Below are 71,750 nucleotides of genomic sequence, written 5' to 3'. Positions count from 1 at the left end.
CTTCCCTCATTTTGAACAGGTATGTTGTAAATGTTTGCTTATAGGCAAGATTGTACTCATTTTCATGAATCCTAACTTGTTTTGAACAGTCAGAGTTTGAATTTGAATTTGAACCAGTTTCAGTACATATTCCAGTTCAATCATATCTGTATTTTTAACCCACACCAGTGGTTTTTGACCTTTATTGTCAGATATACAAATGTGTCCATTGAACAGATTTTAAACTGAGTGTTATTCAGTACTAATTAGATAAATATGATATGGTTGTTGGTTGTTGTGTTCATATTTGTGGTCTACTAGTGGAGGCAGAGATTTCAACCATTTGTCAACCATCACTTTTATCAATCTGTTTTAACAGTTTATTCAGTTTATTGGCATTTAAACTCTTTATCCATTACTTTAAACTATTGACTATTAATTTATTTAAAGGTTGGTGCACTTTAGCTTTCCAGCACTGTTCCTTATGCTATTCCAATGAAAATGTTCAAGCAACACATATTTTAGTGTCAAAATGCTATTTTGTGATAATAATGTTGCTCATTTGTTGTTCATATAAACCTCTTAGCCCACCTGTGATCTTGCTGTTGGTCTGTGTAAACATGGCAGTTGAACTACACACAGAGACACAGTGATCACACTGTGTGTTTTGGCTGAATTCATACAAAATCCAGCAATACCTTCCCAAACTCTCAGAAAAAAACAAGACACTATCAGCATATAATGTTTTATTATTATCATTCACTGCTGAGTCTGAGTTTTACATATTAAAACCCCAGAGAATAACATGGATGGAGTCACCATTTAAGTAATTACTCTTGTTTCAACAATTAGTGCATCACTTCTAGCTAATTGTTGAAACATTCTCATGTTGCTTGCTGACTAGCTTTAAGGCACTCAACTGAAATGGGAAGTCTTCAGGGGATACAGCACAGGAAATGAGTAGGTCTATGCTTTATTAAGAAAAAAAAAATCAAAGAATTACCTCCTGAGGCTCCCTGAGGTTGCTACATAGGCTAATGCGCATTCGCAATTGTGACTCTCTGCTTTAATGTGTTTGTGTGTGCTGTGATGCAACATCAGGTAATTTTCCTTCTTGTGGTATGAGGCTAATTTGGCATGCATCTGCACCATAAGTGGACTAAACCTCACTGCAGAAAAATGAGCTGTCATTAGCACACAAACAGTGAGGGCTGGAGACCACAGTGCAGTGTGTGTGTGTAGGTGTATGTATGACTCGATTAATGTGTTTTTGTTGTAATCTTGTCTTTGATGGCTCAACTGTCTGTCGTTTCTTCTGGTATGTGGCTGTCTTACCAGAAAATTTACTAAGCTATTACACTAAGCTAATTTAGCAGGATTTGAGGCTCTAAATCCAGAATTGCAGCACTGAAAAATATGCAACCTATGGAATCAGCTAAAACAGTCACCAGCTGCTTACATGATGGCAACCCAATGATGTTGACAAGCACCTGTTTTGTTCTGTGTGGTGGTGGACGTATTCATTGCTACTGCTCTCCTAAATTGGATTCACATTCCTGACGTTTCACTGGCACTGGCAACTGCTCTATCAATCTCACTGGTCTTACTGCAGCTTTTGTTGAAATGCATTAGCCTCAAATTTGAACATCACAGTAGCCTTTTGCTGGCCCTTTCAGAGAACATGCATATTGAGAACAGGCCTTAATTCAGTTAACTGCTCTCCTAGAAAAAGCAGCTGTGCTTTGATGATGATGTAATAAACCACAACTCTGATCTGTCTGAGGTGGATGCTTATCCAAGTATCTATGTATTTAAGGCTTGAACATAGTCACCAGTCTGGTCGCTTGACAAACCCTGTGCTCAGGGACCAGAGGCAGATCAATATTTGGATTCTCACAGCCAGAACATGAGCTGGTTGGTTGGTCACACCACAGCACATGGGAAATCACTCAAATCTTTCAATTTCAGAATCAGAATTCCTTTATTTATCCCCGAAGGGAATTTTTTTTTCACTTTTTCACTTGCAGCATTCCCGACCAAGAAAGACAAGTGAAAGGTATAAAAATAGGATAAATCAAAAATTTAAAAGTACAGGTATTTACATAAACCTAAAATCTCAAAGTACAGGTATGTACATGTGTAAAAACAATATATACATTGTATATATAAAGTGAGTGTGTCCGTCACAGTGCTGAGTTTAGCAGTTTGATGGCGACAGGCAGGAATGATTTCCTGTGTCGCTCTGTGGTGCATCGTGGGAGTAAGAGTCTTTTACTGAACGAGCTCCTGTAGCTGATCAGCACATTGTGGAGAGGGTGAGAGGAAAAGTCCAGTATAATCCTTATTTTGGACAACATCCTCCTCTCAGACACCACTGTCAGAGAGAAGAGAGACTTATTGTTTTTCTATGAAACAAAAAATAGGCCACGTTAAAAAAAAAAAAAAAAAAAAAAAAGCAACTATGAAGGTGGTGTGAAGGATGGGGCAAGTGAGGAGAACTCAACTCAACTCAACTTATTTTTGAGAATGAGGTGAAGCCTATTTTGAGGAGTCCCTCTGGTTTTCTCCTAACCAGGACAAAAGCTGGGAAAAGGGGTGGAAAGATTTGAGAGGTGGAGAAAACAGGAGTCCAGTTTTAGTCCAGTATTAAATGTGTTTCATAGAGAGGGGATGCCGCTGAGGGCACAGAGGGAGACGAGGATAGCACCAAAATGTCCTGGCATGCTTTTTCATTTCACATTTTCAGTTCACCGTAGCAGCTTTAAAGCAGCTTTAAATTGTGAAGCAACCTGAATTGTGAACGTTTAGAATTACTGGCAGACTTTTGGGAATTCTGTGTTTTGCAAGGCAGTCAGAAAATGAGAAAAGACAAACAAGGAAAATGATGCAGTCATTACTGTTATTGTGAGTGTTTGGGCATATTAATGCACATCATGCGTCAGTCATCCCTGCACTAAAGCACACAGAAATCCTAAACTGACCTGACATTTCTTATATTTCTCGTGTCATATTCGCATCATATTGTAATTTTTACCCTGATATATAGAAAATATTAAAAAAAAACAGCAACATGTTCTTTGCTTTCTTCAACTTTCTTTCCTCGTGTGAGTTAGGGACCACTTTCCTGAATAAATAAGAGGAAAAAAACACATGACGACATAAAAAAAAAAAGAAAAATATTATTTGGGCTGTATATGTCAGCTGTAATATTGTGTTTACCCTCAGTGAGACACTTGGGCTCTCTTCTGGTAAATAGTGACATCATGTCATGCCGTGATGGGTGAGAAGCATTCAAAATTGCTTTAGGTTTGCTTCTCCCATCTGATGTTGTGCCTGTCACAATAGTTTATGGTCTTTTCCTCAACCAATCTGTTTTGTGATATGTGCGGTAACATAACTGTTCACTGAAATTATGCATTTGAATTTGGCACTTTTTATTTATTTATCTGGATTTTTGAGACTATTTAGACATAGAATTAAACAGTTTAATAAAAAAAAATTAATCAAACTATGGACTGAACACAGCTGATGTTAGTGGGGCCGTATGTTATCCGAGCACATCTACAGCATGCAACAGTTTACCTCAGAATAAAACTAACATGGATCCTCCTTCACATATAATTTATTTCAGATTTAGTTGACATTTTTGGTATTCAAAACCATTCATGGTTTTCTCAAGACCTGTGCTTATTGTAATGGCCTACAGCTAAAGCAGATATGCTGTAGATAGAGGTCTGAAACATGTCTTTGTGTGTGAGTGTGTGTGTGTTTCCTGCCCCTGGCTAATTCCTAACCTGCCCTGATATGTCTCAAATCCTCATTTGCATACTTGCTCCTACTTCCAGGAAGGCACACATTTTGGCAATTTGAGAAGTTTAACCCCAAGCCTTACAACCTGCTGTTCGCTCAATATAAAGCTGGCTACAGTTATCTGTTAGAATTTTAATGTGTGAAGCAAATATGGCCTATCAGTAAATGTTGTGAACTCAAAGTCATCAATACAAGTGTTCTCAGTTACCCAGGCTTTTCAGCAGTCAGTAGACAAGAATTTTAAAGGCACGCTCACATTTGTTTGCATTTGTTCCAGAGAAAGAGGGAAGAAAAGGTCTATTACTGCATTTAAGTTTTTGTGAGTTTTTGGTTCACATTGGCTTTTTACAAACAAACATGACATTATAGAGAGGGATGCCAATTGGACAATTTTGGTGTCATCCTACATGGTCAGGACGGGTCAGTCTGCGCTGTCATGCTTCTGATGTGTTTATTTATGTTTTGTATGTGGCATCAAAAAAGGACTCACGGAAAGATAACTGATCGTGAGCATCATTAGTATTATTAGGCTGCAAACTGAGTTCATGCTCTGTCACTACACACCCACATAATGTGAGAGAAGGTCATATCAGGGGAGGTGAAAACACCTGTGTGGGTGAACTATGGTGAGCTGAAGGACTTTGAACTGATTTAGAACTGCTTATACAGCATTCAAGCAAAGAAACAAGGAAAAGAATGTTTTGTGGGGAAACTGGTGAGCCTGTCAGTTCTATCACTGAGGGAAATGAATGCAGACATGGAAGGTGATGACATCATTGCTGGTTGAACAGAAGCTTGGCGTGAAACAAAGCATTCTTGCAAAAAAAGGCATAACAGGTGCTACAACAACACAGTGGTTTAATTTTTAATATAGTATTATTAACAGTTATTATTGTTAAGAATTACATTTTAGCAAAATGTCTCAAAAGACAGCCCCGCTGTCTTGGCTTTTCAAACTTCTTTCCCTTTTCTGAAATTTTATTTTAGTTCGTTTTGGTGCTTCACCTCATGCTACAGAGTTGTAAAATGAGTCCAAAGACACCTGACCCACTTAGAGAACTGCCAACTATTTTCTGAAAAACTCTTTGAAATGTAGTAAGTTAACAATTGAAGTTTGAAGTGAGTCAGGGCTTCATCACAGCAACACCTTGAGTGCTCATATTTATTGTAATAACAGAGAATTCTTAACGGCTGCACTGGCAGAAAGTGAAACATAACAGCAAAATTGAAACACATGTCTGTCAAATCTTATATACAAAGCTTATACTTGGCTGGAGCTATAGAACTTTACAAAGTATTTCTCTTTTGACTGTGCAGACAATGGAGATAGTGTATGATCAAGACTCCTAGTTTTTAATAACTTACTAGTGACGCAATAATCGGCTCTAAATTCATCTGAACTTGCATGTATACCTAAATCATCAACCCACCACCCACCCTTGGTAATTATTTTCACTGATTTACAGACCTACACCCTAATGGACATATTGTTGCACCTCTACTGGTTCAAGTAGGCCATATTGTCTTTTAAATGACGTTGAGCAGCGTGAACTTTCCAGGTGATTTCTTGATTGTGTTTTGTACTGATATCTGAGTGCTTTCTTTAACAGTTTACTTTAATGACTAGAGAGACATCTTGCAGTAATTTTAAACACAATATGCACAGTCATATATGATTAAGCAGCTGTTAGAGCTGCAAAACGTATTTAGAATGCAATGTCATTGAAGTCTCTGTCTGTGTAATGGCCAGGTGCCCCAATACTTTTGTCTAGATAGTGTATCAAAGTGTGACATTGGGAAGGATGGGAGGATGATGAGCTTGGAAGAGGGTTCATGTTCCTGTATGTCTATGCCCTCAGGCAATACTATACTTTGCAGTGTGTATATACTCCTCCTTTTTCTTCTTATTTTTCTCCATCCAACACACTGGAAACTCCTGTTTCTCCTGATCTCAGTTTCTTTAACTCCTCTCCCTCTCTCTGTCTCTGTCAGCAGCTTTTGTCTTTTTGCCCTTTAATACACAGATGAAAGAGTTCTCTCTGATGTGAATTCTTTCACGTGTCACTCTGAAAAGTGCCTCAGGCCACACCTTGTATGTGCACACATGTGTATGTACCATCCCTCATGCATCTGCACAATGCACAAACATACAAACACACCCATATGAGTGCGTTTATGTCTCCATACATACCCGTGCAACTAAAAGATAGCTAAAAAGTGCCTAATCACATGCAAAGCACTGTACATGCATATTCGCACACATTTATGGAGAAGAGTGCATGCAGAGCGATAAAGGAACACCTCGGCTTATTGTTTGTACTGTATATATAGACGTTGCAGTGGAGACGCACTCTGTTCTCTGCCCATTTGTGCACATACACTAAGCGTGAGATGTGTGTGTGTGTGTGTGTGTGTGTGTGTTTTGCTGTGCGTGTTACAAGAAAGCTTTCCAGAGTTCTCACTTCATTCCTCCTTTTCTCCCCTTCATTGTAAAAAATTGACTTAGATATTTTGATATTCAGAATGTTCTTATGTACCTCATTTGCACTGGGACTGGAAACTGGACGATAGACTGTTTCTTTAATGTTCATATGAAGCATATTTGCAAAGATATTTGCTATATTTGATGGTATTTGATATGTTACCATTTTCCTCAATCAAGGCACTTAGCTAAAGATGCATAAATTGATTTTGGAAATTAATGATGGATAATGGACTTTCTTCACCATCTAAATGTTGACATCTGCCTGCCATATGGTTCCAGAGAGAATGTGTACGCTGAATTCAAAAGTGCTGATGAGAGTGGTGAGACTAAAAGAAGATTAAAAAAGCTCTACAGAGCTAGTTAGGTGAGTTAGGTGCAGTTAAAGAGTTAAGTGATCATTCTTAAGCCAGGCTCAGACTACAAGACGTTTAAATCCTAACTGATTTTCAATTCGGGTTGCACCACAAGGAGGAAAAGCTCACTGATTTGAAAATAATGACACATCACACACCTCAGAATATAATTAAGATATCATGAGATGTCAAGAGCAATGCACCACCTCTGGTGAATTCTCTCAGGTGATGTCATGGGAAAGCAGATGTAAACAAAAATGAGATTGATATGGTGCAACGACTTGTTGCAGTAACGCGTTGCAGTGAGGAAAAAAGCAGAAAGCTAAACAAGTCTGGACACGCTATCTATTCTCCAGTGAGACCTGGAGATGAATGGCAAATGGAGTGGTGAGAATTCGAAAACGCATGCATGCAAAGGGAAAACAGACCGGCATACAAACCTGGAACTTTCTTGCTGTGAACACATAGTGCTAACCACTGTGCCACCGCACATCATTATTGTTTCATCACTTCCTGACTGATCAGCAATGGAAAAGACAGTGACAGAACAGTGATTTTAAGATGAAACAGTGCATTTGATAACCCATAAGATACTATTAGAAAACAGCTAATGTTAATAGCTAGTGTTCTCCCAACACTTCCAAGTTTTAGATGAAATTCTGAAATATCAATGCACATCTTTTACAAAGTTATTTTGGCCTGGAAGTAAAAGGCACTGAATGTAATTAAGCTTGCAATGTGGCATTAACTGTTGATGTCTCTTCAAGCAACCTTAGATATGTTCTGGTTTCTTATAAAGTGCTCAGAACGCTTTGGATGTGGTGGATGCAAGCTGTAAACCTTACACAGGGGCTAGACAACTGCGCAACTACAGGGGGCCTAGGCAAGATTTTTCTTAGGGGCCATCCATTGTCTGCAGCCTATGAAACCTATGAAATAAAAGTAAAATCTAGTTAATAAAATTCAGATCTGTTTAACTATATATAAAACTATTATTTGTTTTATGAAGAGAATATGACAATCCTACTACCACGATGTTGCAAAAACATTCCTGCAATCCATAGAGTAGGAATAATCCTTGCATGCCATTACACAACACACATTTGTAGTTAACATGCCTCCATTCCGTATATTTTTTTCTAAGAACTGCCATCACACCTTAAATCAAAGGTATCAGCAACATCCTCAGGGCAAACAGTCTTTCAAAAATGTCAAGCAGTGACACAACTCTTGACGACAGGCATGTTGGTATACAAACAACACAACCCAGCCAATGCTCTGCTGCAGCCATACAGTTCAAAATGATCTAAAATGACAAAGCTCGCTCAATGCGAGGAAAATTGAATATGGCTCTTTGAACAGGTTTACATCAACAACATGAAGGGAAATTCACATTTTATGGTATGCAATGACAATATCTTCCAAAAATACCCAAACACAATACATAAAAAATGTAAAATTTGACAAACAACAAAAGCAGATTCCAGTTTGATGTTTGACTAGCTACTATGCTGTTGGCTCAGCAAGTGGTGGAACAGGAGCGAAGTTGCATCTGCGAATGGAGATGAACTTCAGATATCTACACAGACTTCATTAATGTCACACTTGTCTCTTGGTTAATTTGGCATACATATAATAAACCAAAAAGCAACCTATTTCGATGAGATTAGGATTTCACTGATTCATGCTGCTCAGAAACGAACTTTATTTGATGGTTTTAAGATAAATTTTAACAGATATCAATGTTTGCTATGAACTCTAAATCAGAAGCAGAAGAATCTACAGAAACTACTTGGTCTTTATTTTAAACCATCCTTCACTTTAACCAGGTTAGTTCACCTCATGACCAGCTGGGCAAATGGGAATTCCAACGAAGAAAAGTGCAAGACTGGAGGCAGCAGTTCTGAGGACAAAATGTTCAATTCAGAAAGCAGAAGTCTTCCCACTGATGCTTTTGTTCACTAAAGGAGATAAAACTACAGTGCAAAAAGAAAACATGAGTTTTGGAGGCATCATCATGCAATGCTAACATTACAATCGAAGCATCATTACATGATTGCAAAGTGCTTAAATATGTGCAAAATGAGCACTGATATTTCAGATCTGGTGTTGGTGATAAGATAACCGTTTGCAGGCTGTGTAACTTATTTACAGTCCAGACATAGTGGCTTCAATTTTCCTTTTTAACTCTTAGCAATAACGCCAACAGACATATTTCTAAACTGCTGAACTGTTAACCAGGATTTTTAGTAGCCTAACCTGAACCTGAGACCTGGGGCACAAGCTGGTATCTGGTGACAAAGTTGTGTGTTTTGTTTGCCCAATTTGTCATATACATTAGTTAGTTGTGGCATGAGAAGGTTTTTTTTTTTTTTTTTTTTTTTTAAATAAAAAAAGATGTTTCCTCCATATTGGATTTCCTGCGTTATAGGAAACATAGTTAAATAGTCACTTATTTGGATATTCTCCAGAGTAATGAAGAAAGATTTGTTATTGTAGAGCAGAAATAACAGAAATTTCTCAGTGGATGTCATTCTGGACCAGTGAGGATAAATGCTGTCCCTGTGACATGAATCGTTACTGCTGATTATCTCTGGGAATGTGAGCTTATATCTTGCGTCTACTCGAATGACTCTCAAGCTTCAGGCTTCACATTTATTAATGTCATTGTCTATTTTCTCCTGTTTTCTGCTTCGGCCCACACATTTACCATAGAAGGCTACAGTGAGCTGAAATCTCAGGACCTCTTAAATCTTTAGACATTTCTGCCACATGAATACACACAAACAGCTACAAAGAGGCTACTGCCCACACACATACACACGTTTACCTGAATGGGCAAAAAATATGTCAAAGTTCACATTTACAGATGCTGTATATTTATGTATGGGTGACCTCAGAGCTCAGAGCCTGAACCCATGCACCATTACTCCTTATTTGCTCTCTGGGCACAAAAACTCCTCATAAAATGTAGTTTAAATGGTATTTTATGGTCCAAAAATAGCCTGTCGACCTCATCCATTTCTCATAGGACACAGTGTGAAAACAGATCACAACAGAACAGAACCTCTACAACACTTTGTTGAGCTTTTCTTGTTTGACTATGTGTAAAAAGCACAAAATTTTATGTTTTGCATCTAATTCTATTCTATCTAGTTCTTGTGTGCACATGCAGTGCTGCCTCTTTTTCGTGAACATGATAATGTCTACAATGGGATCTTGTGAGCTGAATTCTCAAACTGTTTAGTGCGACTGTGATTATTAGGGTTAACAAGCACATCAGGCCAGAATGAGAATCTTCCAGCCAACCACAGAGCAACTCATTTGAACCAAGGAAAACAAGTCTATTAAGTAGACAAATAAATTTACAAAGTACTACAAAAGTTATATACCAAAGAGAAAAATACATCCGTACACATTCTGACTTCAAGTTGTTTTCTTTTACTGAACCAAGACGAGTTTAATTGCCTTTGTTCAAATGAGACGTAAAGGAACTGAAACTCACCAAAACCATCTTGGTTTCTTTTTCCACAACCACCTCTGGATTGGTCAAATGAAATCTTAAATTCACTGAATAAGATGTAAAAATGTTTCAGTTCTACACCCTGATGCCAGACTTTGTCCCACCCCTCTGCCTCACCGAGTCATAGTCCTTGTCAGAGCTGCTGTTAATTAGTCTATGAGTCTGTATCTGGTCCCAGTCTGGTGTCTAGCAGTTGACCTGTAGTGAAACCCCTGTGTTCCAAGGCTGTAGTCCAGGCAGACACAGTCAGCTATATGGCTACTAGCTCCACAGCTAACTGGGCTAACAGTAGCCATAGCTACAACCAAACTTCACTACAGCCAAGAGCACAGTGAGCAGCAGCTGGCAGTTACATTGTTGATAGGTTGCCCCTTATGTTTTTGGAGCTACCTCCAGAATTTTTGCCACATTTTACAAGTTGCTCCTTTTAAGGAATTCATGTGCTTTTTGGTTAGCTTTAGAACAAAACTGGAAGATTGTAGCCTCACCAGTTCTTCAGTTGAACAAAGCGCATAGGTTCTACAGTTGAAGTGTAGCAGGGAGTAGCAGTGCTTAAGCTGTTTGGATTATTTTTGGTCTGAATTATTTTATCTGCTATCTAAATGTATTCAGATGCTATGCTTCTTTGTTCCTGCTGTACAGTCTGGGAGAAGTTTGCTATTTGGCAAGGTTTGACTCTTGGTATGGTATCTGTATGGTATCCGTATTGCATCTATGTCATTTTAGGTTTTCATGACTGCAGTTTTGTCGATGTGGAACTTCCTCATGCTACAGTTCCTGTAGCTGCTGGCTCCTCAAAAAACTTAATTTACACAGATCACACTAATACCTCAGTTGACACATCATCATGTATATCATATATCGTATATCATATCATTTATTGGTGTTAAAGTGCAGCAAAACACGCAAGTCTTTCATATGATAAATCTACATCCTGGTGAGCAATTAGTTGACAGTGAGGCTGTCTTCTCCGCCCTCCATCCCTCCATCCTCTATGAGCACCTTCCTCTCGAACTCCTTCAAAATAAGGAACGTGTGAAAAAGAAGAAAAATTAAAACATTTAGCGGTTTACCTTTCTAACTAGTTTCCATTAACAGGATAATAGTGTAAATGAGGAAAGGATGATTGAGGAAAGAATTAGCTAAAATATCTTCAAACAGAACCTGAAACATTCAGGAAGTATTTTGGTTACGGTGAGAAAACACGAATATGGATAGAGTGTAATGGCAATGCAGTCACAGCATTTGACTGACAGGTGGCATTTGACTGACAGGTGGTCTCCATGGTTACCTGGCACCAGAGCATCGTGCTGTAAAAACTAATTCCATGATGACAGCTTTGAACTATTCATTTTGCCAAGCGTCTATTTATTTGACAAACCACTGACAAGTCATTTGTAGAGCCCCTGACTGATCACCTTGATCTGCATGCGCTCTGTAAATTGAAGATGACATCCAGGAACCCTGGGTGTCTGATAAACAGCTTCTCTTTGATCTTTAAAAAGCTTTTGTATTCTGCAGGCACTTTGAAACATTAGAAGCCTTGTGGCTGCTTAGCCATAACACTGTGGTAATGAATCTCAAAGTCTTACAGTTTAGCATGTTAAACATGGTAAACAACAGCAGCTGCCTGATTTGTCAAGCGTGTATTTGTCATCAGCTGTTGGTGTGCAGCTGAGTTTCAGATTATGATATGTGTGTATGTGCGTGTGTCATTCTCACCCTGAATCTCCTGAGTCTTGCCAGCCTGTCTTGCAGAGTTTTCTCCTGGCTGGAGGTCAGTTTTGCTAAATGAGCCTGCCACTGCTGCTCTTTTTCCTGACACATGGAAGGTAAGCACAGGGCAAATTAATGGTTCACTAAAAGAGGAAACACATGAAGTTTTAAAGCTGCACCAGTCGATGTTTTCATATTAACCATAGATCAAATGAATATGTCAAAGGAGTCACTCACAGTGATGTAGATAGGGTTAGGGTTTTTTTTTTTTTTTAGAATTATTACCCGACTGCAGTTATCAACAAATCGGTTTGTTTCAGAGACTTTCAGCTGATTGCTTTGATTTCATCAACTATACCTTTGCTGTTCTGGTTCAGTCTTCACACTATGACCAGCTGGTAAACTTGGCGACCATTTGGCAGCCTAAAAGTCAGATATTTCCTTTAGGAATGCTCAAGACCCAGCAGCTAAGAAGAGTTTGTATTGGATTCACTGGGCTGAGAAACATCACCCCAAATTAACGCTAATGTTGTCCCATACTGAAATGTATGTTATGAAGACATCACAACATGACCGAAGTCAAATATTTTATTATAATTAAACAATCTCATCAGAGAAATAAGTTTTTATAGTGATGTAGTGGGTTTTAATATGTCACACTTTATATGGCCAATCCTATAATGTCTCTATATTTAAAAAATCAACAAATATCAGGAGTCAATTTCACAGCTGCTCACCAGGTTTGGACAGAGAAAAAAGAAAGTTGACAAAGAAAACACCCACAGTGCCTCACACTAAGTCCTCTTTAATATCTTCAGGCTCTGCAGGACCATTTTAAAGTTACAAAGTTCCCCTGGTACAATGATATAACAGTATATGCATTCTGCTGGGACTGCATCTCTGAGCTCCACACAGGCATGTTCATGTGTGTGTTGAATTGTGTGTGAGAGAGAGATGAAATGGATTTGTATCCCTGACCTTGTAGTGAACTCAGTATAGCTCTCATGAATCCAGTTTCCTGGTGTGTGTTCGTGTGTGTGTGTGCGTGTGGATGTATAATTTCTATGCATAATCTCACAGAAAGGATACAAATAAGATTGCTGTGGCCAGTTGCTCTCATTGGACAGTGTCTGTCATCAATTAACTGTGTGTGTCCACAATTGTGTGTGTGTGTGTGTGGAGGAAGTTAATATGACCAAGGGAGGCCAATCAGTTTAAAGAGGAAGGCTTGCTGACACATATGGAGTGAAGGTGAAAGCAGTTAAACTGTTACCTCCCCAATTACATGCTGAAAACATAAAACACACGCGCTCGTACAATCAGGACATTCTTTCCCAAAAAGCCTTGACTTGAAAATGAGCATTTGAACATTTGACAGATTACTTCATTCATGTTCCATACCCACTTGTTCGTCTTAACGATGTGTGAGAGGGAGTAGCACATGTTGAACAAATTGCTTTAAATTGGTGATCACTGACAGACTGTGTTAATGATTGTTTTCTCTCTTTGATCCAGGACATCGTGGTGGTAGTTTGCCATCTGGTCAGGGGTGTTTGTTGAGTGTCAGTGTGCTCATATTCTTAAACTAACACTTTTGGGGGAATATTCAATAGTCTACTGCAATTTTTTGATACAGCAAGTTGGACACTAAGAATGGAAAGCTGACCTGTTTAAGACACATTCACGCCTGGAAAACAGTAGCGAGCAAAATAAAAGCGTTCTCTGCAGCTGAAGCTAAAGCTTTGGAACTTTAATAGCACATTCATGCAACATGAGGCTGTATGTGAGGAAATATTAGCTGGATAACCACATCTTGCCTGCAAGTCCAGTTTCATTCCCAGGACATCAAATACAGCTGTTTTGGCACATCAGTCTGCATCTCACGCAGAAAGACATTTGTGTTTAGATGAGATGCACCAGGCTTTTTAAAAGCAAAAGCAAACACGATCAACAACTGCATGTCAAGGTATAGTAAAGCACAGTTTACAAATGTTAACAATATTAGTTTACCATGTTAGCTTGCTGACATTTAATAATTAATACTGACTTAAATCAAATTAAGATTCTGACCCCATGGTGGTGCTACAAGAAAAGTCAAGTCAAGCCAAGTTACTGGGATACGCCAACTGTGTCAATCCATTCTGTAGGGTTTGATATAGTACACTAAATAAATGGAAATGCTGTCCTGCTTAAGGATGGAAATGAAGAGACAGGAAATCAGAAAAGTTTGTGTCTTAAATCTAATGGAAATCCAAAGTCTGTTGGGATATTTCACTCTGGAACTAAGTGGTATGATGGAAGGACTGTGTCTTGCCTGGCCTGGGAACGCCTTAGTTTCTCCCCAATAAGAGCTGGTGGAAATAGTCTGGGAGAGGACAGTCTGGGCCTCCCAGCTGAGACCGTTGCCCCCGCAAGCCAGACCCAGATAAGCAGTAGAAAACGAGACGAGACAAGACTAAGTATTGACTGACCAACATAACCATCCCTGGAGACACACTGCTTGTGGCTAAAAATCTTATGCGTGTGTTTACGGTAAGAATTTAATTGGCTGCTTCAATCACACTGGCTACACTTGGCCTGCAATAAGGCGTTCAAAGTCAGGAAGAACATATTCTCAAGCAGCTGTCAAAGGAAATATTAGCTGGATAATGATTACTGTCAATAACAGAAATCGCATGCAAAGACCAGAGATGCTTGACAGAATCCAGAGACTCATTTTTAGGAGTCCATATTTGAAGTAAAGAGGTTCAGAAGTTTTTGGGCATTCTTAGGAGTTCAGATCAATGGTGTCCATTAGGACCGATGATGTGACACTGCATAGAGACTGTTTCCACACTGCCATGTTTGCAAAGAAACAAAACACTGGCTGGAACCGTGGAACTTGTTGTACTATTGCTCATTCCTGTAACTTATGGAGGTGAGAGCCTCAAATTGAATTGATGTCAATGTCTGAAGACTTTAGCTGAGAGAACAAAAGTGGAAATATCATTAAAATGTACTCCCATCATTTCTTTTTTTCTGGGTAGTTTGCTTTAATTTGTTGTAATTTGGGAGAATCAGTTTTTCAGTCAATCTGATGTTAAGTTAGACATATTACAGTATGTTTCTGGAATTGCTCTGGCTCAACTTTGGCATTCCAGAGGAGTGTTTGTGTGTGTGTGTGTGTTCAGGTTTATGGTCCTTGTGTTTAGTGTGCATTTGTGTGTGCATTTGGGTGTGTGAGTGTATTGGTAAGTCATGGAGTTCGTGTGTGTTTGTGTATACTGTTTGTGTCTGAGGTTAAGTTAGGGTTCAGCGGAAAGTACATTCCATACTGAGGTGAGAGTGACTGTCCTCTCTATCAGGGTAAATGTTGTCATCAGCTTCCTGCCTTTCTGTGTGTGTGTGTGTGTGTGTGTGTGTGTGTGTGTGTGTGTGCACCCTGCGGAAACACTGACAACAGCCCACACCCCCTGTTGACCTCACACACTCTTGTCAGAAAGTGGGCAGCTGCTCAAAGCATCCACAGCTGTTGTGTATATGTGTGTGCATTCAGTGTTCATGTGGAAGTCCATCTGTTTTGACAACTGCATTTGTGTGTTTGAATGAATCTACAGTATGAACACACTACTGCTTTATAAAATGTCAAGTGTGCTATTAAGTGTGCTCAAACATGTGTGTGTGTGTGTGTGTGTGTGTGTGTGTCTATGTTTAGCGCCATGAAGTGTAAGTGTTGTTCCGAGCCACTGATAAGCCCGGCAGCCTTGACAGAGGGCCAGAGTTGAGTGTTTCTGTCGTTTCCATGGAAGTGAATCTGATTTTGCCGCGAGCGACTAAGTGAACCTCGCCGGTAAATTAACAATCATCGATCCAGTGTCACACTACTGCCTGATTGTTCAGCCCTCTGTTTCCATTAGGCTGATTATAACAGCCAGCTCTCATGAAATGTGAAGCACAGAGTCTAAAAATGTGAACAATCAGAGAAAGGATCACCCGACGGAAAGAAAACCCTGTTTGACATTCGCTAATTGCTAATAGTTTGATAAGACAAATAATGTGTAATTGCTGCTGGCTGAGTTTAGGCACAAAATCCTTCGTTCAAATCTGGCTCAGGAGAAAAACAAAAATAACACAATGAGAAATTAAGGGCTGAAATCCAAAATCTCAGAATTTGGCTTCCATTAAATAGTGCTGACAGCCTGCACGATGATCTGTCATTACACCAGTCAGCTCCAGTTACTACCGCTTGATTGTGGGGTGCAACATGTGTGTCTGTGCTCATGTTTGGGTGTGCACGCATGCTTTGGCAAGAGCTGGTCTCAGGAGAGTCAAACAAGAGTGTTTAAAGGCTGAGCTGGAGTCGTTTAGTGTAAGCCTTCATGCTCTGCCAACGACTGAGAAGTAAGGGAGGCTGTTTGGCTTCACAGATGTACAGACTTGTAGAGGGTGCATCATCCAGGTGTGTGTGTGTGTGTGTGAGAGAGAGAGAAAGTGTGTGTTCACCTTCTTGGACTCTTCTATTTTGCGGAGTCTCTCTTTTTCCTGCTGCTCCTTTTCCAGTCGCCAGCGGGCCTGAAATACACAACATATACATGCTTACATACATACATGTGTATTTTTCAGCTGGTTGAAATGTAAAAATAGTGTTTTTTTGGATTTTCTTCCTTTAGTACCCTCTCCTCCTTTTTGCGTCTCCACTCCTCCTCCTCCTCCAAAGCTCCAGCTCCTTCTGTTTCCATTTCTTTTGCCGTCTCTTCTGACATTCCCAGAAACGCGTAGTCCTCCTCTTTACACAGACCTCTCATTGACTAGAACCGGAAAAACAGCCATTTATCAAGTGTGAAACTTGTTTACATCTTCCTAAATGCAAATTGCCTTAAGCCTTTGTCTGCACTGCACGTATCAACTGGCTTTATGTTGACTAATAAGGTTTTAATGGAGCCATAAAATAGTATTCACTTCCTGGGAAGTTTCTCCATTCTTGCAGCACTGAATCTAAATGGATTTAATGTGGCTTTTTTTGACCCTGGTCAACAGAAGAGAGCTTTGAATGTCAAAACAAATCATATCTCCACAAAGAGATCCAAATTAATTACAAATTAATGAGAAAGGGGAACAAAAGCGTAAAGATGTGCAAAGATGACTGAAACAAGTATGTTTTTTTTTTTAAATATTATATTAATTATTTTATACTTTGCAGAGCAGAGATTTGTAAAGATGTTGCCACTGTTCTATATATGAAAAGGAGGTGCAGATGAGAAGATGTCAAATGTGGAGACTGCATGTAATTAGGTGGAAATACAGACAGGGGACAAATTAGAATTGCCCTCCGCAGGGCACCAAGCAGTCAATGATAAGTTTGGTGAGTCTGAACATGATGCAGATCATATGCCTTTCCAGTCACCAGATCTCAGCCCAAATTGCAAAATGCAGATGTGGAACAAATCCACCGTGGAAATGTGAGTGGTGTAGTTGTTTAGTTCAGTTTTTGTTGGAAAAAGGGGTCTTCTTCCACTGAGTGATATTTGAGAATAAGAGAATTCATAAGGAATTTGAGCAGTTGAAATTACTGCAGCCATTTCCCTGTGTGTTGCTGTCTTTACAGTGAAGTTTCCTCATTGACTCCAGTCCATAACATACCTTCGACATGGGAATCCTTTGAAACCTTTTCATGTGAGTCATCTTAATCCGGCACAGGTCTGCAGCTCATGAGACACAGAGTTCAATTCATTAAGTCTCACTGATTTTGAGGCATTTACATTACATGTCCTACAACTGCTTATATTTACCATAATGCAGTTTAATTTCATGGGTAAAATACAATCAAATACTTATTAAAAGTCAGTCAATTACTCACCTGTAGGTTAAGTCTGACTGTCTCTCCTGTGCTGTCTGCTGATCAACTTTAGTCCGGTAGTTTCCTCTCCGTTTAATTTGTCATCACCACAGATAAGTCCTGCTTCCTTCTCCTTCCCAACAGATCAGTTTCAGATCAGATTAACTACACAGGTTCTTATACAGTCACTGCATGCAGCCCACATGCTAGTTATTTCCACGGTCCAGTGAGAGAAGTGCCACTGTGCCACTAATGAAGAGCATAATGGATAATTCTGAAGCTCTTTAATTGGGTGTGATCAGTCTGTTACTTCAGAATACTTTATCTCAACATTTACTAGAAGGCCACGTAGGTGTTCTGTGTCATCTGGCTATTGAGCAACAAAACCTGAAATAGGTCTAGCAGTCTGAGTTTTAGTATTGTAGTGTAATGTTGAATCTGCGATCGAGGAATAAGCTGAAAAGAGTAAATACTTTCAAAAAACAGGGTTAAGGAAGTATTGCTTTTTGATTAAATGTTCCGGAAAACAAATGAAACACATTATCAGTGAATAAGTTTATTGAAATGTCCAGTTTGTTTTGTGTTTTGTTTTTCCTCACAATGTTAACAGAACTCATAATTGGCTGGTGTTATGTTTGTCTTCTAATCATATTTGCTTTTGCAAATTAGTTGTATATAAACTTAATTTATATACACAGGGTTGATTTTTTTTTTTTTTTTTTTTTTTTTTTAATTCATGTGAACATAGCTCCCTGTGCACGGTTGCATCAGTCCTTGTTAGCGCTGTAAACGTGCAGCTTTAGCTTTATTTACAGCCTAACTTCTACTGCTGCACTTCCTCTCTGGAATCGATAAGGTCCATCACGTCCTTTTATCTTAATTAATAGCTCTATCAGCAAGCTGCTAATAAGGAGCCTGCCAGGCACACCAGCTGCTGGTGTGATGGATATACAGTAGGAATTCAGAATGTTTCCAGTGAACTCACTCTGTCATAGTGGTGACACATTTATTTAAGATGGGTCTGGGAGCTGCTGCAGCGCTGCTTGAAGTCAAAGCAGAATGAAGTGTGCTGACAGGTTACTTTGTTTATAATTTCTCATTCTGCGCCATATCACAGCAAATTCATGATGACAAGCAGACCCAGTTAATTTGACTGTAATCTGTCATAAAGCAGTATATACTTGAAGAGTTAATACTGTGGATAATGCGTGAAGACGCTAATTTGACACTACAGGATTACACAAAGTAGGAAAACTGCATGAAACACAATATGGATGTTCTGCATGAAAATGATAGAGGATTAAAACCCAGCACATCTTATACCCAGTAATACAACTGCTTTTAGTTAGATTGGTCATAACAAAGTACAATATGGTGTACAGTGACATTAAGTTACCATAGAATTCTCATACTATATCTCTTCTTGGTGTGAGAGAATATGTGCAATAGACAATAAAACAAGAAAAATGGGAAAAAAAATAATGATAATGCATGGCCAAACAAAGCAGTGCAATCTCCCACATAACAATACAATAAAACTTTTATTTTAGAGTATCTGTACAACAACACTATACCACAGATCTGGAACTACATTATTCAGTGGTATGCTTAATTAAAAAAAAAAAAAATCAAACAAACAAAAAAACAGGGAAAAATGCACATGTTACAGATTTATACTTTTTTAAGAGTACAGTGAAAAATCTGTTCACATTTTTCATAAAATGAAACATAAAGAATACTGGCATGTAAGTGTGACAAAATATGAAAATGAGTTCGTTTGTGAGGCAGTGTGTTCCAAGAGAGGTTAAGACCACCGTTGTAGAGTGTAAATGAGCAAACGTAGCATAAACTATGACTGTGGATTGTGTGCAAAGGATCAAAGGGTGCATTTGTTCTTTATGAGGTGCCAAATTTTCATCCTTCCACTGTAGAATAACATCTGTTCACTTGACTATAGCTACACACTGGTTTTTATAGGTTGTGAACCCCAGAACAAACTCATAAATCACAGAGCTGTGACAGGCCTGGAAACCTCATGAACAATGTCCATCGTAGTGCAAGGGTATATCTGTGTGTACATCAGCATACACACAAGATGTCTAAATTAAAGCCATACTGCGACATTCAAAACACGGCCAAAACATTTGGTTAGTAAATCAAAGATGCAATGATGTTGTAGTACTTCAAGAGTCAAACAAGCACATTGCTCTGAAACGGATCGAACACTTCATTGTTTAGCAATCTCTAAACAGTTTCCAAAAACATTCTCAGTGAATTAAGTTTGATCTCAACATAAGGATGCAATCAGCAGGACATCATAAATGTTACATCTTAGAAGATGCTTGGAATCAAACTAAGTCACAAAATGGCGTGTATTCTGTCCATATTCTCTCAAGATACAGACAGGAACACACACTCGTACAATGATTTACCGTCTCACATCACTTCACACAGCCTCCGTACATTCAACACACTCAGAACAAGCAATAAACCGTGAGCTTTGACCTTAACACTCCCGACACCCTGACATCACTCATCAGCCGCTCATAACAGGAAACAGCTCTGGCCTTTAAATGATTTCCCCCAGTGAAATACATGAAGTAACCCATTAGCAAGCCATTCATTATGTGTGTATTTCAAAATCTGTGTAGATGTTATTCAACCTATTTGCAATGATTAATGAGCAATTGTTTGTGTTGCATTGTATTTACGACACATCATGTCACTAATACTTCACATTGCATAAAAGCTCCAAAGGTCTCAAGTCCATATATAGCCTTTGTGTTCAGTCCTAACTTTACTAACCCTGTGGACTCATTCATGCCTCCATAATGGATTTTTGATAACATGGCTCACATAGTCTTATTTGGGCAAGTGAGACAGAATGCAGAAAACAGTGATGCTTCTGTTTTAGCTTAATCTCCAAACTTCTGCTGCATCTGTAAACTTTAAGTTCCTGCTACAGAATAGACACCTGACTTCAGTGAGTTCTGATACAAGTTTGAGTAACACATTGTAAAAAGTCTTTATCATTTCCGCCACAGTCACAAAATTGTTTGTGTATTTTGAAAGGGAAATTAATTTGGTTTCAAGGCAGAGCCTCCGTGTCCTACTGGGCTTGAGTTCTATTTTCCATCGATCCTTATTTGAGCATACGTGTCACTGTGGCAGTGGGCTCAGTGAGGTAGACCAGATGTCCCTCTCCTCAGTCACATCTCCAAACTTCCCCTGGGGGAGAAAAGACTGAATCGAGTTGTTTCAGAAAAAGTCATCAAACAGCACGCTTCAATCAGTTGTTTGACTAGCAGCTGAAATAATTATTGCTCTCGTCTGTCGTGCAAAGGAGAAAATCAAGTGACTTCTTTACAGTGAAACAAAGTCTGTCTGTCAAACACGTGAAGCAGCTGTTTAACATGTTGGTTCTATTTAATTGTGACCACAATTGCTCTAAAACCTTAACAGCAATTATTAATTACTGTAATCGTGAGGACTAATGGACCTATTTTTCAACCATGATTCGTGATATGGTGTACTAAGAGGCAGTTACAAGCTATGTAAGTATGTAGCATTATTTTGGAGGAGATGCCTGAACCACTCCGAATGACTCGTCTCAACATCCTGTGAAGCCAGCTATGTTAGAGATCAGACAAAGAGGGCTGTAAAGCCTCACTAAGTGCAGAGATCGACTGGAGTGGGACAAGAGCAAAGGACCTTACTGCTGAGGCATGATGCCTGCGTGACATCATATCCCTTTTCATTTCTATCGGCTAACTTGTTGCCTAAAATCCGACGTGAGCAGGCTTCTGTGTGGTGCCCTGCAGTGACTCTGTGAAAGCTCTCGTCATGAGGGATTCCCAACGCGCCTTGTGTCTTAATGCCTGATCCCTTGGCCACTAAGTCGTGCCCAGCAAGAGGCTTAACTCCTCCTCAGTACCTATTGTCCGGCACAGTTCAAGGCCTCAAGACATTCTGCTCCACCCTTGGGACACTCATCATAGTATATCTATGTGTTTGGGTGTGTGAGCCTAAACAAGGGGACCATAGGGTGTGGAACTTTCTTCATCTTTTTAAGGCATGTGCATGAATGTGTTTGTATGTGTGTGTTTTTGGGGGTGCAGATCCTATTATGTTCAATGAGGCAGAGTAATGACAGTTTGAGACCTTTGTTGGCAGTGTTACTGTTCTGTTGTTCTGTCCTGACCTCAATCTCTTTTAGGTCAGGAGTCTGTATTAGTGTTTGGATTGCATGTATGCTGGATGTTCAAAGCTGTATTGAACGTCATCCAAATCCCTGCAAAAAAAAGCTGGGTTTACACCAAATATGCCCCAGTCTGTGAGTGTGTGTGTGTGTGTGGGCTTATTTTTTTTATTCTAGATGTTTCATTACAGTCAGAGAGTATTATTTCGGCCCTAATACTCCTTTATGACTGCACAAACTTAAATATTCCAACAGTTATCTTCAAACTATGAGAAAATAAAACCCACCTGAATTTCAGCCAGTTTAATAATTTAGGCATGGCGCATTCAGCACAGTTTTAGGAAGAATACCTCTGGCCACAACTCTAGTACAATTTAACTAAACAGAATTTTGCTTGTGAACCTCACAGAACTGAGAAATTACATTTCAACAAAACTAAGTTTTGAGCCATGCTGGCATCTCTGAGAGGCTGTACTTACACACAGCAGTGCTTTGACCTGATCACTAATGTTTAGTAGATAATATTCAGAAGTACTAAATTTAAGTATTTGATTACCTTTTATTACAGAGATTGCAAAAGACAAGGACAAGAAATAACAAAAGAGAGATATATGGGAATTATGTGGCAAAGGTCCCCAGCGAGGCGGCATCTTAACCTTTAGGTCACCAAGGCACCTAATCTAAATCTAACCCGATGAGGATGCTAATGGATTGCTAATTTTACAAATAGAATGCTGATGAGATATTAACTCAAAACCATGTCAACCCCATGGAATTTCTAAAAGAAAAGCTAGTGGATCACCAAAGTCAGCAGGATTCATCATCTGGAAAACATTAAAACTTTGACTTCCTCATGGAACAACATGAAAAGTTAGGGGATCTGTGCAACATGAATCGAATTTCATGGCAGTCCGTTCAATAGTGGTTGAGCCTTTTCAGCAAAACACATGACTGTCAGCCTCATTGTGATAAAGTCACTGAAGTCATTAGGAGTCATCCTCTGGGAACCCTGCATGTGTGCTCAAAATTTCACTTTCAGCATTATTTCAGTGTGGGCCACTTGGTGGACACACAGACTTACAAACCAGTATTGCCATTCCTAGGGTACAAATTCAACAGTACAAATTCATCAGTAACAGCTGCCATCTTTACTACAAAACAAGTTCAAAAATAGCCTGTCTGTTCTCTGGCTTCACTAAGCCTGACAACAGTCATGCTAAGCGGTCGCACAATAAATCAAACCAAGCTTTCCTCTTCAAGCCATGAGCACATTCACACAAGAAGTGATGCTTGCAATATATGTTGCAAACATGGACAAGTCTGCTGGCGGCAGAGTGGCAGATTTTCTGTGTAAAAGCATTTTGTTACTGACATGTTGCTCAAGCAATGTAATTACAAATGTATTTCAGCTTTCCAGGAAATTATTTTACCAAAATATAAATCCTCCACTTAGACAAGCAAGAGGGAGAATGTACATTTCAGTCAAGTTTGTCTGATAGCCAGACCTGGTGATTAATGACTGCATCCCTATGTGAACCTTAGTAAAATTAATTATATTTCTCATAGCGATCCATGTGCCTTAGAGTCCAAAGTTGCAATTTCTTGTTACTTAGAAAGATAAACATGAGGTTTTATGACCAAAACTGGGGCACTCAAGCTGTGAGAGAAACAGACGAGGTATTATTTAGAGTGACCAGGTTATGACTCCACTTCAACAGGGCCTAAAATAACATTATGTCAGAGAGTTATGGGAACAGGAGTGCTGTGGAGAGGATCTCTGTCTCTCTCTCTGAAGCTGAGAGCTCACATTTCCATCTTGTCCTCTGTTAGACAGTAGAAGAACAGTCAGGACACACCGCAAAAAACTTGAAGGTTTTTCTGTGTCAAGATTTTGAAATAACAAACGCACGAAAGGACTAATTCCATGGAGACTAAAAAAATATCATATCAATTTTAAGAAAATGGGGGAAAGACCCTGTAAAAACATTTTACAGCATGTAATGTAATTTTTGTAAAGTCAATCTGTAACATTAGAGCAGTGAGTGCTTTAGCTTTTAGAGGTATTATGAATACAAGCGTGATAGCCATTGAATTCCCTATGCACCATAAAGTAGCAGCTATTACGGAAGTCCACCTTGATGTATTAGCCCACATGTATCTGGCATTATTGTAATCAGCCAGTCCCCTCTTCAGTGTTGCACACAGGCTTTAGCACATTTCTCATTCATACATACATTTTCTTTTTAAAAGCTACTTTTTTACTTCTCTGTGGTCGGAATACCTACCCATCAGCCTCAGCATTAATCTGATATTTGCCTGCTTTCATTTTACCAGCAGCGTCACCCACTTCACTTCCACTCATGCAAAAACTCACAACACTGTCTTTGTATGACATTGTCCATCCTTTTCTTTTTTTTTTATAAATTACGCTGATGAAAGTTTTATTTTGTTGACTAAAAAAGAGGAACATGGTCCTGGGATAAGGGATTGTACAGTATGGGGAAAAAAGCTCACCAGTAGAGCCTACATCACACATCGCTTTGTTGATTCAAACCACTTCGTTCAGTTCATTGATTCAGTTGTTGTGGTTGCACAGCTGTTCAAATGCACTTGTGTGTGTTCCAGTGGTATGGCCGGTTAATGAATAGCATCAGTATCTGCTATAGTACACATTTAAAGTATATGCTGACATAATTTCCACTGAAATATCACTTCTTCATAGTCAAATTTTACTTTATAAAAACATCTGTTATTAATTTCAACAACTGGTTAACTGTCTAAGAGTTTTAACAACAACAGTTTCAACTGGCTCTTATGTATAATATTTTTCTTTTTCTTTTGATAATTTTTCACATAATAGATCAAAGTTATCTCAACTTTGACTGTCTTTTCATTGAAACATACAGGAATTAATCAACTTTGAAAACATAACTTTGTTAACTTTGAATTACTGACTTTGAGGAATAATAATAATAGCTGACAATTAGGTTAATCAGTTCCAGATTTATTTATTAAATGCTTTGAGGTTAATGATCAGTTCCGTATTTTTGTATTCATTTATTTAAGTATTTATTACTTTCATCTAAATGTTTACTCCAACAGTTATTCTGTTTTTAATAAAGTTGAAGACAGGGCTTTTCTGGCAGATTTTATTTATTTTTGCAGTGCTGTTGGTGGGTGGGTGCGGGATATTGCTCATTTAATTGACGGGTGGCTTTTTCCTGCAAAAAACTATTGTTATTTCAGCCTTTGAAACTCAAGTGTTGGTCGGTTTCTACTGCGTACAACAGAAAGTGAAAGCAGATTCGGATGTTCAGTGCTGATTCTGACTGCCTTCAGTTTGGTGGAATGTCCAGTCACATTAGGTTGAATACAAAACTAGCATATGCTATATGCTAGCAATTTAGTCTATGTTAACATATTCACATTTGCTAATTAGCACCAAAAACACCATAAAGCTCAAGCTCATGGAATGTCATCATTAGCGGTATATTTATATTTGTACTGATTAAAATTTGGACCTGGTGATGATGCACAATGAAAACTTAAGTGATGACAAAACAATTTTGGAAATTTTTCCTGGAGGGACATGAACATCTGTACAAAATACCCTGAAATCACCACACCCATAAATGCATATTGTTTCTAAAATGACCTCCTCTGTCTTGTACTTGCAGAGGAACTGCAGTACTTGTAGTACGTGCAGAAGCACAGTGGGTTGGCGCAGCAGCCGTGCTGTCTTGTGTTTTTTTTTTTTTTGTCTGCATGGTGTGGTATCATGTGAGCTGTTGCCACTATTGGATGTGCGTGTCTGGACAATATTTGTGATTTGTTTTTATGGTATATGTTCTTTTATCTCTGACAGCGCTGCAAACCATTTTTCACTTAGGAATAATAAAGTTAATGAGTTCCAGTTACAACAATAATGATATTGGCTATTTTCCTCCTATAAAAGAGAAATTAAATTGCATGCATAGCATTCCTTTCTTAAGTTCAGATGCTGGATATATTCATGTAATCATTACTAACTTTGTCATTCATACTGAATCTGTGGGTCACTACACATTAACACATGAAATGTGACTGGTTATTACTTGTACCAGCTGTACAAGCTAAGTCCACCTTGAACTTCTTGCTGGAGGAAAACAAAAATATACATTAAGTATGCTCAGAGGATATCAAACCACAACGTGACTCTAGACATTCAACACATTAAAGGCTTTGTATGGGTGTGACTCGTCAGCCGGTGGATAAACAGACAAGGGTCAGCTTTGCTTCACAACAAACACCACACAGAAAAACATCCTTTACTAAAGCAGAAACCTGTCACATTATATTAATTCTCAGGCAAATCTAAATGGCTCAGGGGAGGTAAGAGAGGGGTGAAGAGGGAAGCGCACAAAGACTCTTTTGATGAGTTTTTTACTTTTGGCACATTTTTCTGATTTTGATGGTCTTAGAAGCAATTTTGGCTGGATGAAGCAGTAGACATCCATTCATTGCACTGGAGTCATATCTGGTAGCGTGACTGATCATTGGTTTATAAGGGCAAAACAGTAATTGTTTCGCTATGGGGCATAAGGAAATTTTCATTAAAGTAGAAAACTAGGGAATATCTAATTGAGAAGACCTTGGTGAACTACAGCATTAACCTGACATCATCTGACCCAAAACTGGTTGTCGCTGATTGACCAGGCCCACGCACATGACAGTTTTAGGGGCAAGTGGTCAAGTAAAAAAAGAACATTCCTTATGAAAAATAAAGTGACATATACTAGGCCAGCACATCTTTTACTTAAGTTAAGTGCTTCAGTCATACTATCCAGAAATGTGTAGCACACATCAGTCCTGAAGTATGTCTTCCCGGACTCAAACTGATCACTCACTTGAAATGTTTTTGGGGTTTGTTGGAGATGCACTGGTGGAGTGGTCCAAGCTGTTCTCTTCCAGTGCACCTGATGCTAGAGAAGAATTTTTGGAGCATGAGAAGGATCAGTAGGATTTTAGTAGCTTTGTTTGCATTTACCCCCTCTCCTTTCTTAACAGCTGGTTCTTGCTCATACCGTTCCTAGAGGATCTTGCCTTCATCTCACCTTTATCGTTTTATAACATTGCAGAGCATTGTTTCTCTAGAACTCTCTAAACTTGACTCTATGCTGGACACCTTCACTATCTGCACTGCTAAATGGCCTGTGTGAGATTTTGTGTGCCTGTTGGTAAAAGGTTGATGTCTGTTTTGAGTCATCCCATCCAGAAGTGGACAGATCTAAATCTGACAGTTTCTGAAATGCAAGTATGACTGTATAGACTATTGGCCATGTAATGCATATTGTTTTGTTTCAGTTGCCTTACAAAAGCACAAACTATACCCTACTAGAGTTTGCTTGTTTTCACTGACAAAACTATTTTACTTCAGAATTAGACTGGTTGTTGTTGAGTTTAATGTTTGGTGATCGCTCGATCGAAATTTGGACTACTGGATTGAGATGTTTGATAATGGTATAATTACACAACAGTGACAAACATGCCAATACTTAGGGTAAAGTATTGTTACTTGGCTCTCATCAATGAAGACAGAAATTTTAAAGGCAGCGCAATTTAATTAATACTCGAGTAAAGTAACAAAAGGATATTCTGGTGAGTTTTGAAATCAGCCGTGTCTCACCAGTTACAGAAACACACACACACACACACACACACACACAGCCCCATGGTGCTCTCACACATGGTTGGTGCTGGCTTTTTGGACTTGAGCTGTCTTTGGTACAACAAGAATGAATAGAGTAAATGAAAGCCCATTGTTCAGTTGTGCTGTTTCAGTGTCAACCTATTGATAGCTGCTCTGTTCAATTGAATTGGACTTGACAGTTCTTGTAAAGGAGACCTCAGGGGCAGTTTGAGTGTTTGTATGTGTGTGTGTGTGTGCACATACATAGACCCAGTGGGTGGTCGATGCTGCGTTTAACTCCAGATGTTAACGCTGCAGACCAGCTCAGAGATGGCCTCACGTACTCAAAAAGCTCACCTGCCAATCATCTCAGGGAAAAGCACCTCATTTCCTCCATTTCCTCTTTTCTTATCCCCTGATGTGTGTGTGTGTGTGTGTGTGTGTGTGTGTGGACCAATATGGACTCGCCCTGTGCTGTGTACACAGGCCTCCCATTGTCACTCAATTAAATGTCTCCATATGGGCTTCTCTGAACTGCTGCCAGTGTCAACACTGAATGTACTGTAGCTTAAAATTCCTTTAGACTTTGAGTGTCGTCCCCCACCCCCACCCCAAAGATCAAGCATTTGAATGTGCTTCTGTTTTTCTTTTGCCTTTCAATGTCAAGGACCTCTGCCAGCACTAAATGACTAACACTGTGTGACATGCTGATTGAGATGAAAACACATTACAGGCTCATTATTGTATAAAAACATTGTTCAACTTTTGTCTGACTATAAATTCTCACATGTGGTAGCTTCTTTGGTTGTTTTCTGATTAAGGGACAGCATCAGCTATTGACTATTGACTTGTTCTTGCTTCAGTAGTTCAAAATGAACTTCTCCTTGTAACTTTATTCCCAGCATTAAATATATTTATGTCTGCAGCCTTGAAATGACCTTCAACCAAATTTAATAAACTTGCCTCTTATCTCACCATTAATGAGCATTTGAAAAAGAGCTTAGCATACACAGGTTTAAAATTTGTTGCAGAGCATACCTATTTTGGGCAATACTGCGAGTTTGCTTCCCTGAGGACCATATTAGGATTCGTGTCTTGAAATACTGGGGGTTTAAATACATGGCATTAGTGGATCCCTCAAAGCCGTTTTGTGGAATGTCTTGTTGAATGAAAGCACTTGCTCTGGGTACGACCTGGCCCTCTAAAGCACAGTTTAATCCTTGGAAAGTCAGAGCTTTTGGCATGAGAGCAGGGCGAAATATATGTTTCACAACTCTCCCACACGCAATGAAAATCCTTGAATGTTTGTAAGCTTGAGAACTGTCAGAAGCCACAAGTGTTTGAACCTTAATGGATAGTCTCTTTTATTATTTTAAGATACAAACCCATTAATTGCATCAGCGTAAGTGCATAAGTCATGTCATGCTTTAACCGTGGCTGGATTAACCCTACAATGATTGACTTTTGGCCCCTGTTGACCCACCTTATGTGCTAATTTATTTAACAATACAAATTTATTCACAAATAAAAATGTAATTTTTGACAGAGAGCCAGTCTACATGACATGTGACAATACAGGACCCGCCTTAATGACCAAATGAGTTATACAGTCATGGCCATTGGAGAAGAAGGTGCAGGATTTGGATTAAGGGCAGCAATTTTTTACAGTTCTTTAAGTTATTAAAATAATAATTGTAGCGATGCTAAGATGAAATTTAGATGTGCTTGACCACCCCTAAAAAGAGGTTAAAAATCACGTATGGGCTGGCCAAGTAAGGGAGAGAGATCGTGGTGGCCATCTCTTTACAAAAACCTTTCTCCACCACAACGTCCCAGATCAAACTGTTGGACTGGACGGGCGGAGCCGTGTTCTGAGCCAATGGAGCGCAGAGATAAGGCAGGATGAGGAGAGACGGACTGACTTTACATCAATGGTGCTTGGTGCTCAACTACAGTCAAAGTTGATGGACAATGTTTCCCACATATCGAACTTTTAATGTGAGGATTTGAACCATATTATCATGATCATCTTGTTGCTGCTGTTAAAATTCAACCAGCCAGCCAGTCTAATTAAAAAAAAAACAAAACACAGAATTATTTCCTGGCAGTATATATTTTGACTCCATTTGTAAATATTCTCACAGAAGAAGAAACTGGTGGATTTGGGCTCTTGCAAAAGCTGTGCTTTTTTTGTACTGGCCTATTGACAATGTTGGAAAACCTCTGATGCTGATGCAAGAAAGAAATGTTAAATACTTCGTAGTAATCATCAAAAGACTGACTCATGTCCTACTCAAGCCAAGAAGAATAACATGTTTTATGGGGGAAAAATCATCACAAACATCTTATCTTCTAATTCTCAGGCCACAGGAGATGAACTGCATTCCAGCTAAATTACTTCAGACATGTCTGAGATAACTTGAGAACAAACATATAAGTATGGGTGAAAGCAAAATCTCTTGAACATTGTTGGCAGAGGTCTTCAAAGCCTGAGGTTTGTTAGCTTAGAAGAAATTCACTATTATTCAGATCTAATGCTAACACACCAATCAGAAATACAGTAACAGTAATGAGCTTGACTGACAGTTGCCAAATCTCGTCGCCTCCTCTTATCCTTCTTGTGATCCTGCCATCTGTAAACACTCATGACCTGTGACCTCCAGGCTTTCAGCAGCCTCAAGGGCTGTATGAAAACCCCCAAATAGCTTTCAGTGCCTTACTTCAAGATCACGCACCACTCAGCACAAACAGCCACGATCCATGACACTGAATACCCTTCTCTACAAATCCCTCCTACAGGCATCAACACAGGATTGGGAGGAAAAACCGCTTGAAGTCTTCTTTACTCCTGCGTCTGTCAAGTCGGTGTTGTCCAATGCTGAAATCCTATTTCCTGATATAATCCACTGTCTTTTCTTGCTTATCAAGCATGCAACGGGAATATAAGGTCTTAACACCCCAGCAGGCAGGGCATATCTGTAATATGGGTGGTTATTAGAGCATGTTAGTGAAAATTATTCTTTAAACAGTAGAAAACAATTAAGAAATGTTTATTTTAGCTTTAAAACTGAAAAACCCTGCTTTATGTGTTTGTGGTGCTGTCAATCAAAACATGTAACAGAAAACTTCAGGAGCAAGGGATAATCTTTCAGCAAAATCTCTTTCAAATACGTAATCATTCTGGCTGCTCTTACAGTCACCTTTGCCATGTTCCCCTACTAATACTGTCTGGACCTGTACGTTGGTGTGACATCACAGATTAGATGAGTTGGCCATGTCTATGCTTTTAGCTCTGGTTGTAAGAGAAGAAATAAAAGAGCCAATGAGAGACAGGAGAGTGTCATTGTGCATGAAGAAATGCATGTTTGCAGAGGGTACTTGTCAGTTGGTCAATCTTGCACACAAAACACTAAAATTTGATAAACCAAACTTTTGAGCTAGCTTTTCTGTCCTCAGAAAACATGGGAGCATAGGTAGTTTAAATTAAAGGGCAAAATGTTCAATTACATCTTCTTTCTTTGAGTAATTACAAAGATTTTACTGCTTCTCAGTCCTCAGAGAGCGCTAGTCTGCTCTGGGGTTAGGATTCTTTTATTCACTGAAATTTGCCCTTTAGAATTAAGTCTTCCTAAAGCACTTTTCATATAAGCACACATTCAGTTAGCACATTGAAGGCAGTGCTCAATTTGCTCTCCTCTGCGGTCTGACAAGTGGTAAGCTCCTCTTAGAATAAGAGATTACTGCCTCAAATCCCAGCTCTGCATGTATGTACATCTCCTTAAGTCCGCTTTACCCCTCTGTAAAACCCCTGGGTCATTAGAGATGGCAGAATGTGATGCCCCCTCCTACAACTCAATTGTAGGTGCATGTGCGGTCATACGTCTAGGTGAGAGGGAAAATGCCTGATGATAATAAGGGTTACAGGGAGGCAGAGCGGGGTGATGGATAATGATGGGAGGTCTAATAGATGTTGGCACATTTTCTATCAAACTTTGGTGAGAGATAATCAGCAATGGATGACCTGTTTGCAGGGTTGGCTGACATCACTGCCAAGCTTTGTGTCTGTTATCATTTCCATCAAAGTATGTCGGCAACAAAATGTGCTGGCGTATAAACTTCAAAAGGAGGAATATAACCATCTCATCTGAAAAGTAGAATAGAGAACTATCCCAACTGTGGCTAATAATACTAATCATGCTACATTTCGATTAAAATGCAGGATCACATTTTTATTCTTGTGTACTTTTTTCAACAGTACATCTAGCGCTCCGTTGAGTCCAGCAACTTTTTGTACATTGTTTTACTGTAGTACCAAAAGCAGACAGTCCCAGAGGAGGGGATGGGGTGGGGCGGTGTCCTACCCTTTCTGTAACTTTTCCAAAACCAATAAACCATACTCATTTCACACAGGGAAAATAAGTAAAGTGGATAACTACCATTTACAAGAGTAAGTGATCAATATCTTTAGCAAGAGACACTTTTGATTCTGATCGTCTGAACGCAAAAACTGGTACCAACATTTAGGTCACTGAAAAATGTTCTGCTTCCAAACCACATTGCAACTCTTGGAAAACTTCTTGACATGTCAAATATTAGGCCAATGGTTCATGAGTAGAAGAACAATGCAAAAAATAATAATAAAAAATAACAAGTGCTTCTGGAGAGCACAAACAGGTACATCAGCAATAACCATCTCTTTTTACACTTTAACTTAGGTTCTTTGTGTTCAAAGTTGGGGTTTTCTTTTAAATCCTCAAGATTTGTTGTCAAAGATCAAATCTATGCAAAATCAAACCTTACAAGATGCCCTCTCCAAACCAGCAACAGTCCTCTGACTCTTTCAGTTATTGTTTGAATCCAGAAACACTGTGCATCCGTTCTCTGAAAATGTTATTCTGGAAAATCAGTGTATTTTCAAAGAACACAGTGGAACATGTTCTTTCAAGACTGATACTCAAGATGACTCATACCTGATGATGGAACAGGAAGTGCTGTTGTCACGTTAGCAATCATCTGTTATTTATCACTTCTAAATGGAACCTTGTTATCTTCTGATTATGTAAGTTATTCTGTCTCCTCTCATATTATCTAATATACAGCACACCTTTACTCTTAACACACGCATCTCTGTGCTCTGCATATGTGATATTTAAGGAATTTGATAATAAGCGGCTCATATTTTTGATGTTGATTGTTGATTTTTTTTAGGATTTTTCTGAAATCTCCTTTTCTAAGGCAGGATATGTTCTTTGTAACCATGTTTCAGGCTTAAATATGATTTTGCCTAGTTTTCTCTTGGATTTGACATGTAGATTCAAGTTCTGAATCAGCTGTTTTGGGATTTCCAAACACTAAATACCATAACTAATATCTGACAATAAGAGTACTGTGGTGATAACCATCACTGAAGATTCACTTTGAGTTCATCCTGCATTTATATTACATTAACACTGCACACAGTGGGAGCCATTGTAGAAATCTCATTAGATACTTCCTGCATCAGAATTAATGACTATTGATCAGACATCTGACAAACCATTACTTTTTCTCTCTCAACTGTATCAACTGTTCAACTGTAGACTCCCTGGAAGTCCCTGAACAAATCACTTAGATACACTGCTAGACAGAGAATTCTGCCTCAATAAGTTATTTAAAGGAAAAAATGTTCTATACACTTATTATTATCAGCAAATCCCAGGCTCGTATCAAAACTAACCATGCATTAGTTTGACTTCCCTACCCTGACTGTGAAATTCAGCCCCTGGAGTTCTTTAAAAATGTGTCACAAACACTTCATATATACCGTGTTATACTCACTTTTATAGAATTCAAATCAAGCATGTTTATTTTTTTTAAAACACTAGTAAGGTAATATGATGCTGATTAAGTCTATCACCACCAGGTTAATCTCTCTGTACTCTCTGTACTACTGTACATGTTGATTCCTATAGCATATCCAGTGATTATTTTTGTGTTTCTCTGTGCAATAGCTGTGATATCAATCTTTTGGAACAGTGAAATATGTAGTGATAATTAGCTTTAGGCATGTTTGTTCATGGTGTCCAGCTATTGTGCTGACAAATGCCGGAAAACTTAAAAATCTGTCTCTGGATACGTGACTTAACCACAGTACGAGTTTCTTCTTGAACGCAGTGACACTGTTCAAAAATATTGTCTCCTCTCCCTTGCATAGACATGTTTAATGCGCTGAGGTGCCAGTTTTTATTAACAAGGAGCTCAGCATAAGGCGCTGGCACAATATCCAGTCATCTTTAAAATAACTCCACTGGTTTCTTTTTGTATGTGAGATGTTTCAATTCTAAATGAAATTTCAGTATTGATGGTTTTATACTCTCTTGTGCGGAGCTCTGCTCTATATATCACACTCTCGACATTCTTTATCTTTTAATAGTCACTGTCCATAAATCAATATTTTATGTACTCATAGGAATCATATCTCATTATTTGAATGAAGGAACATGTCACCCAGCAAAGCTGTGCAGCTCATCGATGTGTTTTTAATATGTTTAGAACAACAGTAGAACTCTATGGCACATTGGCTTTGGATACACATACAATACTTGTTAGTAAGATCTGTTCATTCTTAGTTTTGGTCCTTTCATGGGATTTATTGACAATAAATATGTGGAATATATGCAGACTTTTCCTTATCCTAACTTAAACCAGTACTTTAATTTAGCTGCCTATAGAGGGACATTTCATAAATCCACTTTCCTTAATGTGAACCTTAGTTGAGGGACTTCTATCTGGTTTCTGATGAAATTTCCAACTTTCCAGTGTGCATGTGAAATGCAAAGGTGATCAATCCAATCCCACACTTGCTAGTAACGAAACTTTTTCTCAAAGTGATGTTTGGTAGAATAACCGCCAATACAAAGTTAGTTGTTTCATTTCTGAGAGCAATATAATATTGTTTCACCATAGACTATGTAAAACATGGATGTAGTCTCTGTGATGTCACCCATAGGTTTCTGAAGAGCTGTATATGTGGTAGCTGTTGCCATCTTGGCGGTGCCTGACTCCCCCTTACTCCCGACTAATCCAAACATGGACAAAGGCACTGAACTGAGGCAAGCTGAATGAAGCCTGGTGGAATGAATATAGATGACACCTAGCAAACAGCTAGAAGTCACACCAAGTGACTACACCATTGACTGTTCATAACTTTAAGCCTTAATATAATTTAAATAAATGGGCTACATGGAATTCACCCCTGTACAGTTGTAATGAACAGAGAAATTATCTAGAAAGACCAAAACCCCCTTTTTGTAGCAGGCTGTGAACATTTTTATTTCAGCTGTAAAGTTTTAATATAGGAGTCTGTAAAGATTGACTTCCTTTTGGAGCCAGCCTCATGTGGTCATTTGAGGAACTGCAGTTTCTAAAATTTCCGTGATGACTTCAATTTCCAGGCCTGGAGAGTGCTGATGTAATGTAAGCTTTGTTACTATAAAAAAAAAATCTGACTTTGTAATGGATATTTTTTCACGAAATGTCCAACTTTAAGAAATATAAGTTTTTATTAATAGGAAGAAACAAAAACAGCTCATGATAACAGTTGAGAGTAAAACATGGTGAACAGAGTCAAGGTGGTCTGAGGAAAACCAAGCAGTTGGATTTTCTTAAATCTCCGCCAGCAGATTCCAAAGAGGAATTTTTATTTTTATTTTGTGAATACTGTGTTCCAGAGGAATGTATGGACTTATGGTGTGTTACAACATAACTTTTTGGTCAATTGTGTATGTAGTGTAAATGTATATGTTTGGTTGCAAGTCCCAAATCTGAGGGTCATTATACCCTCTGATGAAGTTATCTGTCTCATTAATGGGTGATGCTATGAATTTGGTCCACACTGGTCCACAGGACAGGGCAGGTCCCTGCAACTCTGTGACAACCAAAACATTTGTGGCAACTGCTCTCTGAGTTACCATGTCCTATTTCTCTGCTCTGCAGCCACACTGGTCAAGGCACGTTAAAAGTCTTACTATGAAGCACCTTTGCAGCCCAGCTCTGTATTATAGTCTCAAAATGAGTTCATAGCTTGTTTCATTCCTTTTTATAGACATTTTTTTTCCTTTTGAAGAGGACTTCTTTCAATAAATAACACAAATATATTCATACATCATATATAGATAGATAACATGTATAAACTACATGCATTTCATATAATTTAAATAATTTATATGTACAGTACACCCTGACACACTCCGTCCCTCCCCTCTGCAATGAGTTTCTGTAACAGCAGTGCTGAATCGGCTTGTGAATTTGCAGCACATTAATGTGAAATGTCATTTAAATGGACCCAAGATTTCTTCAGTAGAAGTATCTTTTCATAGCAAAATGGTGCTCTTCACCATCACAACGCAAAATCCTGTGGTAGGGAGCACTGTGAACGGGAAATAAAATCCTCTCCAGGAAGTAGAATTCCAAACATGTGGTCCCCAGCAGAGCATGTATTGGTTTTTATTTTTTACGTCCTATGACGTTTCCTTGACAAAGCACAGACACAGGAAGTGTCTATGCGTATCCACCTCCAGCCCACTGAATTGCGAACCTGCGTCAGTGCTCGAACGTATGTCTGTGTCGTCTTGCACTGCGAGTTCCAGTTCTTGTCATCAATGCCCCTGCAGCCACCTTTGAAGGGCCTGGGGGTCCGACAGCGTGTCTCATAAAAGTACTGTTTGATGTCCTGCGTGGCACTGGTTTTAATTTTGGCCAAAACAGTGACAGGGTCTCCCCTAGTGTCCACTGCTTGGGTTTTATCCGTCACCCACTGGCTCTCGCTGTCACACACAGAGTATTCCCCACGATAGCTCCTGTGCTCAGCATATCGCTTCTTTCGTGTCTTGTTTCCCACTGCCCCACCGTCTAGTCCGCCACTCACAAAGTCGTCAGCCAGGTACAGCGGCGGCGGCTGCAGCGGTGGCCGGTCGCTCAGCAGCACCCGAGGTGAATTGTACCGCTTGTGCTGCCTGAGAAGGTCTGTGTGCAACAGCATCACCTGCTGGTCGACCACTCCATCACTGCTCCCTCCACTGCGACCCCCCGGCCCCCACTGCTCCCCATCGCCCTGCTCCGCCTCTAAGGGAAGGTTTGCACTGAGGAGAGGAGGCAGCGTGTCCAAGGGCTCAGTGTCCTGGCTTTTACCCTGTTGGCTCTGGTTCTCCTTTGTCCTCCCCTTTGTCAGGTCAGCCTGAAGCAGCTGAATGATGAGCGAATTTAGGGGGTCGGGACTTGACTGTTGCTGCTGTTGTCCCTGGTGACTGCTGTCCATGTTGGTTGCCTGGATACCATAGAGGTACACGAGGACCATCACATACAGCAGGATGGACATCACTAGATTCACCTGTAAGATCTAAAAAGACAGAAAAAGAGACACTTTTAGGAGTGTTTTCCTTCCTTACATAATTTTTAATGTATTTTCTTACTTAACAGTTGACATGAATATTATTCTCTGTACACCAGAGGTTTACTTGTGAGATGCCAATCCCCCAGTGGGCAGGTGCATGACACTGTTGAAAAAACAATGATAGTCTTGCTGCCAATTTGGCCACTTATTAACAGTTGGAGTTGCAGCAGTGGCTCTGACACACGGTTCATGGAGGAAAGGTACTTTAAAGCCGTTAACACACCAAAGTATTGAACTGAATTTTTATGTTCACTGTGACTTACACTTCCCAAGGATATCATTATCTTATTATCACACAAACATCTATAAATCTTCCTGGGATCATATTTAAAAAAACACTCCCTCTGAACTCGCCTGAGGATATTGTTTAATTTTCTCTCAAGATTAAAGTTGTGAAAGTCTTTGAGGCTTTGTGGGAACCGTTGGCTTGAATTTGGTTACCACAAACTAAACAGCAGCGGCAAGCATGTGTGCATTTTCGTATGAGCACACAGTTGAAGCAGCTAATGTGCAGCTGCATGTATGTGGCCATAAAACAGCGTTCAAAGTAATACAGGGAAACACACGGCATGAGCATTTAAAATGTACACAATAAAACCAGACTCACACTTGTACTGAACACACACTGTCACCAAAACATATCTCTGTCAGTTACTGAAGTTATCGAGCTGAAGACGCTACCTTTCAACAGTAATTTCAAAGTAAAATGTAGTTTACAAGTAGAGAGGCAGTGTTGTGATGGAAAGGTTGCCAGTTTATGTTAGGCTTCCAATTAGACTGAGCTGGTCTGCAAGAAACACCAGCTTTAAAACCAACCGGACTAAGGTATGTTTTACTTCAGAACTGCCACCAAAGCAGACCCTGTTTGTTCTTACTACAGTAGCATCTTTTGACTCAGTTGGACCAGTAGTATACTTTACTCTTTCATTTTAATTGGCTACAGTCGGTCAAATCAGCCAAATGAGTTCCACATCTTCCTGTTTGTTTTGGTGTCTGTATTTCACATACGATCGTGCCCACAAGACTTTAAAATCCATGTGGTGTGGGGATTCATGTAGTGTAACATCATGCATGTCACAAAAGCAGATGTTCCAGCACCACATGCTTAGTTCCGATCAGCACGGGTGCTGGTGGTGTCAGCCTCAGGACAGAGTTCTCACCACTTTTTTTTTTTTTTTTAAACTTTCTCCTCCAGGAAAGCTCACTGACTAACCCCTATTCATACAGCTCTACAGTCTCTTAATGCAGCCACAGTCTTCCTCTGTTGCCATTGAACAGTTTTCACAAAGGGAACACTTCTAGGGAAGTGACTGTTCATTAATTTTCTTTTAGCTTTTTCCAATAATTCTGGAGAGTTTTCGCAGCTTTAAAGCTGCAACGATATTTCAGCCTCCCGAGGGTGACGGGAACAAACCATAAACACTGACATAAAATCACTTTGAGAAGTTGTCAGCGACTTTAATGTATTTACAAATTATTAACTCTTCCGTTAGCTCTCATTTTGCATCCACTGACCCCTGAGTTCAATATCTGGTTTCTAGCTGCTAAATCCTGCATCATGTTCCCCAGCTAGCTGCTAACTTTGTATACTCTTTGGTGCAGAGCAGGCCATTTACAGTGGATTTTTTCAACTTTTGCCAATCCTAGCTTGACATGAACTGAAACGTGTCTAATAAACACCAGCATTTACTTTGAGGAGAATGTATAATCTATGACAAAGTCAATGAACAAATTATCAGCATAGTTCTCTTCTGTGCCACCCAGTGTAATTATAGCATTCCCACAGATGAGCAGGTGGTGATGTGCAGTTTACGTTTCAGGGAAGTTGTTATTTATGCTGCAATCCAATGCATGCACGCATGTTTGCTTAAACCTTTCCATGACACGTAAAGCTCCAAATGCCTTTCAGAGAGGAGGAGAGTCAAAGGGAGTGAGTGATAAAGCACAAACAGATGGTTGAAAACAAAAAAGAGGTGACTTGTTCCCGCCAGTGTTGTTGTGACTGGATACAGATGTTGGGGGGGGAGGGCATCTGTTGGGCAGCAATGTCACTTTCTGCACACAACCATACACACACACACAGAACTTTGTATAAGTAAGAAGTTAACTTCTCTCAGTTTCTAGCCAATAAAGATGTGGTACTGGAATATTTAAAACTCACGTACACAGGGACATGGACACATGCATTATTATACTTGTAACACCCCTTACTGATATCATACATTACAGAGAAATTATTTTAAACATATTAGCACAAGGTAAAGCAGTACTCCACTAACTTAGCATTGCACTCCTATAGCATTGCTGTAGTGAACTTGGGTAGTGCAGACCCACAATGCAGCTTGACTGCACATAGTTTGCTTAGCGATTGGGGTGGGCTATGCTAGTAAAGGGTAAGTTAGCCCTGACCATCTATCCTCAAGCAGAGATGAGGAGCAGGCTACACACGTCTTGTAAACTTCACAACTTTTTTTATCTTCAAACTTAAGTCTTCAGCCCCAGTCAGTGCTGACTCAAGTGACATCATCTGAGGCATTTATGACACACACCAGCCCAGAGGAAGGAAATGAAGTAATACTTCATACTTCAAAAAGTTGGTTCTTCTCTTATCAAAAGACTTTAACAATATGACTTTAAGTACTTACTGTAACACTGACAAAACCTCTCACTCAGTTTCTTTGCCTTTGCTGTGGTGATTAAATCCAAATGTATGAAGAAGAATGTTGCTGCCATAATTGCTGTCATAAAATCCCTCACTGTAGTTTATGATGTAGAGATTCTGGCTAGCGAAGCGCAGTGGGTGAGCGATCGCTTATGCGGTGGGCAGAGTGATAATGAGACTGTGTGTGTAATCACTATATGCTGTCCAGAGCACAAGGGCAGGGAAATTAGGAAACACCTCCCTGGTGAGGACACTTCGCCCGTCCTCACCTCTACAAGAAGTTACAAGGACTCCAGTTCAATGTTAGGCTTATAATTAGGTGTTGGTTACACTAAGAGTAAAAGTCAGAGAGTGAATGTACTCAATGAAAGTCAAAGTGTAAGAACGACTAAGGAAACAAGAACAATGCTGTCAGATGTTAATAGTGCAGGTGAAAGCTGAAACGCAATAAAATATATTGTTGTGCAGCCGTAGATTGTCAGGATATTATGAATCTACCTGTTTGAAAGGCATCCAGGTGATTCTATTTACAGACACACTCCATACTAGGTTCTGTTTGAATGTGTGACCATGAGCTGATGATGAAAGACAAACTCTGTGTGTTGGCTTGTTGCTCATCTTTCAGTCTGCCTTTGGTTGGTTCGATTTACACAACAGCTGAAAATGTCCAAATTCAGATTTTTTTTTTTTTTTTTTAAATTGTTCTTTTTAATTCAGTTTTTCTCTATTCATTTGCAGTAGCTGAGATTCAGTCCAATAAATACATGACAACTAAACCTATGGATGGAAATGGAAAGCAAGACAGTTACTTTTAATTATTATTATTTTTTTTTACGGAGCCAGTATGTTTCAAATAGTGTCTTTATAATGTCTGAAACTTCCGTTCTCTGCTGAGCCCAACAATTTTTGTGACTTTCTGAAACAATGAGTCTGACAAGCATGCCCACTTTGTGCAATAATTGGTCAGCTGTTCATGCATATACTACATGTATATTCTGTCTGCAAAGTGTAAATGCAGCTGAGAAGCATTAGATGTATTGAAAAGATGCATTCAAGTCAAGATGTTGAGACGACATACAGTGACAATCTTTATGCCTTCTGAAAGCAGCCTCTGTCCCCTGTGATAATAGCAGCTAAACCTACACATTGTCCATGTTTCCTGAGACATGAATAAAACCACCTCTGGCAATTTCTGCATAACATGCTGCTGTAGTGCTTATTTTCTGTTGTGATAACTCCTGAAGATAATACTTTTATCTCACTGGTTGTCTGTGAATGCAGCTCATCCATTTGCATTCATGTGCGTTACTACAGCTGTCTGGACTGCAGTATAGTACTGAGCAGTCTAGGAAAAGCAAGGTGGAGGATTGCCATCAGAATAGTGATCTGGTTAACACAGGGACACATACAGGATGTGGCTGACTATCAGATTTAAGTGTATCAAATCACATCTGGATTTTATCTGGATACAAGACTTTTGAAATAACAAATCAAATGAATGGGGCCTTTTTCATTCTTCACAAACCACATTTGTACTTAGCCAGAAGTTCAACACCACGAATAATGAAAGTTTTTCTCATTTGTATGATTCAACACATCTCCCACCTCTCTCTGATGGTAGGCTTTTTGCTTTGCCTTTGAATGTGTATATGTAAAAGCAATGTACAATGTACTAGTAGTTATATATATTTATAAAGCCTTACTTTGACGTGGAAATGGCCTTATCTCTTGGAAAAGTCTAGACTTGACTTTAACGATTTTCCTGCAGGGACACATAAGTCCAAGCCTGTGGTGAACTTTGCATGAGCTTTGCCAACAATGTGATAGGAATTATCAGTTAAAGGTGTGAAGGATTAGCAGACAAAACAGCCATTATGTTTGGACACACTGCATCACTTCATCTTTTCATACACTATATAGACAAAAGTATCTAGACAAACTGCTTTCTGGGGCTGTTTTTCAGGATTTGGGCTCGGTCCTTACTTCCATTGAAGGGAAATCTTAATGCTTCAGCACACCAAGGCATTTTGGACAATGCTATGCTTCCAACTTTGTAGCAACAGTTTGATGAAGGCCCTTCTCTATTCCAGTATGACTGTGCCCCAGTGCACAAAGCTAGCTCCATAAAGACATGGTTGGATGAGTTTGGCGTGGAAGAACTTGACTGGCCCACACAGAGCCCTGACCTCAACCCCATCAAACACCTTTGGGATGAACTGGAACAGAGACTGTGAGCCAGGCCTTTTTGGTCAAACATCAGTGCCTGACCTCACTATTGCTCTGCTGCATGAGTGGGCAGATATTCCTATAGAAACAATACAAAGTCTTGTGGAAAGCCTTCCCGGTATTCTAAGTTGTCTATGTACTTAGAATGTACTGTCATTAAAGTCCCTGTTGGTATAACAGTCAGGTGCCTCATTACTTTTGTCTGCATAATGTATTCTTGAGGCCATTTTTTCAAGTCATCGTTTTGTATTTTTAGCCCCACCTCGTTCACTGCAGCAGCAACACACTTCCAAGCTGTGTGCTTGGTTTTGTTTATCAACCCACTATTTATTCCATTGTTCCCTTGTTTCAGACCCCTGTATCACCACAATAATCTCTTCTTCCAAAAAGTTTGATTTTCTCCTTTGGTCCATAGCTATTCCTGACTAAATCCTTATATGTGCTGTCTGAACATTTTTACAAATGAGGCCCCAGGTAAAAACATTTTTACCTTTGGGCGTGTCTGAATAAACCTCTGTATAAATAAATTTGTTTTAAGCATACCCCAACCTTTACTCTCTGTGAAACTGTTGACCCAGATGTTGGTTGAAACTAGACTTGTATAAGGTCACAACCTAGCTGACAACTATTTTCTGGTCGTACTAAAAAACGTTGCCTCCAGCTTGAGGTCTGAGAAAGTTCAAGATTTCCATGAAAATCCTTTAGCTGCAGCAATCATCAAAGCTTTACTTCTCCCACATCTGAATCAGAGTGTGTTGGTTGCGTTGAGGAGTAAATACATTGTGTAAATACTGTAAATTACTAAAGGAGCAGGTCCAGGCAAGAACAAATATCTGAAGCCTCAGGGAACAGTCAGAAGATTCCTCACATTCATCTACAGGTCATCAGAGATTCTGTCAAGTTGTGTTCAGGACAGGAATTTGGTAACTGTGACTTTTTTGGTGAAGTTGCCACCAGAATCACTTTTAAGTGTCCAGTTTTCTTCAAAATAACTTTTCCGCTGAAATAAGAAGGGATTCGACAAAGCAGCAAGCATGTTTACAAGACATTCACCGTGTCCCTCTGAGCGTTGTGCTTCACACTTAAATGGATAATTGCTCAAGGAAAATATATTTTTCATGTGACATTCAGATGGTACTGTGGCCTGAAAATAGGCACAGAACTGGGTGAAACTGGAATGCAGGGTTTTGGGGCTTTGTCTTCCCGCGCCACCACATTGCTCCATGTGACTCCCATTAGCTTAACAGGAATATTGGCTCAATGTTTTCTTGTATTTTCTTTTGCCAGCTTCCAGTTGTCTGGCCAAAAATCTGCCTAAATGATTAATGTAACAATAAAATAAGTTCAATCTTTCCTTTACAAATCACAAAATTTGTGTCAGACACTTACACAATAGCAAACACAACCTTGGTTTGGATGCTCATACTTAATCAGTAGAATAATTTTAGACCTTCTTGTGGTAGAGAGTTTTCCTCTGTTTGATGTGTTCAGTATATGATGAAAAATGCATGATGAAGACACTGAAATTAGTTTGATGCAGGCATACTCCAACAAACATGTCAAAGCTAGTCTTTGTCCTGACTGGCTCCTCTTTCTAAAGAAGTGCTCAATTAACAGTATTAAATCACCTCTTGGCAAACTTCTAATACATAAAAAAAAACCCAAAGAAAACATGCACACTGCACCTGTTTGACATTCAAAGCTCAGTAATTCTTAGCCATGCTGGCAGTGTGGTTCTAGAGAAGGTAATGCCAGTCAGTCAGTCCTGGATGAGACTGAACTATCAAACATACAAATAAAGAAGAATTACACGGATGCCATTAAATTTGACACAGATATCCAGGGTAGATTGAATTTGGTAATTCCCTGACTCTTCCTCTAGTGCCACCAGCAGGTGGCAATGATTAATGTTAGCATATTATTACTCTATTATCATGGTGAACATGATAAAAATTACCTTCCAAAGATCAGCAAGTTAGCAGTGTCATTGGGGTTGCATTAGTATGTGGATGTTAGCATTTAGCTCGACACACCTGTTACCTTAGGCGCTGCTCTGATGGGGCATCTACACAGGAGGCTCTCAGTCACATTTTTCTGTCAGTCATATTCCACAAATCTGAAGAAACCGATATGCTTCTCTTTTAATAAATCCAGCTGTCTACACAGGCTGCATAACGGTTGTGTGTTGGGCTGCCAAAATGCCGGACCTGCCCCAAATTCTGTGCCTGAACGCATCCTGTGTAGACACAGACATAGTATTGATGCTACTGCTGCTGCTGCTGCTGCTCTGGCTTTCACTAAGCTTCCCGTGTAGACACAGTGTTACCTGTTAAATTATACATACTTTCCATCAGTGTGTAAATGTGTCATTTTATGTTTGTTTCTTTTTCAGTTATTGGTGGTTCAGGTGTAAAACCATAAAACATCTGAGCAATGTTTTATTTGGCTTTCTTGTCATATTTGGGTGTCTTGCACTGCAGAGCAAGAATAATAATCAAACAAGCATTGAGCAATCAGTGGCACCCTCAGAATCTTTTCATAGGGATAGCCAGATGGAGCCACTGAAAATCTTAGGCTGCCCCCCCCCCCGGCTACCCCTTGGCAGGGCCATTGCAAACTATACAGGGCTGGTAGCTGAACAGCAGGAAATACCCAAATGATTTTACTTACCTTTTCTTTGTGGCTATAATCATGTGTCATGGATGTACATGCCCATAGTCACTGCTAATTATCTTTTTTGCATCTTGTCCACCATAAACCTGCATATGATAGCCCTTCAACACACAGCACATTTAAGTCTCACACACATGCATTGGCAAATTTAACCCAACCAAACTGAAGCTCAGTGCACCCTGGAGATTGAGGGGAACAAAAGCATAAGTTTGAAGCAGACAGCTCCATATCAGGAAAAAAAGCAATTCTGAAGACATTAACAATGAAATATGCACAAAATACAACATTTGTACAACAAGTACAAGGCTTCATAGCAGCTGCACCTCAAATGTCTCGGCTTCTTAAAATCAACAACAGGGACGGTTGCGAAACATTTCCTGCTCACAGTATTATAGATATTGTGTCCCCCTGTGAAGGGAACTTATTACAGTGGTTTGTATCTGCTTTCTGATCCTCTTTGTCTCTACCCAGAGCTGTCCACATATGAGTGTTTTAGTCCAAACTGTCCAGTACATTGAAAGATCACACTTAAGACTCAGATCTGTCTGAGTCCGGATAAGGCTGTATCACTGCGGTTGCTGCTGCACTCCACCTTACCCTCACTCAGACAACTTCACCAGGGGAATGAATTTGGAGCTGCTGACCCTCAGCTCAACCTCATCTGAGCAACAAACAAAACAAGCACAGACGCAAACCTGAGGCATTTTATGAGCACATTGGCCACCATATGACTAAGAATGAAGTGTTCTATCCACCATATTTCACTGTCGCTGACACACAAAACAGACATTTGAGGACAGGTAAGGGCTTGATGAGGCAGGTATTAAATTGTCACTCCAACATATTCCTAGATTCAAATGTCAGAATCGTTTGGATAATCACTCCCCTCAGGCTGTGGTGAGGGACAGAAGAAGAGGGGTTGATTGTCGGGAGTGAAGGAGGATGTGATGGAAAGGATGAAAGGAGGAGAAGAAAACATAATGAGGATAAAAGGGTTGGGTTTGAGTGTTTCAACATAGGGGCATTAACACAAATTGTCAACTAATATTAGTAAAAATGTATTGCGTGACTGGTTGTGACCTACAAATAACTAATGAAATCAAAAGATTTTTAAGGCTTCTGGTTTGAAACATGTGCATGTTTTTTGCATTTGCATTTTTGTATGCTCACCTGTAATTAGACCACATATGACAATGGCATGTAATGCATCAATACAAATGTTGGTGTTAAGAAACTGTTAGCAAAACATAAGACAAAGAACAGGCGTATTTCACAACGTGTGAAACATTTCTCTTCAATTTTAAGGACACTTATTCCCATTCACTTCTGATGCCACAAGATCAAAAGATCAACACTGTAAATGAGTGTACTGTTGTAGGCTCATCTTGGCATACAAAAGCTGACTAAATAAACAGATAAACATCAACAAGCAGTCAGTGATATTCATGGACAGAGCATTTCATTAAGTAAAAAGAGCCGTAGAGTGTAATGCCTCTTAGCAATATCTGACGTAACTGTTCTCTGTGCACTTTAGGATGAGAACTTTCTTAAAACCTGGCTTGGACAGAAGAGGACACACTCCTAGCTGCTATCCAACACCTGCAGTCAAGGTCATCACTTGAAGGTAAAACTTGACACTGAAACTCTTCTACTACTTCATATTGTCTTCTTTGTTAATTCAGTATACCAACACATGGAGTGCATCCTGGGCAATGAGTGCACTTTACTTCCAGGGCCCACATGTACTTAACTCAGGCTCACTATGAATATTTCCTGCCAGTGTTTTCCTCACTTTTTCTGCCTGTGTCCTACCATTTTTTTTCTTTCTCTAATCAATCAGGCTTCTCTTTCTTCTTGCTTTGAACTTTCTGCACAACCTTGATTTAAAATTCTACGTTCATTTTTCCCCAGACAGAGACCATTATTCAGTAGTTCAAATCAAGCTGTCTAGAGAGGAATGCAATGACCTGCTACACAAGCAAAGAAAAACCAAAACTACACCCAGCCTACCATCACAAGACCTGCAATGTGTTTAACAGATACATCAGTAGCCTTTTAGGTCAAACAGAAGCGATTACACAAAGCATCGTGAAAACAAAGCTGAAAGAGTTTTATTTTTGGAAGAACTAATGTTTGCTGACAAGTTAGTCATGCCCATCTCACTACCCCTTTGCTCCTCTTCAGCTTAGGAGGCTCAAGACCCATTAGGTCAGTGTCCAGCCAGCCTCTCTGCCTGTCCAACATTATCCCTTCCTCAGCCGCTCATCATCTCACACTGATATCTGCTCATATTCATCCTCACTTCTTTCCTCTTATCCGCTTGTGCCTTCATCCTTCTCTAAAGCCCTACTCACACATAGGAGGAGTATTATGTAATTCCCAAACTGCCCCACAAACTCCATAAAATTCAAAGGAATTTGGTTGATATGCTATACAAATCTTTTTTTGCCTTTTGTAAAAAAAAATTCTCCCCAATTTCAAAACCTCTTGGCAAATACTTAGTCCAGTGCATATAAAGCTATGTGTGTGCATGTATCTAACATCTAACATGTGTTTGCACATTTCTCGCTCCTTGTCCAAAAATACTTTTGCCAGTCATTTCCTGATGAATAGAGCTGGGTAAATTGCCAAGGTCCTCATCTCACCTGCTCTCGTTGTTCACTGAAGCTGTTAATCTGGTTCAAGCTTAGAGCTGCTGCGCAGGGAAACGCACATAATGTAAATGCACATCAAGTAGGCACGAATGGGAAAGAGCAGATCTGTAAGATGGGAGAGCTGCCCCGAGGTTACATTTGCCAAAAATGTGTCTGTGTTCGCTCTGAGCTTTTAACTCCTGAGGGATTGATGCAGATAATCAGCCTCAGTGTGGAGGCATCTTAGCAGGAGTTCAGACAGGTTTCCTCAGCGGTAACATACTGTTCAGCCACAACTGACTGGGATGAGATGGATGGCTCGCTGATGAGTCATAAATATGAGGGTTTAAGTTTTTCATGAGAACATGTAAGTCAGGCGCCATGATGTGATGACTGCTGTGGTGTATACCCATGAGCACAGATTCACCTGAGTTTAACTGGCCACTTCCTGTGTTTGATGAAAGTACGAATAGTGAAATCTTTGCATAACATGAGTAGGATGCACATTATTTTTTGATTGAGTAAAAACTATAAAGTTGGGGGTGGGGGGCTGGCGCTTATATAAATAAAACTAAGTACTCCTGTGTCAGCGGCATATCAGCTCATCTTTGCTCTTCATGTCACCTTCAAGTGTGATCTTAGCCAGCTGTGACATTAGAGAGATTGTTTGGTTGTTTCCGATTTTGCTCTGTTTATAACTTTGAATCTGCAGCAACAGCAATGCAATAGCACCGCAAGCAGCATGACTTTACTACAAATTTAGATTTCAAATGTTGCCTTCTGATGTTTGTAAATGAAAGATTTCCATGCAAAAGAGAATCAATCTCCTACACCTACATACGACAAGACACGTGATAAGAAACTGCGTGCATGTGCTTCTGTGTTGTTCGCTTATGCAAACGTCAGTGGAGCCTGTGGCAACATAACGCAGATCAAGTTGAGGTTTGTTCTTTTTGTGAGTGATGTGGCCCACCTTGAAGAGCATAACATAACAAACATAATAGATTCAGTTTTATAACAGATAGGCGCACAGCAAAACTGGAATTACCGCTTCAAGGTTGCATGCTTCTACCACGGCAGGCAAGATACAGTTTACATCCATGACTGCACAGACTGATAGAGCGCTTCAGTACATGGTGCAACAACAACCACCTGAAGCTAAATATCAGCAAATGATAGTGTGTAAGTTCACTGATTTTTTTATTTCTAAAAGCCCATTCTAAAATTCAAAATTGTGTTCTAAGATACACAAAATGAGTGTCACCAATTCACTACGTGACCAAACGTGAAATATGTCATAATCTGCCCTTCTGTTCCCCAATTACGATCTTGAATAATGACCATAGTGTGAAATTGCGTCATAATTTAGTGTATGAATTGTTGTGTTATGGTAAAAATGTGTTTTGTGAAGTCACAGTGGCATTTGACCAGTGATGGCATGACCAGGAGCAAAAAGCTGTAGCTGTTAGGGGTTTACAGGCTTTTTCCCTGAAACTTAATGGCGGGCCCCACGGCAAAATACAAACACCTACTGCATTGTTTTGTTAAGATGCAAAACGATAATGGGATCTCAAGTTCCTTTGACTTTCTTTGTGTCACTCTGCCCATTGTGCTCAGATTATAAAAAAATAACTAATAACGAAGGATCCTACACATTAAAGAACATTTTCACATCATAAAAAATAAAACAGAACAAAGTTTCATTATTTTTAGTCATAAAGACTTTTTTTGATAATCATCTGGCAGGACAAAATGAACCTTAATCTGAGCCAAATTTGGCCTGCAGGCCATCCTATGTCAGTGATTTTATCAATCTTCAAAAAGGCTAGTGGTCCTTATCTTTGCATGTGTCTGTGTGAAATAACTGAATTCTAATTAGTCCAACTGGAACATTGTACCAGATGTAATGAAGTTCCCTCCAGACATTCCTGAAATCACGTTTAGAGGAATGGGATGGATGGATGACCCAAAAACATAATGCCTCTGCCCCGGGCTGTCATGGGGGAATGAAATGTGATTGTGTAACTCTTATTTGTGTCTTTATAAGTAAGTGCACGCACCTCATTGTTCTAAATCCAAGTCAGCTGTTTATCAGGCAGCAGGTATGTGTGCACACCTCCCAGTGGACCTGTCTGTGTGCATGTCTGACTAAATATGTGCAGACTATTTTAGTGTGTTCCTCTTTTTCAGTGTGTGTGTTCATGGTGGGTCATGAAGAACACAGACTGTACAGAACTGCAGGCCCATTCAAATAAACCACAACAGTGGCCTCATCACTTCAAGGCAAACAGACATTTTATATATTAACCATCAGACCACAGGCAAGTTTTCTATGCTATCACCAGAAACCTCCTGGACCAGTCCTTGAACATTTACTCTAGTAAGGTGCTTTTATAAGTCCCCCTTTTTCAATGCAAAAATCTAAGTAAAGCATATTTCTTGTTGAAGTAATCTGAACCTCTCCTCTGAATATGCATATGTGAAGTTTTTAGTAAAATTCAGCAAGACACAGGGTGATGTTTGACTTGTGTGTGTGTGGGCATGTTAGTCTGTGAGGAAATAGAGGATAAGAAGCAAGTCATGAAAAGTCATGTCAGGCAGTGAATGGGTGTCAAGTCCCACGGAAACACTCCAAAGTCTTGTGGAAAGCCTTCTCAAAAGAGTGGAAGCTGTGATGATCTGGTATCCCAGTACTTTTGTCTATATAGTATAGGGGCACAAATGAGAGTCAGAATGCCATTGGTTAAGTATTGTAATATCCCTGCCAAATCCCATGAAGCAGGAATTAAAGGAAGAACAGATTGGGGTTGTGCAGGTATGTCAAAATGCTGTTATTTGCAAGGAATATCAAGACAGACAGTCGAAGTGGAGACATGTAAAACTGGATATGGCAGGGAAGGCTAAAAGTGAAATAAAAGTGGGAGAAGATTAAGCTATTTTAAGGAGTCGGGATGAAAAAGACAGTGACCAGCAAATCACTGTCTAACCTCTGAACCGATTGTAACTGGGACGCCAGCCTGTTAATCTACTGGCAGTAATTCTTAATAAGGCAAGCCAACTGCTGTGAAAAGCCACGTAAGGAAAGGAAGAAACTCAGAATTCTGCACAGCTGATCCAGTATTTCAGCCTCTCAGAAAACAATCTTAATGTCCAAATGAAACATAGACTTGTTGTGTCCAAGAATGTAAAACTCTACAGTGACAATGTTTGGACAATCTATGATTGCGACTTCAGAAGTAGGTCCACCTTGTAAATGTTAAACAGGAAGACGCATGTGTTAATTATTTAGTGCACCTTACCTTCCATGTGCAGCTTTATGGGGGATAACAAATGGGTCATTCAACTGCATCGACTTTGTCTGGACATGACGAGATCACATAAGGTCTCTGTTGCACTGACGCTGCGTGTAAGGGCGAGTGATTAAAGTTATGTTTTGGCTGCCAGGCTAAAAATGTAGGGACACCTGATCTGAATTAATCAGAGATTCGTCGTCGCATGTGAAGCAGGAGGAGAGCGATACATAACCATCAGCCTCCGAATGTATCAGTTAGTGGGAGTCTTCACAACTTCACGCTCACCGGTGGGCCCCAAATTTAAATGCTGTGGCTAACGGCACAGAGATTTCCCAAAGCCAAGCCGTGATAACAGCTTAACTTCTTAAAGTCTAAAGTTGCATTTCGCTTGTCATGCTTTAAGATAACAAGCCACACAGGCTTGTCTTAACTGCATAATTTCAGGTGAATGCTGTTAGCTGTGAGTGTTTGGCTGTTCTACTGACTTAGTTACACAACAGGCACTTTCAACAAAGCAATCTTATTAGTCAAACAGGTTCCCAATGTGATTGACACACGGCTGTAAGTGTTTCATGGTGGCTCTGCCAACTCCTGTGATAACTACCAGAAAACCTTTCCTGTGTGTGTGTGTGTGTGTGTGTGTGTGTGTGTGTGTGTGTGTGTGTGTGTGTGCATGCGCCTTTTGCATGCATTCCTGTGGCAACTTTTTCAGGCCGCACACGACCCCACATGATTTTGTGTCAAATGGTCCACTTGCACCTCTGGCTGCTTATATTTAAGTGTGAGAAACATGCAAGCAACGATGCAGTCACAAGTAGCAAAGATAAACACCTAACCATGCCAGCTTAAGTCTACAGGGGATGGGTGTTGACTGTTGAAAGCATGTCATGTTAGGCGCCATAGAGAGGGGTGTAGGCTGGTGTTTTACATGTGTGAGCTAACCAAAACAGAAGACAATAAGTGTCATTTCTTGACTTGTCCCATTTTCCCCACTGTTTTTTTTTTTTTTCCCCTGTAAAAAAAAATCTGCTTCAACCCTGATAAGACGCCTTCACTGTAAAAGCCTTTCAAACGTGCTTGTTTTTGGGATCTAGAAACAGAAATTTATGACATTTAAAGTCAAAAATGCAGTTGACAAACCAAGCCAGTATTTTGCATTTGCAAAAGTGAATGATGAAGGTAAGAGGGTGGACTGTTACCTTGGCCTGCAAACTTATGTCATAAAATATTCCACAGATTTCAAACTGTGTTGGTGGGGCTTGCTGGAAACACACCTTAAAATGCTTTACAGGTGAAAAATAAATCAAGTTTAAGAATTCACATAACTAACATAAGAAATCACATAACTTAACAGTTGTTGGTTCACCTTAATTTAAGTTTGTCAACTTGAAAAGTTTCAGGATTTGCAAACAAAACATGTTAAGCTGATGAAAAGTTGAGCTTGATAAACCTCACATAGAGCACCATAAACTCTCTGAGTAAAACTGAAGAAGGTTTTACAGGCAGCTGGTTCCTTCACTTCTTTGGGTTTTTCTGTTTTTTTTCCAGTATACACTAGAGGCCTGCGCAGGCCAAAAATTCCAACCCTAGTCCGGCCCCAAACCGAAACTAACTATATACTCTCTCTGATGAGCACACACACACACACACACATATTACTTCCTAAAAGGTACATTCATTATAGGTGCCAAACTTAACAGTGCTACCAATAATCCATAATGCAGTGATCCTGCAGCAGCAAATGAGTAAAAAAAACAAATTACTGCCTACGTTTCTGTGATGTTAACTACAGAAACTGAAGAACAAGGTTTCAGAAACTCTACTGCAACTGACTAATACTGAATCAAAATCAAAAACAAAAAAACCAAAAAAAGAAATCCTTTCACTAACTGCTGTTTATTAGTTAGTGATGTGAAGGAAAGTAACTCCCCTCAGTCCAGCTTCTCTCTGCTGCTCTGCACGATCAACTGATCTGTCACATGTAATGCACGTTGAACAAGAAAAATGCATGTAAAGTTTGTGCATATGTATAATGAGACTAAAGTGTGTGCATATGTAAAATATTTACAATGATCTGTGTCTGCATGTGTATGGGCACAACAAAAGACCCAAACGTGGCCCGACTCCACTCAGTGTGTTGGGTGTCAGTGGGCTTGTAGAGCTCTAGTATACAGTCTGTATGAGATGAGATGATAAAACACAGGTCAGTACAAATGAATCAGCAGCTGTCTTTGCAGATGTACTGAGCCAGCAGACAGTCATGGTGTTTGAGTAGCAAGGGAGGCTGAGAGTGAAAAAAAACACCATAGCAGTACAACAGGAAACCCCGGTGACAAAATGTTTGATAAAAGTGAGGTTAGTTTCATGTTGTTGTTGCTTTCTAATGCCATTTACACTTTTATGGAGAACTATACTTAAACAGATGCAAAACATTTAGTACAGTTAAACACTAATTAGAGATAATCTTCAGTTTTAGGACCGATCACAAAAACAAGCTCATGTCGCCTCTCTTTTGGTAAAATTTTTACAATTTTTCATTTTTATTCTGGCCCCACTGACGAGTGTTGGAGTGCTGGAGTTTCCCTGAACACAACACTGATAAGCTCACACTGGTATGAAATACACAACTGTTGTGCGGTCTGGAACCACCAACAGTGTTGGACCAGTACTATATCAGGTGATTTTAGTCAAACTCTTTTATTTAAAATCTACACTCTCTACTCAAACTCTTTTATTTAAAATCTACACTCTCTACTCTTACTCATAAACAACATCAGACGAGATTATCTACAGTAAAGAAAAAATGCACCAATGTCCTATAAATCAGAACCTTTGTCTCGCTGTGGCTCCAAGCAGCAACCCGCTGGCTCAGGCAAACCACAGCTGTACCAATTTGAGACGGTGGTGATCGCTGGTGTGCGTTGCAGTTACTGTGGAGACCCCGGTGATGATGCAGTCAGGGTGCTTAGTGATGGGGCTTAGTGAGCAGTGTGCCAAAGCAGCAAATCCTCCACAGGGATTTTCACCAATGTCTGAGCCCTAATACTGTCCAATTGACTCCAGATGTTAGGGCACAGAGAGGAAAAGGACAGATAGTGAGATCCAGCCTGCAGCTCAGTTTCCAGCCAAGTGCTTATCCTGCAAATTCTATAGCACTTCATTAACACAGAAAAGATGAACAGAATTATCAATATGAATAACACACGGTCGTGTAGATATTCCTGGATTTAATGGTAAACTGAATTGCTTAACTGTCCTGAAATGCAAAGTAGTAGAAGGTTAAAGTGTTTCTATGCAACTCAGGAACAGATGAAAGGATTTAAAAAAAAAAAAAAAAAAAAATTTGCAACCCTGACTGATAAGCGGTATAGAAAATGAATGAATGAATGACGGATATTTTATGCAAAACTCGAGTTGAATGTGTTGCATGTGTGCTTGTGTAGTAGAGAGGCAGAACAATATGACTAGGAAGTTGATTCCAACTGATCTATCAGACACCCTGCCATCTGGCCTCTTTGGGGAGTGAGGAAAATCAGGAAGAGCCAAGTGCTGGAAACATCCTGGGCAAGGGAAACCTGTGTTGCAAGTCAGAGATTACAGAGGAATCTTAAAAATGAGAATATGTTTACACTTGGTTCACACCGCTGTTGCATTAGGAACATTAATTGAAAACAATATTCAGAAAGTACAACAATACAGTTTTAACTTGTTGAAGTGCTTTTGTGTTTAGTGTTTTTTCCTCAATCTCCTCTCTTTTTCCTCCCCTGTCCTTAAACCTCAATATCATCTTGCTTAAACACAACCATTTTCTTAAATGCTTGCCTTCACGTTTGAAGTAAAAGTTTCAGGAATTATAAGCATTCATAACCTATCGTTCAGAAAGTTGCCTTAAGATATTCGTATCACAGTCATGTCTTTGGGCTAAATATGATGCTGTCCCCAAGAGCCTGATTGGCTTATCTTAACACGATTGTTTAATCTGTGATCAGTGTAAAAGGGATTGTGTGCACACTCAGCCGAAAGTCTTCACTTCCTGGATTTTCTGCTATTTTTATAGCTGAGAAATGAGTTCTAGTAAAACCTCAACAGCTCTATTTTACACTTCAGTTTTTGTACAAATTAACTAAACAAGATTGAGTGTTAATCAATGAGCTGTGCTAGTTTTGCTACCATTGGCTAGGCTAGCCATTTCTCTCTGTTTTCAGTCTTTGTACAAAGCTATGCTAACGAGCGGCTGGCAATAGTTTCATATTTAGTATACAAACATGAGAGTGGTATTGATCCTCTCATCAAACTCTAGCAAGAACGTCTGTTTCCCAAAATGTCGAACTATTCTTATTTCCATTTTAAAGTGTTTATTCCATTAAACTATGCAATTTCCGAATCTCCTTTGGGCAAATGATCATGCTTAACACCACATTCTGTCCGAGTAAATCTAAAGCCAAACTTTGTGATTTAGTCTGCTAAGTCGCAGCAGCTTATCCTCCTCCTGCCATCCTCCACCTCCCACCTTACTCTGTTTTCACCCCCAGGGTGTTAGGGGAAGTGAAGGGAAGGGCAGAATTCCAATCATAACAGTGAATTACCCTCTGAATGTTTCGCTGTCTCTTGCCAGGTGAGTCATCTGCATTCATGGTGATTATCCCTTGAGAAAACTAATTAGTGCCTGAATGTGGTTGCAAAAGCAAGTGTCTTTGGTGTGGTGAGTGTTTATGGCGTTTCAGAGAGGGAAAGTGATGTTAGAAGTGTGTGTGAGAGCTCTGGCAGGGACAAAAAGTGGCGTGGAAAAGTGAAGGTTAAACATGTTCAAAGAGTTGTGTGCTTTAGAGAGTTTGGTGCGTGCACAGTTCTGACACAGAGTGCATGTACATACATATGTACATTCCTACAGGTATGTAGATACATATGTACATACATACAGGTATGCATTCATTTACCTGACAGAGAAAAACAAACGAGAACATGCAACTCCGTCTGACTACAAAGAGAGAATATTGCTGTATGTGACAGTCTGATCACCATTCCCAGAGCACAGCTAATAATTCAAACTGTCAATCACTGACACTCTGAAGCATACAGAGTTTACTTGCGCCTGAACCAGATGTTGAAAAGTTCAGTGTTTTCAAAAGTGACCCTCATGTGATCCTTTAAGACGTGGGCCATGGTAGGGCGTGGAGTGAGGGAAACTTACTATCAGTAATTGGTAAGATTTTTTTGTTATATTATTCCCAAACTTTTGGTGCAGCAATTGCATCTAATTGTTCTGGAGGGGCCAAACAGAGGTGTTAGCTGCTTATTACATGTCAGCGAGTCCATCCTTCACACCCAAGCACAGATCTTTACTGTAAACACTACAGACTCAAGCATCAAACACAATTGATTCCTGCAGCACTGACCCCATTGCAAATCATGTTTTCACCCATAACAGGCCTCAAATGAACCCCAGTAAAACGGCAGTAAGATACAAAGCTAACACTTCAGAATTTCTAGCAAAATTCAACAGCGTGACATCAATTCACATCTTGGAGAAACTTTAAATTAAAGCAGCTGGTGGCTTCAAATGTCCATGATTTGCATCTGAGAACTTTGAACTTTAACACTTGAACCGTTAACCTGCACACAAACCCTGCTGGTCAGTGAAGAGGGGGGAGAAGAAATTAAAACTACTTCAGAGGTGACCTAAAGGCACCCTGTGAAGCAATATTTTTAATACCCTCCGCCCTTTAGTTGCAGATTTAGTTTAACAATATAAAAATAAAATCATCAGTTATGCTGATGTAACATTATGGATGAAGATAAAACTTTACTGATTCCCCAGGTGAAATTCACCCAGCAGATACACTATATAAAGTAGTTAAAGCATCTTTGCCAGTGTCAACATCAGTGTAGAATAAAGTACTCCAAACTGAACTCACTTTCACTTTTGTGATTTACATATATTTTGATTCTAATGCTTTTATACTTTTGCTTAAGTAAAAAATGGATGACTTTTACTTCTAACAGAGTACACTACACTATAGTACTGCTACTTTTACCCAAGATCCCAGTACTTCTCCCACCGCCAGGTCTCCATCCTGTTTGTTTTCATTTCAAATAAGACCCAAATTTATCATAGATTGCATTCATATAAAAGAAACCTTTGCAACTGTTTTATGAGGAAGGGAATGGATATGACATACTTGTAGGGCCTGAAGGATACACATGATGTGTTTTTGTGAGTAACAACGAATGAAATCATAAAACTCCACAGGGCACTTTTAATGCTGTTCAAAAGACTTTGAAACTTGCTCTTATGAAACCACTTGACTCTTCATATGGAAAGAAAAGTAATTACAACACGTCCAAGAAATTAGTGCAAAGTGGAGATGTAGTTATCGACTTTGTGGTTTAGGTTGACAGATATCCTTTTTATTAAAATTTTATTTTATCTAAAGTCTAGTATTGCACTTCCATAGAGTTGGTAGACTTGTGAAAAAATAATGGCTTAAATCGAAGCAACACGTTGGCAGGCTACCTGTAAATCCAATAACAGATAGTGCAGTACTGTTGCAGGAGTAGGTTACCATGTGCCACTGAGAGGCCACAGTATGGAGGTAACATCACGCCGAGTGCTGTGTCACTGGAGCATGTTTCTGTTTATCACAGGCTTCATGCTTCAGACAGAAAGAGACGGTCTGGTGAGTGAAAGCAGCTGCCCAAGTGTCAGGGTGCCAAAGTGAACTTGCAGACTGCTGTCCCTCAGCGGTATATGTTTGTCCCTGCCCGGTCTATTGGATAAACAAGTGCGGCAGTGTTGACATGCCTGTTTAGTCCTTGTGTGAAAGAGAGAGGAAGAAATAGAAGAAAGTCTCTATCCATCTCCTTCAGGCCAGATAGACATAACAGGACACTAACAGTGTTAGATTTCTGCGGTTTTCTCAAAGGGTGAAGGGGGAAAGAAGACCTCATCACTTTGATGTGGTTTTTGTCATTATTCCCTCCATCTGACAAGGTCCACTCTCAGTGGAATTACAAACACTGAGCAGTGATGCTCTTTCCCCCAGCTGCCCTCCTTTTTATTTCTTTTTTTGTCCTTTTTTAAATCAATTTTCACCATAATTTGTTTTCTCTCAAGCGCACTGTGACACATTTTGTTGAGATCCCTCTAAAGATAAACTTAAGTTGGCGTCATATCACACCAACACTTAAAGCCATGACTTATGTACATGTGGCCTCAGGAGGACAGCGAACAAAGGCTGAACACGGGAGTGAGAACTGTGTGATCTGAACACCCTGCAAGAAATGTGTTGAATGGAGTGTCAGCACCGGTTGTGTGTGAGAGTGAGAGAGCAGTAATAGGTTATAATATCCAGCCCAAATCAGCCACACAGATCAAGGAAGCTAATCCGGTGTCAGGCCTAATAGAATCACAGACACAGGAATAGACTGTGGGGCTAAACTGTGGCTTTGACCTTGCTTCAGTGTGTTTGCGTGTGTGTGTGTACATATATATATATATATATATATATATATATAGTTGTAAATCCTGAATTACTGGTCCAGGGGCAAGGGCCAATGGGCAGCGGCCCCTGAGCCCCAGAACTCCAGGGGCCCCAAAAAGCTCCAGGCTGATTGTATTTTTTGCATTTCAGGTTTTGTAGCATATAGCAGAGAACAGTGCAGATCCTAAAGACAATGTGCACTAAAGGAGGGTGTCCCAACACATTTGAAACACTGGTTTAAGTCCTATTCATGGCTGGACTTGTCCTCCTCATTTTTTCTGAATCGGCAAGTCACTGCTTTTAGTTTACATCGGGTGCTTGGACCCTGGTGACTGGTTCAGCTGCAAATTTTTAATTGGCTTTTGCTTTAAAGAAGTTCCCTATTTCCAAATTTTCTTAAAGATTTCATATTCCAGGATGTTTAAGCATATTATCATGGAACAGGTAATATCCTGGCCCAGAGTGACTGCACCCATTAAAGAGAGTGAGAGGACTGGGGCTTTCCAGCAGCTCATTTGTTCCCAAAGGCCCCCTAGCAGATTCATCTGACTATGGCTCGATACACCAACAGAGAACATCATCAGTGTGCTTCAAAGACACAACCACTCAACCATAATAACACTGAAATGATGTGATATCAAAGTTTTTTGAAATTTAAACTGTTGACATCAGTGTTTCTTTTACTGCAGCACATGACAATCCTGATGCCACGAGGGAGAAATCAAAGCCCACAAATTAAATCTGCACATCCCCTTTTTATAATTACCATTAATTAGCTCTCAAACCATGGTAGATTAGATTAGATAAGGATCACATGAGTCTTTAACGAAATGTGGCACATGCAGCACTCATGATCAACGTTTCCTTGAGTGATGAAAAAATGAATTTCACTAAATCTTTTCAAGCATGTCAAGCAGACAATTACAGTTTCTGGAGCAAAAGTCACATTGAATTTTGTTCTCTGCTGCAATATTTTTCATCTGACTGATATCTTAAAATTAGATTTTTTTTTTTGTTTTGACTGCCTGTGTATCCCATGGTGAAAGGAAAGATGGCAGAAACTATAAAAAGACAGACGATTGCACCATTTATTAGCTTTGCAGGAGTCACATGCATGCATATGTGTGTTTCTTCTATATCTCTATCTTTCTTCTATACTTGAAGCCACTGGACTCAAACATAAGTACTTATTTGTTCCACTGGGGCTGCCGGCTCTAAGAACACCTGAACTGACTGTACTATCAGGCACTTTGGATAAAAGCACCTTTTATATATCACATATAAAATGTGCACATGTGTGTGTTTACTCTGTCAAACATTCACTGCCTAAAATTCATCAATATTTCAACTATTTTGGGGCAAAGGTCTTGCGATGAGTCATAACTGTAATGGTGTCACCTTCTTTGCTTTACTTTTTCGCCAGACAACCAGAGTATACGCCATGTGCTCACATGTCGGGCTGCACCAGGGAAAAGCTTTCTGTCTCTCCTAGTACATGTCACAGATGCCACATTCATTGCTGTTTTGCTCCTGTCAGATAATCCTGAGCACAGAAGCGTGTCAGAAAAATTGCTCCAAAAGTCCTGTAGCATTTATGTCTTTGTCTCTGTAGGATGTGTGATTTAGTGCTCTTCAGGCGTGCTTGTATTTGTTTCAGAGGTACGATGTATTGCTAATATGCTGCGTGTCTGTTGGACAGGTGCATTTTATCTTTGTGAAACCAAATGCATTAGTTTGTGGTGTTTTATGTTTTCAAAGCACGCTGTCTTTGTAAGTGAATCACATGGCATTTGTGAAACGCGTTTGCTTGTTTATGTTTGCACTCCATACAGCAGCAAGCGAGCGTTTTGTCCTCAGATACCTGATATTATAGCTTTAATCTCTCAATCATTATCATATGATGGATTCATGCATTCTGTGTGTTCAGATACCACAAGCAACACTGCGACACTGGATAAACTCTCCATCATTTCAACTGTGTTTTGCATGCTGCCAAGTTTGACACATTCTTGTCTGTGGTTTTATTACTTTTCATGTCAGTGACTTAAAAACAAGTAAGTGTACACGTAGGCCAAAGCTCCTTGTCAGCACTGGTACATTGGTAAAAACAATAATAATGAAGCTGCTGCTTCTATCAGTGTTGTGCTTGGAATATGGAATTTGATACAAAGTTCCACTAATTTACTCCCTTCATTCTCCCGTTGAAATGTTGTTTGGGCATGTAAAGTGTAACGTCAACTGACTATCCAAAGGTAAATGCTTATTCTTTCACTGGGGCAAGCGGCACAGCTACAAAATGTATGTCTCAAGGATCAGGAGTGGAAAAGCAGTGACATACACTGAAAAGACACATACTACTCAGCGATGTTGCATATTGACATATTCATACTTTTAAATGAATGCAGCTATTGGAATTTGCCATCGGCATTTGCCTTTGCATCAAAGTTGGAACAGTTCTGTTGACTGTCCCAGCTTTCTGCATCTCGTGCAATGTTGTTGCTGCTAGCACAAAAGAGGTGCCACATCTATTCTCTACTTTCTTGTTTGTGTTTTGCAATGCTTATTAGATCGAAACAAAACAACTACTATTTTCCTTCCACATGCACTGTGCACATCTCATTAATTGCTTTACCAAACGTAAGGCTCTCGTCAGTTCAGTGTTGAGCCAAGAGGTGTGACAACGAAGCCCAGCTACTTCTAAAATTAGTCTCTACTTGTGTATCGTCCATCTGTCCTGCACTAGTCATGCTTTAATAGCAAACAATTGAAACAATGTGATACAGTTAAATCAGTTTGATTTGAGCTTATAAAACCACCAAATGACCACAATTAAGATGAAAGGGTAAGACATGCAAGATTAAAATCACAAAATAATGACAGACATGTCAAACGCAGTGAAAATCATAAAAATGTATAAAATAAACCTCAATTTGAGGGGTTTTTTTGGCAGTTTTTATGATTAATTTGGCTTTTTTTTTGAAGAAAATCTAGTCTGCAAATTGAGCACCCTAAGCAGGAACATATCCCCTTTGACAAACCGTTAATTGTATACTGCATGAAAATTCCACCCACACCTGTAAGCACAAACCACAGCGCCGACCTCCGAGCTTCATTTATACTTTGTACTAAACCACCACATAAATACATCACACAGCACATTTTTAAAATCAGTACATCCACATAGTACTATGGTCTAGACAATAAAGCCATCTGAATTTGATTCTCAGCCAAAATTTCACGCTCAACAACACTTTCACACTATGTGCAAACAGAGTGGTTGTCTGGTTAAAACTATGTCTCTCGCATCTCGTACCTTTCGTGAACGCATGGGCAAAATGACGCATTGCCACAAAGGTGAACACAGAGTTGTTTTGTTTAGTTTGTGAAAAGATGACATTTTGGAGATATGTGGTCCTCATTTCCTCAAGGGCCAAGTTTAGTGTCAGGATTTTGGCTTCAGGGTAAAGATTCAAGTTAGGATTAGTCTCATGTTTGGTTTAGAGTTTAGCCGAAAGTAGGGACAAGTAGGGATTTGATGTGTGTGTGTGTGTGTGTGTGTGTGTGTGGTTTAGACTCTAAATGGGAGGTTTCACCCTGAGGCTGTCTGAACATCTGTCAGCTCAGATATCAAAGGTGGCCACTAACCTGACAAATCAGTTATAGGCATCTCATTCCTTAAGTAGAACATGAAGATGGACGCTCTCAAGTATTTCAACTGGGATTACACAACAGATTGTTTTGGCCAAACCATCTGAGACACACTAGAACTGTACTACTGCTATGAAGAAATCATCTGTGTAAAACAAGGAGGAAACTCAAGAGTCCTTTAACAAAAAGTAGGTTTTCAGATTTTTTTTATGGAGGTGATGTAAGAGAAAAACAGTAAAATCTGTGACTAAAACAACATCTCCATGCCAGGTCTCAACAATTAACAATGGCCTTCTACAGATTAGCAAGAAGCCACTCAGATGGTGCTTTGCTGAAGCCACAGAATTTCTATAAATATTGTGCAGAGCCACTGTGAGGTTATGGCTGCTTTGTGGATACCATTTCAAAGCCTTGAGTTTGGCATTATGGCTGTCGACATCAGATTTTTTTGAAAACAGAAGTGACCAAATCTAGATGAGAGGGTGGAGTTGGGGAGGACATGCAATGTTATGCCTCTGGTAACAAATCAAGTGAGAAGTATGGACATTTTCTCATAAACGTACTTACAGTGAGACTTCTTTTCAAAACCAGTGGAGTCGCCCCCTGCTGGCCATTAGAAGGAATGCAAGTTTAAATGGGAAGTACAGTATTTTCAAACCTAGGCCCTATGTTTACGCCTGTGTTTCGCAACCTTTTTTGAGCCATGGCACATCTCTAACTCTAGAAAGATAGCGCGGCGTGCTGTTGGGCAAAAATGTCTGGATCAGTTGTCTGTTCCGCCCACGACCCCACGCGGTCCACCCAGAGCACCAATCGGGTGAAGCCGGATGTCCCCCACCGCACAACCAACAACTGCTGTGGCACACTGGTTGGGAATCACTGGTTTACATAATTGGTGTGTAAGATTTGGAATTAGTCCAGTAGTTGACATCGCTGTAACTTAATTTTTTCAGCAACTCTCTGATCGTCAAAGCTACTTAGTAACTTGAAAAAACTTCCTCAAGGTGTTCTTACACTGCATTGTTGAATACTAAACTGGTGATTTCCACCCTTTTTTTGCCTTGTGGTTCCCTACAAAACAGTGTCTGGTTGTTAACAGTTTCACAAAAGAAACATTTTCTCTTTTGTATTTTTGCATAAGAAGGATTTTAAATGTAGCACATTTACTTGTAATGTAACGAATTGGTACTTCTGTGTACTTCTTCAACTTTATAGCTTCTGTACATGTGTTTCATGAAACAGAATAAATTAACCGTAGTAACTACAAAATTATGGATCGGCATAGATAGAAATAAAAAAACATTCTGTCAGTCAATCCGGGAAATGAACAAATCAAACAGGAAGCAGTCGGTTTGATTAGCGACTTGCTTCCCATAAGAGAACTGTTACCACATTTGTGGAAACTGCAGGAAATATGCACAGTAAGTTAGATAGGATTTAAAAAGGACACCTGATTAAACATACCATAAGATTTAGATACAAACTAGGCTTGAGATGTTGCTTAGAGTGGCTATAGACGTGGTCCAAAGCTGCACGACAACATACACAAGTGGATCGATCGCTAGGTTAAAAAAAAAGGCGCTTAAGTGGAAGATTGTAAGCTTGCACGGGAATTCATTCCTCCTAACACTATCAGTGATCAGCTGCATCAGGAGGTCACTGAGTCTACCTTTTAACATGGAAACAGAGAGAGTGGAAAGAAAAGCAGCCTGTGATGGAGAGAGAATGTAAAGAGAGAAAGAGAGGAACAAATGGGGGACAAAAAGATCTAGACGGTGAATGTAAGGGAGATAAAGAAAATCGTTGAGACAGAGAGGCAGATTACCGGGTCAAAACGGACAGAGAGAGGAGGGCTGAACTGTCATATGACTGAACTGCTGGGAAGGTCCAGCCTCACCTTGAAACCACATGATCTCTGTCTGCTCTGCCTCAGGAACTGTGGTAAAGACGAAAAAACTTGTTTCGTCAGAGCTGAGCTAGGATCTCAGTTAAAGTTTAGGATTGTTTACACCAAAGTAAGCAGTTTAGGTTACAGGTGAAATGAATGATTTCCTTAAACGAATGTCCTGACATGTATATGTGTGCTTCTGCACTCCCTGACTCCATCATGCTGTTTCTGTTCAACAGAGCAGGGAAAGATGTCTGATCCAAATCCTTACAGTATGTTTTGCTCTAACTAGCCATAAGAATGTGCAGCGTGTAAACACTCCACTCTAAATGTGTAAACCATCTCGGAGGAGGCAGCAGGGCTGCGAAACTGCAACCATATAGAAAGAGGGCAACAAACTGATCCACAAAGGAAAGCATGGAAAAGAATCCTGCCTTCCAAACACAAACTCACCAATGCCTTGCAGTTTATGCAGTTACTGTACAGGATCTCATGATACTTAGGTTTATATCTCCTTATGCAGATTTAAGGGACTTCAATACCCACAAATGTTGTTATGTGATGCTATTTATGTTCACCAACCTGCTACAGACCCTTTAAGTGACTTGACCCCAGTAGTCTTGCAAACATCACATTTGACACAAATCTATTAGAAAAGTACTTGAGCTCCACTTGACCATAATTACAAAACCCTTCAGTGTCTTGAAAAGCAGAAACAACTTGCAAGAAACATGTGTTAAGTGCTTTTGGAGTTGCTGAGGAGTGATGGCTGCAGATGGGTGGACCTCAGGGATGGTACAAGTCACTGTTGGTGCTTTTGAACAGGACATGGGAGAAGCAACTGTGATAGGGTGTGTTTACTGTCACCCACCAACTTTTTCCTCTTTAACTTTTCCATCGAATTTTTTTTTTTGAACACTTAACATGTTGGCCAAGAGCAGCCTGGTTTTAAAAGAGAAGTTCACATTTTAAAATTCTGTTTAAAAGATATTGTCACATATGCACATATATAGAGAAACATGTTAGATTTGCTATAATCTTTCCTTATGTTCACAGTGGCCATTACGAGACCCCTTCCTAATGCACTTCCAGTGTAAAGGATGAGGGACAAAAATCATTTAGTGCATTTACGGTGTATCTGAAAGTCCATGTTATTATCTTCCAGAGTCATTTCAGAGCAGAATCCCATGGTTGCGTTATCACCCCTTCACTGCAACTCAGCAGGGAAAATTCTAATTCTGGATGATATCTGCTTGATCATACTGCTGTCTCCTATTAGGTTCAAATGAAGTGAGTGTTTACATTAGACAGACTTGAAAAATTGTAAATGTCTTTGGCTCTGAGGTAAAGTTTGCTACTGAGCACCTTCTGCCTGCCAGGACCCTATGGGCCTCAGCCCACTAAGTTGATTTGTGATGGGTTTGGACCTTTGTTGGGGGGACTAATGCTGAAATTTCTGGCCCATGCAGGGCTCCAGCTGTCACCTCTGAGCTCCTGTACAGTCAATACTCTTCCTCCTTGGAAGAATACTTAATTTGCATTTGCAATGATTTGATGCACTATGTTAGCACAATTTAACAAAAGCTGTAATCCTGAATATGATTTCAACAGATTGGATTGCTGATTTAGTGAATTATTTATTAGTAAAGTGTAAACTAAATTACACGTAATGACTCATGAGAGGGAGGAAAGAAGAAATAGGAAACATCACATGATGAGTGAACAGATTTCCAAAACAGGGAGGTTCAAGGACACTAGAACTTCCAGTCAGTCCCTCCGGAGGTGTCATGAACCCAAATGAATGAAACATCTGTGATGGGATAACACCAATGATCCACCCAGCCTGCCTTTTCCTCTTTAACTGTGTAGCTGGTGCTTTAATCCAGGGAGGATTCATCATTGAACATTACAAGTTGTCCTCATATCATCTGTTTGTTCACTTAAACCCTAATTAACAAGGAAAAGTTATTATGTACTTGACAGGTACACATTTCTACACCTTCAAGCTTCAAGCCACTGACATTTAGAGTACAGAATGCTTCGGAAATCTTTATGGCTAACGTCCAAGTTGTTTACTTCTCTTACGTCATGTTACTGTGCAATTGCTGCAATATAAACAAAAGAAATTGGGACAACAAATGAAACTGGTACAGGAAGGGAAGAGTAAAGCAGATAGAAGAGACGAGTTGGATACACAAAAGGACAAAAAGGTTGGAATGCAGAGCCAAAGGAGGACAACAGGAACTCTCCATAGTAACATTATCAGCCACCTGGGAGCCATTTTGGCTCATTTCTGACTCAAGTGCCCATAAAGGGAGTTGCAGAATGGAACCAGCCCCTGTCTCCCTGCCTCCTTCTCTGCGTCCTAATTTCTTTGCCCTGCTATATGCCTACATGTCAGGGGGGGCTCTGCGTCAAATCCACCGCTGCAACAGCTGCTCCAGCAGCCTCTGCGCGCATGCACATAAGTGGACTCCCACAGCAACAGGAACGCATCCACCAAAGGCTCAAGACGCCCACTGATGCGAGCCATTACGCAAAGCTTCCTACGCCACATGTCACATCAGGCATAGCCCAACTGCACCACAGCACTGTTGAGGCCTTTATGCAGAATTTCCCTCATGTTATGTTATCACACTGGTCACACACAGGCACACACATGCACACATGCAGCACAAGTAATTTTGGGTTACTGGACTATCTGGTTCTAATCCCATCATCAGCTCCCAACCAATCATAGAAGGAGGTATAAAACATATCCACTCATGCACACACAGTGAGGCACAACACACATTAACCTCAACTCTGCAAAAACCTTCAGCTCCAGATAGTGAAAAGAAAGTTCGATTTTTTATTTTTACTTCCTCGTGTGTTTTAATAGTTTTTTATTGTTAGAAAAGTGTAGAAATGTGTTAACTTTTTGTTTTTGATAAACATAATCATATGTTGAATGCCACTTGCACATCAAAATGACCGTGGCACTTGTGTGTTCCATAATTTCGAGAGGACCTCTGCGCGCACTGAGGCCGCTCACTCTCTCCACCTCGTGCGCACACAGGCTACAATTTCTATGCATACACAAACAAATATGCACGCACGCACACGGGGCAGGGAAGGCGCAGGGAGGGAGAGAAGGATTCAACGGGTAGTCCGCCTTTGTGTTGACAATCAACTGTGTAATGACAGTCTTCACTCCCACTAACGGCGAGCCGAGGCGCAATTAGCGCGTCGGTAATCCAAAGATTCAAGCCCTTATGAACCGTTCCCGTGCGCATTCAGTCATTTCCGCTCCCTCCAACACGCCTCACATGCTTTTGAAAAGAGTAAGACTCCCGTGTGCGTGTAAAAACAGCAGGAGTCTCTAATGTTTGTGTGCGTAAGCGAACTTTGGAAAGACCCAACCCTTTTGTGTACCTGCGCACACACACATACAGAGAGGGAGGGAGAGAGAGACGGGAGGCAGAAGTGCTGGTCCGCACTGGTTTCACATGAGACAGCGCACAGTGCGTCTCTCATTCAACTTTATTTTACCTGCCATTTACGCTCAGGCGAAGAATTAAATTCCTGAACATCTCATGCAACTCCTCTGTGCTACAAAAGTGTAAATATTTAGTTTGGGCCACTCAAAACCTATTCATTCGCCTCTGTTTCCAAACTTTCCAATACTATTCATGCCCCAGGCGCTCCATAGCTGCTCATCCCACGATTTGATGCGCTTAAAGTACAACTCTGAGAGTCTCTGTCATCTTGTAAAGTCTGCTGAACCCAGTGAACACCTGGGGTCAATCTCTGTCACTTCTTTCGTGTCAATTTTCCCCCAAACCGAAGGGTTTCCTCAGCCACGAAAATGCTCTAGAACGCACCAAATCAAACTAAACAAAGGAGTTCCTACCGTAATAAAGGTAACCATAGCATCGGCAGGTTAGATTCCAACAGAGTCGACATGAAGGTGATTAATTTTTAGACAGAATCCTTTGGCGAAAACTTCCCACTTTGTAAGGGCTGCCGCCGGTCTGTGCGCCACACTGGTTCTGTGTGGAGAGGATCAGGGTGTGCGTAATGCTCTCTCTCTCTCTCTCTCTCTCTCCCTCTCCCTCCCTCCCTCTCCTTCTCCCTCTCTCTCTCTTGATCTCTCTCTCTCTCTCTCTCTCTCTCTCTCTCTCTCTCTCTCTCTCTCTCCAACATAATCTACGCCGCTCTTTCTGTTACAGAACAGATGGCTCTTGGCGCATGTTGCTGCAAAGACCTGCATGCATGCTGCCACTGTCTGTCAGCGGAGCAAGCCTGCTGACATGAATTAGGACACCGAATTAGGAGCGCGCGCATGTACATTCGTGCTCGTGTGTGTGTGTGTGTGTGTGTGACCAATGCAAGCTTTACATGTGGTGCTGGATGACATTTGACAGGTTCCTCAAGACTGAACGTTTCAACTCAAACGGACTAAATGCTTCCATTTTTCACTGAACTATAGCCGCCCTAAAATAAAATAAGAATAATGAAAATGAAACCGTTTTTTTCTTACACTATAATTGACACAGATACATACAGCTCTTGGACATCATGCAGTCTGCAAAGTACAGTAAAAGTCATGCTAACCCTCCTAAAAGGAAGATGAAAAGTTGATTAATTTAATATCAGTATCTGCATAACTATGTCACTGCAACTTTAGTAGCCCATGTGACCAACTATCATTGGCAACTTCTAACTTCTACTAAAAATCGCCTGACCCCCCACTATGTGTCAGTGCTTCTTTATTTTCTCTGGAAACATTTTATGTGACTTACAAATTAAGGAGGGGAAACCTACGGTTACATATATTCAAATAAGTCTACAGCTCCTCTATTTAGGAGTTAGAATCAATGCATGTAAGTGAATAAATTTAATATGTTTACTCACCGTTTTTGTAAATTAATCAAATTTGGCTACAAAATGCTGTTTAAACTATACTGATATAATCGGGTGCAGTGAATTTGCGTAGCTCATAACATTTCATTTCATCAGAATGCATCTGCTGGTTTCTCTTTTGCTTTTCTTTGGCTCTGATACAGCAGCTGGAGGTTCACTATGCTCTGCTGCTGCTCACACTGCTGCACATCCAGCTCTTTCATGAATGCATTATGATCGTATCAGTCAGGATCAGTGTTTTATTACTGTCTGGGCATGAAAAAAAAATTGAGTAATAAATGCCCATTGAGTTTTCAAACAAAGAAATCGATCAACTATATTTCTTCAGAATAGTTCATGTCTACAAATAAACCAATTAATAAAATGTGTAAGATAAAATAATATATATTTTTAATGCCAATCAACTACTGTTTTCACACATTTTAACATACTGTGAAATGGATACCATGTAGTTCTAGTCTTACCTTAAAGTGTGTCTACTTTTCCTTTTGCACAAACCACTCTGTTTCGTTTTCTTAGTTGATTTTGAAGCCGTCAAAACAGACATGGCAACACTCTGTTAGCTACACATCTGGTCTTTCTCTTCCATCACTTGTCAGTCTCAACAGCACATCTGGTAAAGCTGTGAATGGGTTCTAATTGGCCAGTACACACAGACAAGACCTGACCTGACTGATAATTGGGGGGGGGTTCTGTTTCGGTTTATGCAGGTTTTGCTTTAAACTTGAAACATTTTTGAAAATACATTCACAAGCTGAATTTTTTTCAGCTTCAGCTATAAAGTTAATTGAAACCTTTTGTATTTGAAATTCGAAATGTTGAGAAAATTTACTCAAGATTTTTTTTAAATGTGATCAACAATCAATTAAAGGATGACAGTGTTGTTCTGAATCATTGAAATGGAAGAAAAGTGGTACCACTGAAAATTGTATGTTTGGAATTATGCAGTATATATTTGGGCATTCTTGGACAGAGGTGGGGTGGGACAAAACGGTTCAGAAATCAGAAAAGACTTTATTGCCATTGTAAGTGAAGAGGTTTCACATTACTAGGAATTTGTCTTGGTGATTGGTGCATACATAGAACATAACAAGTAACATATAATAGAAGAATAAAATAAAATAAAATAGAATAAGGTAAAAACAAAATAAAATAAGATAAGTAAAATAAATATGTTTCTGGAGGTAGTGCAGGGTGGAGTATAGTGCAAGTGGGTGAGGTAAACAATGCAAATGAACAGCAGGTGGATAATGAAAACAGTTGTTTTGAGTATTGAATTATTAACCTACTGTATCTGCATTAATAAAACGTTTTCACTGGATGCATGTGATACATGCAATGTTGCATGTATGTCTGCACAGTGTTGTATTTTCACAGCTCACAGTCAGTAAATACTGTACATTAAGTACTGGTGTATCGCTTTGGTTCTAGAGGTGTGGTTACAGCAATTATGCAGTGTTGGCGTGGCTTGTGTTGGAGTGGCCCTACGTGATATTTTTTCTTTTGGACCAATGTGCCAGCGCCCCTGCTTTTAGTTCCAAAAATGTTTTCTCTTCAGTTGAAGGTAGCTTAAGTTCAGTAGCTTGAACACCACCATTTAGCAGCTGGGCTCATTTAAATTTAAAGGTACTAAATTGTCCATTTTGTAATCCTGGCATGATTTGACAATTTTTAAGACCCCTTTAGTGATTATATTTTTATCAGCCAGTGTTTTGGGCTGAGCTTGAATGAAGCTGTGAGTGCGACTGATCATTAAACCAATTACTAGTACTTACTATTTGTTTAAAGTGGACTCCTCCTTCATTTTTGCTTTTGTAGCAAACCCAAACCCTCATTCTGTATGTGTCTGTCTTCCCATCTGTTTTCCCAGGACCTACAACTTTAAAAAACATGGATGCAGGTGACAAGACAAAGAAACGAGATTAAGGTTCAGAGAGGCAGCACCTACTTATCACAATTTGATCCCTGAGGGAACCAGTGACAAGAGAGAGAGGAAAGAAACAGGAAAGGGCAAAAATCTGTTGTGTAGCTGGTTGTTAAACACATAAACATACAAATCTAGATCTCCATTTCCCAGTTTTTCCTCCATTACTAAAGCTATAGCAAGTTAGTCAAGAATGGCAGAATAAATTCAGCCAAAATTTCTGGTTCCACACCGAACGAACTCAAAGGAAGAAAAGATGAAACCAAAAAGAGGTTGGAGCAGGAGGTCAAACTGAAGTCATCGTCAGCTTGGCTTTTCAAGTGAATGAGGCATGACGTTGAACACAGCTAGTGATGAGAATGATGCACTGCTATCTTGGACTTGTCCTCCAACAGTGGTCAAGCAGGACACAAATTGTTTTGAAGGAGTGGATGGAATGGAAGGATGGGATTTTTACAGTTTTATACCTGGCTACTCTTGGTGGTTTCACCAACTTCACCAATCTCGGCTTTAGTTTACCGAGGTATCACAAATGCTCAGGTTCAGGAAAGATACCAAGAATTAAAAAAGGTTTGTTTAACACAAAATGAATGCATACAAACTTGTTAAAATGCACTTCAAACACACTTCAAATTGCAACTGCACAAACATCCATGGGGTCTTCAGTTTTCTATGCCTCAGCAATGGGCACAACCATGACATTTCACGAAATACCCAAAGTGCCGGTCTGGTCTTTAATGATGAAGGTCACCTCACTGTCAGCACAACAGGTCTTCGAAGCAATAGGCTTTTGTGTTTGGTATAACTGGCTGTCGGACAAATGGGCGAATACAAAAATAAAATCCACTCACTGGATAAGGGTCCCATGGTTATTTATCACATCCTTCCTCCCTTCTTCAGTGTGGTCAACGTGTGAGAAAATGAAATATATTAAATAATGCGCCTTATATATACAACTGATATAAAGCCTGTGAGCAGAATTCCTATGTAGATTTTCTAAACCACCTGAATATGCCATAGTAAGTTGTAAACATATGAATAGTTTAAAAAAAAAAAAAAAAAAAACATAATTAATGCGATCCAGATATGTGTATACACAGAAGTATTGGACTCCATAGTACACCTATAAAATATATTTATATCAGTCTGTCAAATGAAAGACCTTGTACAGTCGAACAACTTAAACCTTACTAGAGCATCGGGTGAAAACCTTTATAATGTAATGCAATTAAAGAACAACTAGAATTCCAGCCCCCTCTTACAAATTTGTGTGAAATTTTGTCATAATGACCGAACGTCATTATGAGTCATCTTTGAGTCCAAGTGGACATTTATGACTAAGCATTAGTCATACATCACAACATGTCCCCTGACGTGAGCCTTTCATTCAGCATCATCGCTGTAAAGGATGTACTTAATTTTTTACAAGCACAATGTCGA

The 71,750-nt window shown here is 39.8% G+C and overlaps 2 protein-coding genes across 2 annotated transcripts; both read right to left on the bottom strand.

The window, feature by feature from the left end:
* Nucleotides 1–11,057: 11,057 nt before the first annotated feature.
* Nucleotides 11,058–17,494, bottom strand: LOC124054092 (U2 small nuclear ribonucleoprotein auxiliary factor 35 kDa subunit-related protein 1-like). The gene is made up of 5 exons (XM_046379763.1): nt 17,486–17,494; nt 16,536–16,653; nt 16,349–16,440; nt 11,873–11,968; nt 11,058–11,167 (listed from the first exon to the last, which is right to left on the bottom strand). The coding sequence occupies exons 1-5, from the start codon at nt 17,492–17,494 to the stop codon at nt 11,096–11,098; spliced, it is 387 nt and encodes a 128-aa protein (XP_046235719.1). The 3' UTR covers nt 11,058–11,095.
* Nucleotides 17,495–31,418: 13,924 nt separating this feature from the next.
* On the bottom strand, nt 31,419–67,513 carry ntf3 (neurotrophin 3). The gene is made up of 2 exons (XM_046378721.1): nt 67,374–67,513; nt 31,419–36,923 (listed from the first exon to the last, which is right to left on the bottom strand). Exons 1-2 carry the CDS (start codon nt 67,389–67,391, stop codon nt 36,039–36,041), a joined length of 903 nt encoding a protein of 300 aa, XP_046234677.1. The 5' UTR covers nt 67,392–67,513; the 3' UTR covers nt 31,419–36,038.
* Between the last annotated feature and the right edge of the window lie 4,237 nt (nt 67,514–71,750).

The sequence above is a fragment of the Scatophagus argus genome, chromosome 22 (genome assembly GCF_020382885.2).
Source record: "Scatophagus argus isolate fScaArg1 chromosome 22, fScaArg1.pri, whole genome shotgun sequence".
Classification (NCBI taxonomy): domain Eukaryota; kingdom Metazoa; phylum Chordata; class Actinopteri; family Scatophagidae; genus Scatophagus; species Scatophagus argus.
The sequence above is the reverse complement of the archived record's forward strand: the minus strand, read 5'-3'. Positions and strand labels throughout refer to the sequence as shown.

Bases quoted from the DNA above. Each gene is read 5' to 3' on its own strand.
- LOC124054092 (XM_046379763.1), bottom strand. The intron at 16,441-16,535 runs GCAAAAAGGAGG...TATGTATGTAAG, and splicing joins GGAGGAGGAGGAGTGGAGAC to CATGTATATGTTGTGTATTT. The intron at 11,969-16,348 runs GTGAACACACAC...TCCATGTGTCAG, and splicing joins AAATAGAAGAGTCCAAGAAG to GAAAAAGAGCAGCAGTGGCA.